General features: G+C 40.6%; 3 protein-coding genes across 7 annotated transcripts in view; 1 reads left to right on the top strand and 2 right to left on the bottom strand.

The window, feature by feature from the left end:
* Positions 1-32,751: 32,751 nt before the first annotated feature.
* Positions 32,752-42,358, top strand: nrsn1 (neurensin 1). 5 transcript variants are annotated; one of them, XM_076736845.1, is made up of 6 exons: positions 32,752-32,856; positions 37,457-37,572; positions 37,802-37,894; positions 38,068-38,186; positions 39,165-39,349; positions 39,501-42,358. In XM_076736845.1, the coding sequence occupies exons 2-6, from the start codon at positions 37,474-37,476 to the stop codon at positions 39,602-39,604; spliced, it is 600 nt and encodes a 199-aa protein (XP_076592960.1). In that variant the 5' UTR covers positions 32,752-32,856; positions 37,457-37,473; the 3' UTR covers positions 39,605-42,358. The 5 variants fall into 5 exon arrangements, with proteins under 5 accessions (XP_076592960.1, XP_076592962.1, XP_076592961.1 ...); XM_076736847.1 differs by having other exon boundaries at positions 32,803-32,856; positions 37,454-37,572; XM_076736846.1 differs by lacking the exon at positions 32,752-32,856 and adding an exon at positions 33,375-33,496.
* Positions 42,359-44,364: 2,006 nt separating this feature from the next.
* Positions 44,365-65,413, bottom strand: LOC143325154 (uncharacterized). Its single transcript, XM_076738078.1, has 9 exons — positions 65,127-65,413; positions 64,163-64,217; positions 60,126-60,202; positions 59,660-59,794; positions 59,066-59,215; positions 58,120-58,174; positions 57,783-57,957; positions 45,960-46,030; positions 44,365-45,546 (listed from the first exon to the last, which is right to left on the bottom strand). Exons 1-9 carry the CDS (start codon positions 65,411-65,413, stop codon positions 44,749-44,751), a joined length of 1,803 nt encoding a protein of 600 aa, XP_076594193.1. The 3' UTR covers positions 44,365-44,748.
* Positions 65,414-70,615: 5,202 nt separating this feature from the next.
* The window catches only part of slc6a3 (solute carrier family 6 member 3), a 15,912-nt gene continuing 14,438 nt past the window's right edge, over positions 70,616-72,089 (bottom strand). The window contains exon 16 of the mRNA XM_076738097.1: positions 70,616-72,089. This exon is cut by the window's right edge and continues 252 nt beyond it. The gene's annotated coding sequence lies outside the window, so the exon portion shown is untranslated.

Below are 72,089 nucleotides of genomic sequence, written 5' to 3'. Positions count from 1 at the left end.
GCACATACACATACACATACACAGTACATGCACAGACACATGCTCCAGTGGTGGAGAGGAGGTCAGCGTGTCGGTGATGGCTTGGTAAACAGCTCTGTAAATCATTAGTATCTCTTTTTGATAGCCACTCCAGGATATTTTGCCTCAGGCGACAGATTTGAGCTCTGTATATGAAAAGCAACAGTGACATGTACACACACACACACACACCCACACACTGTGGCTTGTGAGACACAAACCATAAACATAATCCATTTAAGTACAAACCTCTCCTTTTTTTGCTTTTATCTCCACAGTGCTGGGGCTTGATCTGAGATGAAATTTCCGAAACTTGTAACACCCGCATCTCCGCGCTCTGCGCTCCATAAATCAAGCCCTCTGTCATTCTCACCGGCCCAACACGTTTTTCCTTGGAAATGAAGACATAGTAGAATCAATTAGCTTTGATGGACCTAACGCTGCTGTGGTCTTTCATGTGCGGTGCAGTTTAGATTCTGTTATTGCTGTGAGAGCAAAAAGGAAAGTTTTATTATCACTGGAGTGTTCCATAATGTAATATTTGAGGAGACCCAGTACTCCTATGAAGGCCTGTTTCATTTCGGTCAGTGTCTTCAGCCATCAACTTTACACACATCAAAAATAGCTCAGTGAAATGTATGAGAATAGAGTGCACTTTAAATTCCTATTTGGACCAATTTCCCTTTTCCCTTCTTCTCCCTCTGATACTCTCATGATTGTGTTTATGTGTGTGGAAAAAGCACCTTCAGCCAAAAGAAGTAGATTTGTGTCTTGTGGGAGGGTTTCTGAGAAACACCACTGTATACTCTTCCCTTATGCCTGCTGATTCACAGTAATGGAAAGATCAAATTGACCATGGAAATGTACAAGGCCATGCCCGCATTTTATATTGTCACTGCATTTTTGTTGAAAGCTGCATAGATTAAGCTGGTAAATCAAGTGTCATGGACAATCAAAAACATCCCTAAAGGCCTGAAAGTTCCTAATGTGCCCATGCACAAACACACATCATCTCCTCTGCAGATGTGTGCACGCTCAACCACTGATGTCTACAGATTTGCTGCGCCAACATCCCTGTGGCGTCATTGTGACTTGCTCAACAAACCTACAATTAGAATTCAGAGGTCAAACTTAACCTCCATTAAAATATGTCTAGATATTGTTTTTTTTTTCTTTTCTTCTTTTACTTCTGTATCTCAGAAAAGTGGATGGCTGTTGTGTTGTTTTCGTTATTCCTCTATTTTTCTTCTGTAAAAGACATGTTTGACTTTGAGAATATAAGAAGCTGAAATGTTTGATCCATCCTTCTTCTTATAATTCTTACAAGACTTTACCTGCCACAAGACTGCTGTCAGCACCTGCAATAATTTCTAAACCATCTCCCTTCTGTGAAGCTAGTCCACTTTCCAAACATAAATTTAGACAAATAAATTTAGTTAAAGAATTAGAAAATGAAATAAAAACCACCTCAGTACCTCACTGGATCAGAAAATAAACAGCTCTGCCTTTGACACTGATGCTGTCTTAAAAACCATGCATTAACTGACAATAGCCTCTCCACCGCAACATGAACACGGTTAAAACGAAGCGTAGTTTCTCACCAGTCACCAGAGGGATAAATGAGCATTGTCCAGAATGTTAATTTAGCATGAAAAACAGCTAATGTTAGTTGTTTTACCTAATGATTCTACAGTGTTGCCACATTAGCATGTTTGCCTATAAGAAATGAAGCCATCTTTTCAATATTCTTGCTCGGTCTCTCCTAAATTATCTGATGATCTACATGTCAGCTTCAAAGCCACAGTCACATAATTCATCCACAAACCAGAAATTATGATTCCAAGTGTATGTCTTTCTAATATCATGCACTAGGGAAATTATGAATTTTTATTACAACCACAGTCATATATTTGATTAGGTCATAAACATTACTTCTTTGTGCATCGTAGGTCGAAAAATGATTAACTTCCGTTGGAGGCGAATTAATCATACTATTAAAAACAGTAATAAATATTACAGAAGGAACAGCAACTAATAACATACAGTGTGGTATATAATCTGTTATAAATCTTTTTTTGTTGTTTTTTCAACTGTCGTCTAAATCTAAATGTCTACTGACATTTGTCAGAGAAATATATCATACCTCTGAATTGTTCACTTTCTCACAAAAGAAAAGATCAACAGATAATCACCTCAACACAATGGCAAAAGTCAAAATTTGGCATGCTTACAAACGATGAGGCAATTTTGGAGCACTGTGGAATCTCAATAGGCAGTCCATGTAAATTCCACTGTACGTATTCTCACCACATACCCCATTCCATCTTTTTCATAGTCTACCTAAGTACACAGAATGAGTAATATTCTTCCACCTGAGAGAGTCCAGCATATAAATTAAAGATTTCCACCAAATCACACCATAGAGATCTATTCTATCTCCCATTACGTTTGACTCAAAGAGACCAGATAATACCTCAATATGCAGGGGTGGCCTATACTTAAAGATAGCCATCCATGTGGATCCTGCCCATACTTGAAAAATCCCCAGAGAGCAAGAGCATGAGATATGTAAGGAAATGGAAGGTGGTCTGACAGAGACAGAGAGACAGAGACTGAGAGAAGGAATAGCTTATGAAACATACAAAAAGCAAAAGAGAAAAGAATGGAAGACAGCAAAAGTGCATATGAGAAGGAGAGATCAACAGATAATCAGCAAACAGGGAGAAAGGGAGAGAGAGAGCAAGAGAGAGAGAGAGAGAGAGAGAGAGAGAGCAAGAGAGCACCACACATGAGAGATATACTTGGATGAAGAGCTTCTAGCTAAATCCATCATGATGAAACTCTCCTTTGCACCAGGAGGCCTCCACTTCTTTAAGGTCTACAGGCTTTGATGGGTATCATCTTAAAGGTCTAAACAGCTTACTCTCAAAATGTGCGTGAAAAATGGGAATGGGAATTTTCCAGATTTTGATGTTGGGGATGAGATATTGGAGAAGTTAATAAATTGAAGAAACCAGTTGAATTTGCTGGGTGTCGGAAATTGCCAGAAGATATCACGTTTATGGTTAATGCTCCATTTTAATGTTAGATCTGTAGATTTTCCCCTTAAAGTATGGATAAGACCACAAAGTTCTCTTCAGAGATTTCGGTGAACAGAAGGCCAGGATTTAAGAAAGACTCATGTAAGTCTCAGTAGATCTACTTTACAATGGACAGCATAAGTTGGAGGAACACACAGGAGGTGGATCATTGTTGCCTCACAGAAAAGTAAGACCAACAAGTCAGCTATTCACCATTTCCTGTTAACATACGCACATTTTTGATCATGATACAGTGATTTCAACTGTATTTAACCCTTTTAAACATCCAGGAAACATGAAGTTGGCTTTCAAATGCAACAACATGATGTCGAAAAGCTCACAAAAGACAAGACAAGTGAAAAATGAAGGCGTAAGACTGTGAGTGCTGTAAAGCTTAGGGACACCCAACAATCAGACTGTTGGTGTTCAACATTAATGGATATAAAGTGGGAATTAACTTTTGTCTGGTTAATTTTCACAAACTTAATTAAGTTAATTTTTTTTATTAATGTAATTCACGTTTACTTCATTATGTCCCCACTTGCTTTCAGTGGATATCAGGATGTCACAGAAGATCCTCAATCTGTTCTGCACTTGACTTTGACCTCTGACCCTTATGGAGAAAGTCGCCACTATGTGAAAACAGAAATGCCCTACAGGGATCAATAAAGTAATAGATGCACATATGAGTGTATCTGTAATCAATGTGTTCACGGATGAGTATGTAGAATATGTGGATGTGTGTTTTACAGTGAGAGAGAGAGAACAGAGTGATTGTGTAACCTGGAAAATGTGTTATTTGTGTGTGTATCACATCATCCACACATACACAGTACGAGCTTCTTTGCAGTCAGTCTCATACATACACTTACATGCACTCACAAACACACACACGCACACACACACACACACACACACACACACACACACACACACACACACACATCTGTTGTGGTACTGCTGAGGCCAAACGCCATTATTCTAATTCAAGACTGAAGCAGTTCTGGACTGCAAGAGGCAGTTGCTGGATAGCCATATTCTTCAAGCCAGTGACACACAGTCTGTCCCTCACACATGCGCGCACACACACACACACACACACACACACACACACAGACACACATGCATGTAAACTCCCATCTCATCCCATCTCATCACCTTGCCCCCCAAACACCCCCAAACAAAATTTATTCATTCATTTATTCATTCATCCAGTCATTTTGGCCTCTTCACTTTTTGAGAGGAGGTGAATAGGCCCATTGTGCTGCAACCTGTGTACCTCTACCCCTCAAGCACTCTGGCCAATTTTTGCTCCCATGCTGTCCCCTTAAGAGGAAAGAGCTGAAATGAAAAGCCTTGTCCTTCTTTCTCCCTCCCGCTCTCCTTCCCCCTCACCATCATCCTCCTCTCCTCTCCAAAAACAACCCATAATGGGGGACTGGAGGCTGTCTATCTATTTTTCTGCCAAAAGAGGGGAGAGAGGAAGAGAGAGAAAGTGAGAGAGGAAGAGAGAGAGAGAGACCAACAGTGAGCTCATCATCCTTGATTAGGCCTGTCACCACCAGGTAGGAGGCAGCAATTAGCCTTGGCCAGGCCTTTTCCACTGAGACACACACACATGCACACATGCCCACACGTGCTCCCTCGCACACACATGCATAATTACACAGACACAACAGACACTCATGCAGACACACACCCATACACTGGGGAGACCGACTGAATGAGTGCGGCATCTGTTAGAGAGTGATTTGGCTGCTGAAGTGAAAGAAAGGATGGATGAATGTGTGGCAAGGAGGAGAGGAGCGGTGGCACACTGGCATGGAGGGATGGAGAACAAGAAGAGAAGTCATGGTGAAGGACAGGAGAAGAAAAAGAAGGGAGGGAGGAAAAGTTTTCCAGAGAGGTTGGAGAAGGGGGGAGAGGACAGAGAGAAGAAGGTAAGGATGTGTGATTGGGTAATGCTGAAACAGGAAGAGGAATGGGGTGAGTTAAAGAAGGAGGAAGGAAGGAATGTTTAAGTAAGCAAAGGATTAAAAACCAGCTTGGATTGATAGTTTGTGGTGGGACAAAAGAGGAAAGGATGGAGCAAGGCAGGAGGAAAATGAGGGATGAGGAAGTGGAGAAAGAGGGGCAGTGGGGCAGTGGTGCTATGGTGGGAGAAGAAAGGAGGGATGGAGGGAGAGGAGGGCAGGACAGATGGAGTGAGGGAAGGGAAAGGAAAGCAGGCATGGAGAGAGGGGAAGGAAGAGCGGGGTGCTGAGATGGACGGGGGAGAGGAGATTGGCTGTTTGGTTTTGATAGCATGTGCCAAATCGATTGTGGCTGACTAATCCAGTTAGTTATGGCAAAGGCATGCAGAAGAGGCGCTTATGGGGGTGTTAGGTTATAGTGTGTGTGTGTGTGTGTGTGTGAGGGGTGGGTGGGGGGTTGTTGGTGGTGGAGTGTGTTGGTCTGTCTGCAATTGTGTGTCTGGTGTATGTTTCCTGCCCTGTGTGTCTGCATGTGTTTGCATGTGTGTTTGTGTGAAGCATGTCCAAAGCTGACATGAGGCAAAGCTACTGCCATGCTGTGAGACTTCTCTCTCTGAGAAAAAAAAAAAGAAAAAAAAAAAAAAACAGCACACACTACTCAATATTCACTCATACATGCACAGGATAAGCACTCAAACGTTAAGCTAAATTTAATTGCTTTTACCAGAAATTAAAGGACGATTATGACAACAGCAAGAAAGACTTACTGTAATATGCTGTTGAGATGCTTTTGGCTAAATATTGTATTAATTAGATTCTTTAAAGTACAAATTTTTGAAGCACACACAGATGAGGACAGATGGAGTCTGTTGGCAAATAAAAGCAGTTACAAAGGCTTTTCTTCAGCTGAAAATGGAGCTGTTCATACTTTCAGTTTATCTGCCTGCCACTTCCACAGTGTACATCCAAGAAATATGGCACAGGATAAAAATTTCCTTTGTCATATTCCATTTAAGGCCATTGTCAAAAATTATTGCTATGGCACAGTCGTAACAGCAGCAGTGCTATAGGGTGCTTAGCATGCCCTGGCCCCTTAGCCTGCTCTTTACAATGAGCCACTTATGTAGAAAAGGAATGCTGGCATGTTAAATCACTTCATCTATAATTGCCTGCATTTACTTCTCCTTAGAGGCCCAAACATAAGAAATCCTCCCGGGCCCAATAAATGCTGCTGCTGACCGTATTTCTGATTAGGGGCTGGGGGGCGGAGGAAAGGGTTTGACGCTCATTTTTCACAAACAATTTTTCCATTTTTCTTCACAGGCAGACAGTTGGCATTAGATTAGGGCAGGCCTAACAGAGGCAGGGCCGCTAGCAAATTGTGCGGCTTGAAGGGCAAATGCCCCTCTGAATTTATCAACTTATGGCTCCAGTGAGCTGCGAGGGATGGTGATGACCTTAAGATACCCTCCTAAGGATGCTTTTTACCGTCACTCCATGCTACACGCAGAGGCTCTTTACAGGGCCATAGGCTACTAGTCTGAATGAGTGCAGTGGTCTTTTTGAAGTTTGGTTTTTAATAAATCTGTCAGTAAATTGGCTACACATAGCTGAGGTTGTTTTATGTGTTTTTTTTTTTTTTTCTCATGACTGTACCATGAAACTGTGCACAGCAGTATGCACCATTTTTCTGTAATACATAATGCTTTTACCATTACACGCATGCTGATGTATGGGAACATATGGGTTTTACTGCTGCACACTGCACTGTGGTACCACTTCAGCTCACTTCAGATAGTATGTGACTTACAAAAAAGTGTTTGGACTGATTTTAAATTATATTCAAAACATTTACAATTTTGCTATAATGGCAATACACATAGTTTGTTTGGAAAACTGTCACTTTTTGCCTCAGCAACATTAGCAGTAATATAGTAAGTAGCGTATGCAATAATGCTGTTTATAGGCCTACTTAAAAAATCGGATGAAGCTGGGAAACAGAGTATGACAGAGACTAGCGTGTTGGCGCACAGCATGTACGCTGTCATGTGTAAGGGTAAGTGTGTGCACTTGTGTATAAAGCAGAAGTGTGTTTTCCCCAAACTCCATCACTCACCTTCTGTGACAACCCCATACAAAGAGCTGTTGTTCCATCAAGGGTCGTAACTCAACTGGAAGGACAGATACATTGGAAACGCACACATTTCCAAGCTGTTCCAAAATATACTGGACTGTGCTGCTGTCTTGACTGTAAGGACTTATTGTATGGTTGAATGAAATGCAGTTGAATGAGTACATTGTGGCTTGAAAAACATCCAGTAAATTATGCATCTGACATGTGGCCATGAAAGTGGACAGACGCATACACTCAACCAGGCAGACAGAGGATCATTAAAGTAAAGAGGGAAAATGTTTCCTGCAATTCTGTACTGCTTAAGTACAGGTTACATGCACCTGATTGCTGAACATACTGCAACTGACACACTCCACTTCATACTCAGCAAGGGAAACCTGCAGGTCCGTCTGATTATGTATCCCATTTACCTCATTGTGGTCAATGGTGGCCAATTATCTGACATCACCAAAATAAAGTCTTTTTTTCTGTATTAATTGTAGAAATCTGGTGAATGCTTTTGTGTTTTGTCATTTAGTTTGCTTACTAGCTTGCTTGTACATTTAATACTTTCTCTGCATGACCACAAACATCACAGTCAAGGTGCCATTAGCACCATGACTGCTAATGGCATTGTGGGGATAAGACACGGATTTCCATGGACTTATTTCATATTCTCTAGTCATTTATTCTTACTGTAATTATCACACAATCTAGATAATCAAAATGCCCATTAGTACTTTAGACTGAAAGGTCACCCTTATTAATGCTTACTTAATGAAAAATGAGGTGTGTCAGTGTATGCTAATGTCATAAACAGCAGCAGGGAGGCACTGGCCATGACACGCTTCATCATATGATCTTTACTGTCAGATTTTACCTGTGGAAAGAGGCTGCTCCTTTGCTTAATTGTGATAGCATAACTGTGTCAAAGCTAGATCATTCCTGAGGAAACTGGCTCAGATTTTTGTGTTTTTCTTCATGTGTTCACTCTGTTTGTCTCTCTGCTCACTTACTGAAGGTATTTGGTTGGGTTGCGTTTTGGTGCAACATTGCCAAATGGGATTGCAGCTTCTTTTATTGTAGTGACAGATGATCTTTTCTGACCAAATTTGAAGTTGTTTAATTCTTTTTAGCACAGAATGGGTGTGATTGACAGTGAGCGCTGGCAAATTTGATTGAAGACTTTTAAGATCTTTGATACCACTGCACATATTAAATAGCAGGTGTTCTGATTAACATGGAGTAGTGATTAGGTATCCAATTAACAATCAGATGTTTTAGAGTTTATTCTTAGCATGCTAATTTGTGTCAATCAAAATGAAGCTAATTTTATTGTCACACATCCTAATTATACCCACAAAAAGGTATCAGAAACAGCATTGGATTCATAGCTGATTTCAGCTATTTTTGTGTAAGATGAGAAGAAATATTCACAACTAATAAATCATTCTTTTAATTGATAGGCTGATGCCACCATTCACAACATTGGTGGCAATCCTCCAGCATTTACACATGACGGAAATTATCCTCCCTGTTTTAATATTGACACAAATAATATCTCTAAGAATCAGCTCAACCACTCATGTATTCAAACAATTCATAAAGCATCCTGAAGTCACTCTTAAAAGGTGTGTTTAGTTTGATCCATGGGATCTTTTGTTGCCTGAGGCAGGTTGCATTATTTTAGCATTTGATGAATGGAAATCACACGTTTGAAATGCACTCATGCATGGTGGGACTCTCACTTTACATAGGACACAGACTAATGGCATTTCTCTCAAACACTTTCTGCGCCTAATAAATGGAATCCCAACTTTCAATATACTTTGAATGATGCTGTTTAGATTGAAAAAAGCTTTATTTATGCCAGAGCCATCAATCAAAAGGTTCGGACATATTAAAGTCTGGAGATATTTTGATGTTGTGACCATATCGCTTTGAATCAAATATGTGATTGACTACCTTCCAACGTGTGTCTGTGTACATTTTGCACATTGCATGGTTTTATTTTTCCATGGTCTCCAGACAGAGATTGTCACAGTATTTTGGGCTCATACAGTTTGTTTACCCTCACGTTAAAGGTCCTTCCACTCAGTAGTGAATATAATAATGATTATGGTCAGAAGCATTGCTGATTGAGCCCTTGATTTGAATTTGTTGTTAATGCATATGCATTATTATTATAGCATTATAGTATGGCAAATTACCACAGTTGGATTAAAACCAGGGAGGTTGTGGTTTTTATAGTACAGTACGTGTTAGAGCCTCATACATCCCTCAGCTCCTGAGGTGTTGTATAACCTCTCCAGTGTGTTCAGGGTCTGCCCTGGAGTTTCCTCTGGGTTCGACCTGTTTGAAATACCTCCACAGAGTGCATCACAGAGGCATACTGATTAAATGCTTCTTCAAACCTTGTCTCCTTCAGTGAGAAGAGGCTGTGGTCCTTCTTTGAACTCCTCACCCAATCCTGAAATTTTGACGAATTGCGTCAACTGTATAGTCTGCCTCTTTCATATTTTTTCACTAAGCAAAGTTTGTGACGGTAGGTAAGTCTTAGAACATTAAGTCCTCAACTTTAGGCTTCTTCCTCACCACACTGATCCAATACAATGATAACAAGACTGTCCTGTTGCCCTCACTCTCCGTATCAGTCAGGAAGAGTCTCAGACTCAGAGCTACAGCAACTCACTCTCAACCCACAAGGGATAATACTTCTTTTACCTCACTGAGAGACCTTGAATAGATGACTCGCACCACAATGAGGGTCCCTTGTATGAGAACTTACCTACTACCTCAGTCCTCACTTAAGATAACAACTGAAGACAAAACAACATGACATCTTAGATGAAAACCTAGTGCTGAGTATAGAAACCTGAAACTTGAAAGTCTCAACAGCCTAACATTTTGATTCAAGGTGGCGACACTAACGGAAAGGAATGAACCATCTGAGGCTAAACTAGCATGATTATGGACAACCATGCCTGAAGCAGAAGTACAATAACAAAGCATACTCAGGTAGGTTTCATTTTTACTGCTTTCTCATTGGTGATGTGAACATCGAATGCAAATTGTAGAATTACTGTTTAGAGTCCAGAGGTGGAGTGTTACTAGGACCCTGCAACATGCATTAGCACTGAGGTGACCTTCTCACATTGGACAAACTCCAACACGAGAAGCTCAGCTGGGGCCTTGCGAGTATCCTCACCACCTGCTCATTACCTCGCTCTATGAACAACTCCACAAAGAGAAGCAAGTCCAGCCTCTATCCAAAAACCAGAGGTGATCTCAACGACAGCATATGCAGTTGGTATCATCGGTGTTACCTTGCAAAAGCCTTTAAACATCAGATGAGGAACCACATGCAGTCACCAGCATGAGGCATAGTTTTGGTTAGTCATTCAATATTTTATTTTTGTGCCACATCTGTCCAAAGATGCTTCTGAATCAATATTCACTTGAAACATATTTTGTATGAGGCACCATTATATATACTACATATTATATATAGTCATAAAAAACATTTTGACTGGGAAGCAACACAAATTAAAGGAAATCTATGAAACAGAATGATCTCAAGGTTATTAAGTCATACATAAGATGCCAATTGCAGTGTAAATCCTATATCACAGATTGTTGTATAATGTGTAATAATGGCACGTGTCCAGTCCGGTCTTTGTCCTAAAATGTGTTAAATCACATCAGAGCTACCTAGATGTAATATAGAAAACTATGATACTTTAGAGATCAATGCAATTACAGTAATAAACTAAATCAAGCTATTGCAATGGACCTCTGGGAACTGAGTGAGCCAAACATATGAGTCCAACTACATGATTGCCTTTGCTTTTGCCGTTCAAGCTGTTATGGCTGCATTAAATTATGAACTCTCCTTCATAACCTCAGGTATTGCAGAGCTTAGCAGAGCCATGGCTGATTCAATTCACTACAGATAAAAACCTGGGACAGAAGCCTGTAATCAATGGATAATTTCCATGTTACATGTCCTGTGGACTTGTGTGATGTCAAATGCAATCAAAAGTGTCAAAACCTGTAAAACTTGCTCTCAGCTTGTTTGTCCGTGGGAGCGTGTGCGTGCACGGAGGGCACGCGCGCATGCCTGTGCTTTATCTTGCCAGTCAATATTCGCACTATCGCTCACTGCTCAAATGCAACCAGCCGCTCAATCTCTCCATTTTGTACATCATTATAATTAAAATATTACTTTCACTGACACTGTGCTTAATATCACAAAGCAGAGTGGTTTATCAGTGCTAAATATTGTCATTTATCTAAACATAACTGAAAACAAGCACGTTCTTTTCTTTCCAATTGGCAACTTATATTAAATTACATGTTATTTACAACCATAGAACACTTGTTTATACGTTCCGATTTGAAAGACGTCTGTGTCCACCTCAATATATCACTAAGAAAATAGAACTTTTCTTTGATTTATTATGTTTGAACATCTGAGAAAATAGTATTCCAAGGATTTATGGCAGTGTTAGTGTTTTCAGCATTAGCTAATACTAATTATACACTTTTAATACATACAGTACATCACTCAGACTGAACAATTTCCAGGAATGTAATGACCAATCCTAATATTAGACATATGGAAATCTGACTAGTTACAGTGTATCTTAACCACTCTACCCTCTTAAGACATGAAAATAAGAGAAATGATTAAATTTCTCTCCTCTTTTTTTTTTTTTTTTTTCTTTTTTTGTGCTTGCTAATGGCATTACATCTCTTTGTTATGCCTTGCTGGTGCAGACAGCAGTCCCTCAGTAATTAAGTACAAATACTAGAGAGAGAAAGAGAGCGAGAGAGGGAGAGAAAGAAAAAGAGGCAGGCTCAGCTGGTTCCCTGAACATAAAAACAGGTCTAATTAACAGCGTTGACTTCACACATGAGATTGACTCAAAGGGGAGTGAATTGCAGGCAATTACTCATACAGCAGAATATAATTTATAGACAATTCATTTGGAAACTTGTGCCAATTTATTCCTTTTAGTGCCATGCAGATTCTAGACAAAGCAAAGTTTAAAAGTCTTACATTTTAGAAAATGAATCAGGTATAATAATATTTGTATTAATATTAGTGTTATTCCCTCTTAACACATCAATCACAGCAAATCTTGACACGATTAGCTCCCTGAACAGAACAGAGTGCAGATCATGTAAAATGGGTAAATTTAAAACGTGATCTTTTATGAATGGACTTGTAGATGGTAAATACTACATAATCCACTTTCATATCAGTCTGTCATACAACCAAGTGTTCCTACTGTTGTGAGGACAAAGGAACACATCTGTTTCACCTAAAATGTAGGCCAATCACTGCCCCTTATTTTGGCTTTGTATAGAGTTGTTCCAGTTTCACAATGGGGAAGTTACCTTGTGTGTGGATAGTGCTTTGTCATCAGGTTTGTCTAACAAGAGACTGAAAAAAGAGAAAACCCTCTACCGTCCCGCTGCCTTCTTCTTTTCTTTTCACAGTGAGGCGTGATAAATGGCTAGTCAGCGTCCCACCAGAGAATAATATAACTCCCGCCTTTACTGTCTGTCCATGTCTCCTGTCTCTACCTCTGCCAGGATTTTCCATTTTTTCTTTCCTATTTTTTTTTTTTAACTTGCTCTCCCAGACACTCCCCTACTACACACACACACACACACACACACACACACACACACACACACACACCTCCCACCCATCTTAACCCTATCTCTCTCTTCTGTCTGGAACACTCTCCTCTCCCCAATACCTCCCCTTTCCCTCTCTCTCCATCATTTCCCCTCACCCTCCTCCGCCACAGAGTAGAGCTAGAAGCCAACATTATTCTAGCAGAGGAGCAGGTGAGGGTTAAAAGGCGACCGCGGCCTAGTCTTCCAGGAATTAAAGGGAAAGAGCTGGGGGAAGCAGGGGATAAAGACGGGGCCTGTTTAAAATTCTGACACCTCTCCGCTATAAAGTAGGATTTCTGAGCCACTTGGGGCACAGGGAGGAGGAAAAGAGACTTAAGCAGATGCAGAGGGTAAATGCAAGGCTTTGTTATTTCTGACAAGCCCACAGAATGGAAATGTCATTAACTGACTGTAAATATTCAAACTCCATCTCTCTCGCTTTCACTCTCTGATGGAGGTTTTTTACGCTGTTGTTTTGTCTTTAGGCATATGCATAGATAATCCACGTGGCGCAGAGAGAAGAAATTCTCTGAGACTTATATCAATAATTCAGGCGTATAGGTAGAAAAAAAAAGGAAAGGCGTATGTAAAGTCTCCCCACGTAGAATTATTCATTTCCATGCATTTTGTGAGTGTGGGCTTTTTTGAATTACAAAACTTTGAAATGGGAACAATGTCTAGAAGTGTGCAGTTTATGAAAATGGTAGGTTTTTAGTGTGTAGGCAGCTGTGTTACATTATGCTGAAACTGCTGCATAAGAATTTCATTGAATTTCTGTAGCACACTTTAACTTGATGCCTATGAGAGTATAAACTTTTTTCCCCTAGGTTTACAGTCCTTTTCAGCACATTCTGTTCAATAATAATATATTTAAACCCTTAGCTACTATATAATGATTGGTTTACATTTGGGGACTTAACAGGAACATATCTTTGCTTGTTTACCTTTGGATATTCATATACTGTACTGGACAATACAACAGAAAGACCAGAAGTACAATTAGGACGGATAAAAAGAAGGGAAGACAATCTTATTATGCCTTAAAGAAGGGACGCTCACAAGTCCACAACCACGAGGAGACTTAGAGTGGTATACTGTACACACACAAACTAAGCACAAAAGACAACCCAAGCAGATGACAACATTTTCAGCCAACATCTTCAAGGACAAATGGAATAGTGCTGGCAGCCACAGAGCACCTTAGGGCAGCCAGCAGAATCACTCTCTACCACCAACAACATATATTTGTCATTTAGCCCTTGGCAATTCAGTCCCCTCGAGACATTTGGAATGCCTCATCAAATGATGCCGATGTTCCCTTTCACTGGTTTTGTGTTGTGTGCCCAAAAGCTGCGAGGCACATTCATCTTTGGAATAACCCAATCCCTTTCTTTCTTTCTCCCCTCGTGGGTATGTTGAGAGGCCTGCTGATGTGGGTTATTTGTCCCCTCGTGCTGAACACATGGAGTAAGTGTATTTGGGCTGATGCTGTTGCAGTATACTCCACACTACCGCAGCAGATTGGAAGACCTAAAACCAAGTGGAAAAGCTGTTTTTAGTGTTGCTCGCTAATGTTTTTAGACATGCTTCCGGCGTCAATATGTCGTTCACTCAGCCCACTGCTTCAGTCCAGACATTACATGATAATTTGCCAAGAAATTTTGCATAGACATTCATGGTGTCCAGAGGATGTATTCTAATGACTCTGATATTCCTGTGACTTTTCCTCCAGTGCCACTGAGAGGTTGATAGTTGCAGAATTTACTTTGAAATTTGGTACACACATTCATGTTTCCCCCAGGATGGTGTGTAATAACTCCAGTGATCCCCTGACTTTTCCTCCAGTACCATCATCAGCTTAAAATCTTAATTGGTCCAATACTTTGGTTTATGACTAAATACATGCAAAACTAATGAGAGTCCCATCTGCTTGTGATCAGTTATCATGAAACCAGATTACCATCAGCATGTTGGCATTGTCATCGTGAGCATGTAAGCATGCAGATGTTAGCATGTAGCTCAACGCACTGCACATGTACATAACAGGGAGCTAATGACAAAATGGTGAAACACCATTAGATATTGTGAGTATGAAGAAATGAGGGTGAAGAGATCCACCCATTCTAAATGTTCTAGATGAACATGATAAAGAATCAAATCAATAAGCAGAGTGCAAATTGCAGCATTATGTAGTGTTACTTTGCCGCTTTTTAAGGCTGACTCAGGTTTGAAGTAAATTGTTGCATTCAAACAAACTGAGTGCCAATCCCACCAACAGGGGTTAAAATGATTCTCCATCTAAAACAGAAGACACACAATTGTAATGGAATAGGCATGCTCATTATCCGTCCATTTAAAGTCAGAGATATCCATTCTACACACTGCAGTTCTGTGCGGGCAGCTCGTTATGAAGAATAGAAAGGTACTGAACATCAATTCATGCATGACTTCTTTTATGAGCCTTGCACACAGTTAAATTGGTGACATTTGGCCTTTAATGGGCTGGCTGAAAACTCATATCCCTTCTAACTACTGAATGAGGGCTTCTAATGAACAACCAACCAGCTAAGAGAGTTAGTGGCCTGTACTCACTGAACTGAGAAACCAGGAAAGGCAATTATCAAGGTTCCCAAACATCGCTGATCGAGGATTGCTGCCCAGAGCAATGTTTTTAACCTTGGTTCTAGATCCCCTGTTTTATGGCAGCAGCCTTGCAGCAGTTTTTATTATTAAACAAATGCCATTACACTTTGCAGCGACATGCTTTCCTAAATCCGATCCTCCAAATCAGCTGTTACATCAGAAGTCAATATGAAACGCACACTCTCACACAAAGAAAAAAGAATTTCCAATTTAGGCATGTCAGAAGTTGAAATGCAAGCAGTTTTGAGTCCTTAATCACACCATGAGCAACCAAACCCCTACATCAGCTCATACATGATGATCTGAAAGGCCACACGGCACCAACTGACTGACCTAGCCAGCAGGAAACTTGCTGAGGGGAACATATACCACATGTTTTATACTTCAGCATCACTTTTCATGCCTTCATTTTTAGCACGGGACTGTGCTATTGATCTACGAGAGAGGTGATTGGACATTGCAATTAATGGCCTCGGATGAAAGAAGTATTCCTCTGAGGTCCATTCCCTGAAATGCCACGAGATACCTTCCACCTTTCACCAGAGCTTTATCATCAGTGTGAGTGATACGAGGGCAGGAGGACAGAACAAATGACAGCCCCTGAGTCACAAGAGAGCTGTGTAAGTGTAGAGGTAAGGTAATTTTTGTAAAGAGCGGAGTCTCCATCTCTCTCTCCCTGTCATTTATTCATTCTCTCATTCTCCCGCTTTCTCTTCTCCTTGTCCCGCATCCTAACTCCTTCTCTTTACTCACCCCTCCCTTTGCTCCAGCTCAAGTCCTCAATTATTTTCAGACTGCCAGGCAAGGCACTGCGGGGGCACAGGGGACCATTTGGACTTAGTACATTAAAGAATTCATGATTTGAAACCACCACAGCCCACCCTGACGACTCTATGATATGACTTTTCAGTGCCTGAAGCTCCTTCTTCTTTCCCCTTTTTCCACCAGACTGGCTTTCATTCCCCCTGACGACTGACATTGATCTATCCTTGAGTCTTTTAGCTCCAGGACTCCCATACCTTAAACTTCTGACTCCTGACCATTAAAAGAAACAGAGCAGCCGATATTTATGAATCTGTCCGTAATGATTTCCTTGTCTGTTTCTCGTGTCGCCTTCTGTAAATTGGCCCGTTGGTATCAGGGACATGTAGCGACAGACATGAAAGCAGACAGCTGAAAAAGAGATGAAACGTCTCAGTGTAACACATGAAATCAATCCATATAGAAAGTGGGGGTGTTGTTCAAGAGAAAAAGGGACAAGGACACAATATCAAATAGTGTGTTGGAGAGTCTTGTGTGCTTGTAATGATTTCAAAATATTGTCTATTAATTGTTAATAAGAACAATGCACAAATAAACCTTAGTTAAATTAAAATGAAATGTGTCCTGCAAGTGGCATTTTGATTGGATTTTGATTTTCTCTAAATGCCGAACTGTTTGAACGGCCCAGTGTGACATATGCTGTCTTGATGGACTTTCTCAAAAGGAACAACATTTTCTAATGATGAGGAAAAACCTAACAAAAATAATGAGAAAAAAAAAATGAAGAAAAACAGGACATAGGAATCATGGGAAGAAAAGCAGTTCCCAACATTGATATGATTAATCCAATGCAATCAAATATGTTGATGTGCCTCTGGGGTAATAGCTTAAAATAGTAAGTCATAAGAAATGTGAGGCTCCTCTAGATTACTGATACATATTTATTGCAAAATGATGGATAATTACTGACTCCACAAGTAAAGACACCTCAGAATGAGACAGATTGTATTTGACAGAAGTGCTATCACTGAACAGCGAGTTTAACGTGTGCTGCGACTCCACAGCCTGCACCTGTTCGCTCCTCACAGGAAAGGATGACATCAACAGTTTTCCACCTCACAACAACAGGGTTGGTTTCAGAGGGAGAGTGAAGACACTGCAGACATCTACTGTTACTACTCTACTCACTGTGGCCCCATTCATAAATTTAAATCAGCCACATGTGCAAAGGAAGAACACAGCAATAACCGAGTCTAAAAATGACATCAGGTCTGTAAACTACGTAATGTGACTGCTGTGTGCTATAGTGAGCAAAGCATAAAATTACAGATTCAACCTGCTGCGTGTCTTCAGCTTTTCAAGTAATGTTTTAAATTCAAGTAAATGAGAGTTTCTAAATGACAAACGAACTAACAATTACACACATGGTCTTTTATTCTGAAATGCAACATCATCATCTAAACCCAAGCAGTAATTTGTTAATTGTTGGGACATTTCAAAATGTTTGCATGATCAGAAATGCCAGATCAGTAAAAAGCATTTGCTTTTAGACAGTCACTCATTCAGCCTCTACCTTTTCATTCAAGCCCTACGGTACATCTAATCTTGAATGTTTTTTTGTTTTTTGTTTTTTTTTAAGCATCCTGCTTTTCTACAATTACAGCATAAAGCATGGTGTTTGCAATATTATGGGAGCATACTGCCATCTCCTGGCCAATATGGGCACTGTCATATTCTTGGATAGAAATTGGCTCACTGTCTGAGACATCTGGTTGCAGACATTTAATGTTACTCAGTCCTTAGAGACTCGGTCTTTCCTTCTTCTCCTGTCCAACCTGATGTTTCTATTTACAAGTGATTTTGTTAAGAACAGCGAGAAAGAGAGGAACTGATAGACAGAGAGAGAGAGAGAGAGACCCTCTCCGCAGCACCCTCCTTCTCACAATACTCAGTGCCCTAACATGTGTTTCCAGAATGCAGGGACATTCTTCCACTCCTTGGCTACAACAGCCGATGCCAAACAAGCCCTCCTCGCTGTGGGCGGCGTGCTACTCTCACTGTGAGTTCCCTAATGGCCATAATGGAGGACAAGGCCATTTATTATTACTGGGGGGTGAGGTATGTATACGACTACAATTAAGGAGAAAAACATCCTGGTGCTTGTAAAGGGCAGTAATGTGACTCTGGGAGTGATGGATGCTGGGGGAATGAGTCTCACAGGCCAGTGGGAGTATCTTATTATCTGAGGCAGGTGGGGGATCCGTCATTGAGGTAAATTAGAGAAGGGAGAGAGAAGAGGTGATTGGGAAAGGGAGAGACGGTGGAGAAAGGAAGAAGAAAGAGAGGTATCTTGAAATTAGAGAGAAGTAAGAGAAGAGGTGCCAAGAAAGGAAGTAAGAGCTGTTAAGATAAGAGAAGACAAGGCTCTGCTGGTCAGTTGTTCAGTAGCAGTATGGGTTCGGCAGGTGGAACTACACGCACAGTATGTGATTTCTGCTGCTGGTCGTCTCTCAATCAAAAGGATAACAAAAGACAGAGTTTGAAGTTGCGTGGGATCATGGGAATTGTTGTCTTCACTGTTAAACAGCCACCATTGCCAATGAAAATGAATAATCATGCTCCATCACAAGTGAGCAATACAAATAATACTAAACACTGGTGGCAGTGTCAAGCGAGCTAGTTCACCCACTTCCTTCCTCACACTCTGAAATTATTATTATTATTAAGTCAGAGCAACTAGGGTTTAAAAAATATTCCCAACATTCATTCATTCTTGAAATGTTGTGTATTATGCCAATTTATGCATATATTATACATATGTATCTGGTATTGCACATAATTGCAAATCAAATTAAAGAATGAGTTCTACACCATTGTGCCCTAAATGCAATGATTTCCATTTTGCATGTACTATACTCCACAGGGAGTTACATCATTGGTAAAAAATACTGTAGATCATCTCAAATAGCCAGCAAGGACTTCCTGTTGTTGCCATGGAAGTGTTTGTGCCATGTTTATGTGTGCATGTGACGGTGGGTGAAAGTGTTTTTTATGCATTTGCATAAAGTCTGTCAAAGTATATTTGTGTCACTGCGCAGCTATCGAACAGCATTATTAAATTACCCGTCATTATGGTTTCTGTGTGTGTGTGCACAGGTGTTGGTGTTTGTGTGCATGCATATGAGAGTGTACATTTTTGTTGATGTAATCATGTTTGTACACGTGTATTTTCTCTGCAGCCATCCAGTGAAATTATTGTGTCATTGCACAATCCACAGTCATTAATGTGTGCCTGGAAACACATTCGTGTATGCATGTACAGAACATGCCTGTGTACCCTTTTTAATAAGTAGCTATCTATTTGAATTACTGTATCTGGCTGCATCCACAATCACTATTTTACCCTTGGGACTCAGTCAGACACACAATATGGGTGGTCAGTAGCAAGCAAATCTCAATTACACTGACAGGTGACAGTGAACTGAATAAATTATCATTATGCCTGCAGAGTACAACAAAATATATTACTGACTGTATGTGTGTCTATGTATATGCTCGTCTGGGTGCCTGTACATATGTGTCCCCTTTTGGGAGGAATAACCATATGCATGAATTCATTCTGTGGGGCAGCAAATGCCAATGAACTGTCTAATAGCACCATTAGGTTCTGACAAATGAAAACACTAACTTACTCCAAAATGGAGATTCATAGGTTTCAGTGCAGTTGGTTTCTTAACCATCACTCCTGGGTCAATCTTATGATTATGTATGGCTGTGACATTTTGAACTGCCATTGATTCAAATGGAACATTCATGTCCATGGATCACAGTTATTCAGATTGTACAAGAGGTGAAATTGTGGAATGTAATGTGGGTGGATTTCATCATCACTGGTGAATGGTAATGTCCAGCTCTAACACAGAACAAAGTCTGCTAAAATTAGACGGTCAGGGAATGTGTGCTCCACACTGACTTTGGCTGTCAAATAGCAATATTTTATTACAATATGACGGCCATAATCTAATTGAACTAAAGGCTGAAAGAGACATTACAAGCATTATAAAGAACATTGTTTCACAAACTTTGGAAGCTGATGCCCTTTGTAACCAAACAAACTGCTTCATACTGTACTACAGAGGTGCCGCTTGTGATTACTGTTGATGATGATAGTTGCCACTGTAAAAATGTGCATTAATATGTTTATTTCATTGCAAACTGTCATATTTTTTATAAGCTACTTATTTGTAATTCACTGAAAGTTGTACACAGAACAAACCATATTGCACTGCTCCATCCACCTTAGAAAAGCAATTGGTATTTTACACATGCATGGAAGCTAGGGGACTAAGGAATATCCCATTTAAACCATGCTGATATGCTGTGTAGACACCATGCAACGTTTTTCCATCTCATCCTTATCTGGATAATCCAAAATTCCAAAAATGGGAATAAAATGTCACGGTCCCCTATCTCATGTACATACCCGTGACATTTTTTGAGCGTGGGGTATAAACTTTGTTTATCCCTGTATCTGTGTTTGTCGTGCATGTGTTAATGTGTATGCATTTGTGTCTTTTTGTGTGTGTAATCTTATGTGTTTATTGCATATATGTCCTCTGTTGGACCAATGTTTTTGTGAATGTGTTGTGTGCAGGTGGATGTGGTAAATTTACTTTTTGGTAGATGTCCTTGATTTGCAGTGTCAGTGGTGTGCAGTGAGAGACAGGCCAGTTTAATGCACAAATAGATAATCCCCAGCCTCATGGTGGATGCAATATGATAAGAAATTTATTGTCATGCGAATGTGCTTTCATTGATATCATCATCTGCCAAACGCAGGGAGGGAGAGTGCGAGAGGAAAATTTTGTGGGGGAAAAAAAAAAAAATAGAACAGCACAGAAAAACAGAGAGAAAGACAGATACTAAGACAATTAGTCATAAAATGAGACAGAGTGAGCACGGCGAGAATAAAAACCCATTCAGTTACACAGAAAGAAGGGACGACAAAGACAGTCAGACAGCAGGAGCAAGAGATAGAAAGTGGCAGATGGGGGACATTAAGTCAAAGTTAAGTAACCATCGTCTGCTTCTTTATCTCACCCAGATATGCTAATCCAGTGAGCCTCTGCTGATATGAGTTTAACAGCCTGGCTGGTGTGTATGTGTGTATGTGTGCGCAAGCTTGAGAGTGAGAAAAGACCCAGTTGTCCTTTTTCATCATGCTTCCAGTTACACCAGCTCTGCTTAGCCAGTACCGGATGACACAGTTATAATCTCATTGCAATGGAAAAGTGAGTATAAGTTACCTCTAAGGCACTCTGCAAAATGTGACTCTGTGTGTGTGTGTGTGTGTGTGTGTGTTTGCATTTACAGCAAAGGGTAAACATGTGTACAGTGTTTGTGGGTCTGGAACATGTGTTTGTGTGTGTGAGGAGGGAGGTAGAAGTGTGTTCAGTTCATGGAGGAAGGGATTAATGTGTGCACGCACACATGCAAATATGTGACAGAGGGATGAGAGTATCAGTGCTAACGGGTTTTTGGTAATCAGATGCAAAGCGACAATTGGTAAATATACATATTTAGAACTGGAGGGCAAGGTCATTTGTGCTTGAGTATATTTCTGTGTCATCAAGGCAAAGGTGTTGTTTCAACAACACTAACGCATTTGGATTAGCTTGTTCCACATGAAACATTTACCGTCTTGCTCTTGAGGCATGACGCAATGCTGCAGACATTGAAATTCAGCACTATTTTCAAGTATTTAGATGGATTAAAATGCAAAATACTTGCCTCAAAAGGAATTCATTTTAATGAATGTGCATGCTATGAAGCAGAGAGAGAGAGCAACAGTATCCTGAATGTTATTTTCTCAGGATACTTTTTTACTTGGCCAGATATGATGTGAATACATTGTATCGGGGGGGTCCCCGTGTTCACATTCGGTGGTGGTGTCATCACTTTGCCCCCTCTGGAGTTTGACACAGACTGACACACAACTAGTTTATATATAATAACTTCTTAATTAGAACAATTAATCAAGGATTATCTTTCTCTTTCTGAAATCTTGCTAGCTGACAGCACATTGTTTGCCCTGGTCTGTCCAGGTCTGGGTTGTTGTCAGGTTGGATGAGGCGCAGACCCATTCAGACAGAGCTCATACTCATCAGCACATCTGTGCCAGTCTGAGAGAGGCCGTATTACCATTTTAAACCTTTCACAATAGTCACAAATGTTAATGTGCCAACTGTGTTTTTGAGTGTGCCTTAAAGCTATTATGCAGCTCTCCTGTAGGTGCCCTGAATGTTATATGTTAAGAATAATCCTTGGTAAAACCTCCTGACAGGGTTCCATACATATCAGAACTTTAAGATCTGACAACCCATAGACACTGTAATTTTCGTATCACATGGCTCTGACTTTCTTCCATTCTTGTGACCAATCGATTGGACATGCATCCTGCTATCTCTGAGCCTTGACCTAGTAACACATTTAGATTATAATCTAAGTAGTTTTCACGTGGGGACATGTCAGTGCTGTGTACACGTGTGCGTAGTGTGACCAATCAGCTGCTACCACATTTGTATGTCTAATTCAAATAAACCTTGTTTCATTTTCAGTGACATGTTCATGGGACTTAGGCATGCCTCGGTTACGTGTATCCAATCATTGCTCTCCTCTAACGACTGCAGGAATACATAACAAAGTCTGAACTCATTCACATGCCCACATGCGGTGAAATCCATGACACGTCTGCAAGCACAGACATGCACCCAGAGCCATGCATGTTCACTGACATGCACACACGAACACACCGGAGGTTTCAGAGCCCTTTGCTGGTAAAATGACTATTTCAGGCCCCGATGGCTAAAGTGAATAAGGCTCCATTAACTCTACAGTATCTCTCTCTCCTTTTCTCTACAATTCTCTCCATTTTCTCTCTCTCTGTCTCTGTTTATTTCCTTTCTCAGCTCTTTCTTCCTTTCTCTCTTTCTCTCTCTCTCTCTCTCTCTGTCTCTCTCCCCCTCTTCTTTTCCTTGCCACCGCCTTCTATCCATCTACTTCTGCTTCTCAGCCCTCTCTCTAATATCTCCCCTGCAGCCATTTTCGGGACTCTACAGGGAGGGAAGCAATCTTAGATTTATTTTACCTCCAATTTCCAATTTGAGAGACCCCTGCAGCTGGAGGCGAATCTTCAGAGGGCCTGATGTGAGTCGTCCTGTTAAATTAAAGTCTGTAAAAAATGGCAAAATATTTCAATGGCTCCCCATGTTCATAGAGTAACAAGACCAGAACACCATCCATGTTCTGTATACAGAACAGAATGCATCGCTTACCACTATACATTCCAGGGCCTTGATTCAGGGCCCATTACTGTTGAGTTCCCATATGACATGAGAAGTAACATGACTCAAATAGGCTAAACCCAGGGTGAGACAGAAATGGGCCCAGAGCTAAAAAGTCATGAAAAACCCAGACTTGAATGGAAACTGAATGGCTCTCATGTGGCAAGTAAATCCCTTAAATAGAGATATTAGGCTAGACTATAAGATTTAGAGTCTGGCCTTTGTATATGCAACTTTACATGCTTGTTAAATGCCTTTTGTGTAGCACTATTTGTTGCACAATGTGTCTGGGACATAAACTGTATATCTTCAGTCTATGCCAAAAAACAGACATTCAACAGTTACAGTGGGTATCATTCACATTACAATGAAAGCCTTCTTGATATCTGTGTTACCCCCTGCAAAATAAAACCCCTTCTATCCCCAAAATGCCCTTTGATAGTCCATTACCACTGAAAAGAATACAGTCTGCCTTGTAGTCTCCATATGTCCATTCTCAAATCCTCACACAAAAGAGCCATGCACACAATATTTCTTTTTTGCTCTTGATCTCGCAGGAACACAAACTGTCTCCCTCTCTCTCGAAAACACACACTCTCCCTTCCACTCGCTGCCATACACACACTGTACTCATTGCATTCACGCTCACACAGCACACAGTCCTCTATTCCCAGTATAAAGCCCGGAGACAGGTGTTGGATTAGCTTTCTGGAAGAAAAGAGCTCAGCTCCTTTGATAGGAGTTGAGCTGGCCTGGAGAGCAGGGAGGCAGGTGCACCACGAGAAGAGAGGAGGGTAGAGAGGCGTGTGTGTGTGTGTGTGTATGTGTCAGAGGATGCAGCCCAGTCATCCCATCTATTGAGAAGAAAAGAGGGGGCTTTTGGCAGAGCTGGCTTCTGTAATTGGAGAGCTTGGCGCAGCCAGAAGTGAAGCGTGGTTGGCTGTTGCCACGTGGTGACAGTTGCTTGCCAGCCGGCCTGTCAATACGCACACACACACACACACAAATACACACTCAGACAGACGTTTAAACTTTTGACTGCTTTCCATTGATCAACATTTGTTAGTCAATGGAAGGCATTCCCGATGCTCCCCCTACACCAATTGCTACCTTCATCATAATCTAAAATGTGATTCTCAACCTCGTGTCTGAAATGAAAGAAAATCATCAGCAATCTTAAAACCAAGGGATTTTTCAGTCAGGATATTTCAATAGATAGTAAATACTTACATTACAGACTCACATACTGTACAAACACATGCAAGCTGCCAGCCTGTAACCACGGTAACCGAGAGAGCAAAGGAGGCCTCTTCCAGATGCTTTTGTTCTTAAGGACATCCCTTGGAGACTGTCTGCCATATCACCACGAGACTGTCTCCCTCTCCCTCTCTTACTCACACACATAGAGAGTCAGAGAGAGAGACGTGCACCTCTAATCCTCCAATTGGAGGCTTTTTCATTTAAATGACCAATTACAGAGGCACAGGGAGAAAGAGAGGGCAAGAGAACCAAAGCAGAGGGGGCTGAGGGAGAGAGTAAACTAAACGGCAGATGGAACGACAGAAAACAAAAAGAGCAGTAGATGGAAGAGGTGCAGAAGTGTGTGTTTTGTTCAAATCCAGCTGGACCCAACCTCGCCTGACCGACTGTGAGGCAGGTGCAAGGTGGCATGAACAGTAACAGGATCAGGGGGCAAGTTTAACTCAGCACTCCTACAAAAACTTTATCACTGTCTGTGATTCAAAACTAGACGTCTGTATGACACCTTTAAACTGTGGAGGGGCTCCATTTTTCTACAATTCCACCAAAATAGTGGCACTTTCTGGCAGCTGTCATGATGAGAGCAAAACAAGCTTGGATGCCAGTACAGGCCACACATGCTGTGAATCAGGAACTGAAAGGTGGATGTCTTTAGATTTTCTGTCCTCAGATGACAGATTCCACTGCAAGAAAAATCTAAGGATGAAATATCTTAAATCAAGGCAATGTATTGCACGATTTTGTCTGACAAGACGTATATTCTTAGCAGACAGTTTGTATGTTTGAGCATTTCACTTGTTTCAAGGTTTTATGTCCTTAATAAGCTTATTCAGAGACTTTATTGCTGGTTCTGAATTGAACTTAGCTGTTGAAACTAGACTGTTTTACTTGTTTTTAGTCTTTCCTCACTACTTTTAGGATGTCTGTGAGTCTTTTCCTGCTCTGTTGGCAGATAATTTTACTTATTTTAAATAACATTTCACATATTTTATCTTTTTTTTTCTTCTTGTTTTTAAGAGCTGAGTTTTTGATACCCAGATTTCTAACCCCACTAATACTCCTTTTAAACCCAACCATCTCTACATTGAACCTAGACAGTTTCTTCGTAAAGCCAGCTCCTCTTCAGAGGTGCTGGATATCAGCCTAACCTGTGAGAAACTGTCCCAGCCTATTTTCTACAGTGGCTCTCCTAACATTTACTTTTTTGGCAATGCTGACCAAAATGGCAACAGAAAGACAATAAGAAAGTATGTGCGTGCATGCGTGTGTGTGTGTGAGAGAGAGAGAGAGAGAGAGAGAGAGAGAGAGAGAGAGAGAGAGTCTGTGGGGTGTGATCCAGCATGATTAATTGCTGTTAAGTGTGTCTCTCATAAGTGATGTTGTGCCTGGAGAGCAAAGCAGAGATGATTACAGCTCGGACTCATCCATCAACCCCCATAGACCAATGACTGATGACCACTCAGTGTAAATGTTTGAAATGGTACGTTTAAAATATGGTGGTAGCTGAGGATCGCTGCAGGAACACCATGCTATAGCCCCAGAAACTGTGTGTGTGTGTGTGTGTGTGTGTATGTGCGACGGGCCTGTAGGTAAAGAGTTGTCACAAAGCTTAAATAAATCACTTGCCATCATTTCTGAATGATTAGGATTAATATCTGTGCCCTGATACAGATTTCAAATTGAAACATTTTCTTCCCAGACGTTCTTAACAGGGCCAAACAATTCCATACGTAACTTTAATTTATGTAAACACTTCCACAGCCACACACACACTCTTTTACATTTACCCCTAAAATGAATGCTATAAGAGGATTTATGGCTTCTTTCTTCATATGTCTTAACCTCATTACTTAATCATGCCTTCCATTTTGAAAAAAAATCAACATTAATATAAAATTGGACAATTATAGAACCAAAACAATGTAAGTTTAATTTGCATTGGAAGTGGTTATGTGCTATTATACTTCCATTATAAAGAAAAATATTGTAAAATTACATTTCGCCCATATAACTCTACCCCTACCATAGAATATTTTCATGACTGATCCATTTAGAAATCCCCAACTGGGGCTTTACCATCCTAACCTGATTGTCTGTATCCCCCCTGAAGCTCCTCAGATTGTTAATAAATGATTACAGGAAACATAAGCGATGTGTTCTCATAACTCGATTTGTTGAAGACCAGTATAAAACAGATAGCCTTTGGCCACAGTTGTAATATATGGATATCAGTGATGGGGGTGCATGTGTTAGGATTAGAATAAAATTTGCACGACAGTTATCTTTTTTTTCTCTCATGTAACTCAAAAGAAAACTGAGCCCTCATTTGCTGAAAGGACTCTGAATTATTGCCAAATTAGAGCACTGACCCCAGATTTTTCTACATTTCACTTGAAAGAGCTAAATAATTGTGCCATGTCAGCACTCTTTGGTGGGACATCTCCATTATTCTAATACAGAGCACATGACAAATGTACAGATTCATTTAAAACAATTCATCTCATCAAAGAGAACCTATTAGGTCAGTTTTCCACATTATACAATAAAGGTTTTCTTGGGACGCTTCCTCACATGTGCCACCATTCTTTGAGACTGTATAAATGTTACCACAGTTTAATGTCCGTACAGCTATAACTTTGACAGCTTTGTGCCACAGAGAAGGATTGCTTCCATCAGAGCGGCACTTTTTTACCCCCTCCAGTCAATGGTTTATGAAATACAGCATGGCCCAAGTGGAAAGTCCGAGCTTCCAGCTCTGGTATGGCAGAGTGACAGAGAAATCAATAGGATGAAGAATGGACAATAACAGAAAGGCTAAGGTTCCTGAGATGGCTAGATCAGGTGTCCCTCCCTCTCATTTATCATAAAATATAAGGGAGATGGAGAGGGCTGATACAAGAATAGGGAGCACAAAGTTTGACACATTTTCAGTCTCATCTGGGATGTTCCACAATAATTACTGGTTTGAGCTGAAGAAATTTGCTATAGTAGTATGGATTCAGTTTTAGATACATGCCGTCTAATTATTATTACTTTATGAGTGGAAACTGGAGCTATTGCACAAGACTTCAACTACAGTGTAGCACAAAAAATAGTTATTAGTTATTGTCTGAGCACACAGAATAAGCCAAAAGGCCTGAATTAAACATCCGTCACACATATGGAATAACACACAGATGTAATGCAGATGTGGTTCGCCGTATTCACAGTCTACACATCATGTATTTTGTGTTGATGCAAAACCCATTATGGCCAGTAGATGTCAGCATTGCAAGGTAGGAAGTTATTATTGACTCCAGGGCTGGTGTTTACAGTGGTACGTAAATAACAAAGCATGTGCAGCATTGAGCTGCTTGAATGATTTATCAGTTAATCTCATTTATAGCAACATCACTACCATCATAACAGTGTGCCTACTGGATCCATTATCAGCTAATATATAATGAGAACAAAGTGTTTGACCAGTAGATCTCTGGAATATTTTGTAGCCTTCATGACAAAAACAACCCACCCCTTGATTGTAACTGATCGGTGCTTCCACTGTCTGCTGCTGATGGCTGTCTCATGCTGTATTTTGGCTACAAGTTTTATTTTAGTTTAGTTTTTTATTTGTGTAAATATCTGAAAAATACAGAATAGTCTCCCTAATAACTTGCACAATGTGTGAAATTTTAAGATTCAGACATGTTTAAGGACATTTAGGAAAATATAAGTGACTCATCACCCATTTAAGGCTTCTGACTATGTCCATAAAAAACATTATGGGGATGTTGCGGTGTGGGGGTGCAGGGTGTCGGGGATATCAGCCTTTATGGAATTGTTCTCAGTGGGTGTTTGTTTTCTTCTCTCTGATTTGATGGGCAGACTCTTAAGAAGAGGACCTCAGAATTTAACTTTGCTGTGTTAAACAAGCCACAGATGTGACTGTCTAATGTGTATTTTGGTCTCGAGGGAATCCAGCGTGCAGGGGGTGAAGTTGTGTTTGAGAGAGAAAAATGAATCACACACACCTAAAGGAAACATGCCCATGCTTCCAAATGATAGGCTTCAGTAAACAATGAAAGCAAAGGCAGGACTACAAGCTTGGCTTAAACCCATATCCTACTCCAGAACTGTGATGAAAAATACATTTTCTGTCATGGATGCATGTGGAAACCAAGGTTACGCTTCTTATGAGTAATGATTTAAATAGATGTAAAGCTGTACATCAAAAAAAAAAAAAGTCTTTTGGAATAAGAAGAAGCCCTACTCTGGTTAAAGAACTGTGGAGAAAAGATCTTGATTTGGGCAATTTGTTCTAATTATCAATAGCAGTTCAATAGCAGGCTAATGCTGCTCAGGCTCATGTAGCAGTTTATCCAGATTCTTCCTGCCATTGTCGTCAGCTCTTGTCATACCACCGTACAGACGAGCTGTCTGATCTTACGATGTAGCTGCAGCACTGCTGCTAATGTAGGTCACAATGTCCTGCCAGGCAGTCAGGTAGCATTGCCCTACATGCCAGTTACTGTTAGTCCTCTTATTTCAGTCTAAACCAGCCAGGCAAATATGGCTCACATTACAGACATTTTAGCAGATAAACAGGTCAATTCATTTTTCCTCATGTTACTAGCTGAGAAGTTTGCCACTTGCTTACGGGATCATCATCCACCTGAGTTAGATTAAAGACAGAGAACACTTTGTGGCTTAGTTCAAAGTTGGAGTTGTTCCTGCTTGGCTGCTTTACTGTTTCTGCAGTGTAGATTTGTATCATTTGAAGTATGGATAAAGTGAGCGTACAGCATTTCACATTCATTTTGTTGCATGTAGGATTAGCATCTCTGAACAACCTCTGAGCCCAACACATTCCCATAACAGAGACATACACACCGTGCAAGTGTGGCATACCATTAGTATAAATGTCCTATTGTTTCTTTGCCCTATGACTAATAATCTCTCCCGATCCCCCCCCCCCATCTCTCTCTTTGCCTCTAATGAGCTGTGGTCTGTTATCAGTCATTACAGGAAGCCTGATTATCCAACTGGCATTCTGCACACGCTCACAGAGAACTTCCTGAAGGTGACCTTTTCACGTCGCCATAGAAACTGCCCCTCTCCACTCTGAGATGCTCAGCTTGTGCACAGAGAGAGAGAGAGAGAGAGAGAGAGAGAGAGAGAGAGAGAGATGACAGAACATTTTCCTTCAAACAAAAGTGCATTAGTATGCTGCAACAAGATAACATACGCACATGTCATTTTATGATGTGGCAGCACAGATTATTTTGTTAACCAATAATAAATAAATACAAACACACCTATCATCAAACACTGTGCACTCAAAAGCCTCAGTTTCCCCTACTGTATTGCAGTAAGGACTGTAAAGGTATATTAGGTCCTGATGGCCTGAAGGTAGTTCTCACAAACACACGTGAACACATTTTAAATACTTAAATCTGGATTTTGGTAAAAAGAAAAAATAAATTAAAAAAAATTGAAAGGTGGAAAAAGGTACTCTCCAAAGGCTTCAGTGAAACATATTTTCACTTTATGTGATGTGTTTGTGAACAGCTGTGTGATTGAACACAGCAACGCATGTATATGTGTCTGCAAATGTAACTTCCAGTAAGTGACTGCGGTTGGAGGTATTCTGGGATGTCTAAAAATACACTATGAAAACCACTCAAGGAACAATAACACACAAGAGTGTAGGAAGATGTTAAAGGCGCTTTGGTTAAATAGGCTCATCCTGATTTAACACCAGTACAGCATAATAGATACAGAGTTTGCTTTTGCATCAGAAGCATGTCATGTTATGGACTGTTAATGTACTCTTCATTGCTATTGATCTTGTATTTTTGCACTGTTCAGGTCCAGTTACAGTAAAAAAGGCGAGATGCACTCACCAGTGGCATTAGTCTGACTTTATTACACACAGTGTTCTTAACTTACTATAAGTCAATGCTACCACAAGTTACACAGAATACAGTAAAATATTCACTTAAAGTAAATTTAATGTCCCATATTACCTTTACATCTAAAAACAAAACTCGTGTCTTATCATTGAGGACTCATGTCTGAAGACTCTTATACTCATTTATAACTTGTAATTTTCAGATGCATCATTTCCATTGAATCTCAAATGTGTAATAAACAAAGACGGCCGTAAAAAGCTCATTCGAAGCACAAAGTGAAACAGCCTCTCCTTTGAGCCAAAACAGCTTCTCCTCACCTCAGATATATCCCCAAGATCATTATCAGGTCGACCTTCTCATCTCCCCTCACTGGCTCTAGTTCAGCTACTGCTGTGTGCATACAAACCTCTTCTGATGTGCCTACTGACCAACATGTGCCATTCAACACCTGTAAGCCAGCTTTTAATCTTCACTTACTTGGCTCAGCTCATCGTCCAACCAGCTCCCCATTCATAATAAGCCTTGGTGTAGTGTAGCTGTCAGTCAGTTTGGGCGAATTGGTTGCCTCGGTGGTCCAGCCTTTATTCTATAGCTACTGATTGCCTGTGTGAGCGCTCTCTGTATTGCTTGCCTGAGGGAACTGCCATTTCACTGCTGACAGAAATTGCACCTTTTGACCATGTACAGACAGACTTTATCACACCTGTTAAATTCTGATCCAGTGTTACAATTAACTTCCTCTCTCTGAAAAACCATTGCAAATGAATTTAATGTTGATTGATGTTGCCTTTAAGTGCAGGGAGCTGTCACATAGTCAAAACCTCAGGGAGGGAATTGTAATGGGAGTGGTAATTAATCCCAGCCATATTTATGTGACTTTAATTAAATTCCAAAGCCAGAAACAGTCTCCATAAAGTAACTTCCTTCTTTTGTGCACAACAGCAAAGTGAATTCCAACCTTACTTAGTTTATTTTTATACAGAGTGTTTCTTCAAATCTGAAATGATGCTGAGGCTTAGATTTGACCTCCTGCCAGCTTTAAACGATCCAACGTACTGTACACAATGTGCAAAGTCTCAGACATAATCAAGGCTAATTCTATCACCACAATTCTGTGAACCTGATGATTGGGTACTTTTCACCATTATTTTATGACATCGCAGTAAAGGCCCACATGGATGATGCCCAGCAGACAGTTTGATTTGTGACTAAACTTAAAAACCTGAAAGTTTTTGATGTGCTGACTGTGAATGAATAAATCTTGGAATTGAATTTGGCTGAACCGTGGGCTCCCTTTGTCTCTTTAGGTCATCATACCTTCCCCAAGAGGAGCTCTGAGGTGATGACTAACACTTCCTTCAACAGTGTACGTCACTGATGGTGCTAAAAATAGACTGCCCTGATATGTGACTGAAATTCTGGACACTGTGCGTATATGTGTGTCTTTTGCATTATTGTGTACCTGCTGCGGATTTGATGCGTGACTCAAATGCCTTTCCTCCACCCTGACTTTATTTCTACTCTGGCTTTTTTCACTGCAGGTCATGCGTGTGCGTGTACGTGGTCTGACCTCCTGCTGAGCCAGGCTTTATATGCACTTTACTGTGTTTTCAGATAGTGACTTTGTGTGTATGTGTTCAACCACGTACATGTACTATTGAAGTATGTACATGCATATGTGTGCGCACTTTGGTGCACTTGTACATGAACTTTTTAGTTTTGTAAATGGTATATGCTATGATAGAGACCTATATATTCTGTGGTACTGTGCCTGTCACTTGTTAGTGCCAGCTCCTGAGAAACAATCACCATCTATCTATCTAGATATCTAATGAATCCATATTTTCATTCATGGTATGAATGATGAATCTTGAATGAATGTCTTTCTGTTCGGTTTGCCTCTTGCCTGGTTATTTATATTCGCCATTGAATCATATTTTGTCATGGATGTGACGCCTGCGCAGTAGACAGCGTGACAATCTGAATCATCGACGGAGAGAGAGAGAGAGAGAGAGAGGTGACCGTAGAGTGATGGGACCCGGCTGAGGGAACAGCAGCGAGTGATCACTCTGGTAATGACAGGTAAATGACGATTTTAATGATTTCCTAGAATATTTCTGCCATTACAGACGCGCAGCTGCATTGTTGTTTTTGTAAATAACGTGTCGGCAAATCATATTTCATGCATGGATGCCCTCAGAGCTGTCATGCTTGCACACGATGTCATCTTGCACATCTGGAAGTAGCGTTCATGGGGGGAACGATGTCGAAACAACTGTTCGTTTTAAACTTGTCACCTTCTGTCAAAGTCGCCGGTTTCTCTTACTTTACGCGTTTCGGGCGTTGGTATCGTGATCAAATCATTAAAACTTCGATCCCAAGCTTGTGCCTGCAGATGCCATTTTTAGGGATTACATGTTTTTTTTTTTTTTTTTTTTTTTTTTTTTACAGGTGGCGTGACTTAGTCCAGATGTTTTGAAGCAAAGTGCGCCTTTTCAGCTGACTTAAAACGCGTGCTGGGTGTCTTTTTGCGTCTCATGGGGGGTTGGGAGGGCGAATGGATGAGGTCTGTTTTCAGACTGGCGTCACACATGACGTCTATGTGTTTTCCTGCTGGGCTCAGGGCTGGATGTGATAATGGCGTTCAGCACCACGGCCAGCTCCCGGTTCAGCGGGAGTTGCTCCACCGTTCGGCCGTTTATATGCCTTCATTTTGATCATCGTATGTATGTTTTCTGCTTTCCTCTTTCAAAACATAGTTAGTGAGGTCAGGATAGGTCGCGATGTATTTAGTTGGCTTGTCTTATGCGTTGTGGGCGAGGGAAAATGTCAGATTACGAGGGGATGCACCTGGATACGAATGAAAATGACCTGAGCCATCTGCGAGATGTTAGTGCGTCTAAATTTAGTATTTCACCATTTTCACAGTCCGTTTTAAGTTTATTGCTTTTATTTTGCCACCGTTGGTATGCTATATAGCAGATTTCTTCAGTCAGTCGAATAACCTCATCTGTAAGTCAGTTTGGACCGTTTACGTTGGTTGTATGTTTGTTTCTGTATGATTAAATGTTCTTCTGGACCAAATAAGGTCAAGGTTGATCAAATCTATGAGCACTGCTGCAAAGTGTAATTGTAAATCAAAATAGCAAAAAATGAACTAATAATTTGTTTGTTTGTTTGTTTACAATCATGAAGATTTCACCCTGAGGTTTATGTTTTGAATGGAATTAGGCCTAAATCACATCCCTTTAACTTGAAAAGGGATAATAAACAGCAAGCTCTCATATTTCCATATTTTGCATGTTTCATTATTTGGCAGGATGATGAATATTTAAATTTCTTGAATACATGCAGATATGGGTACACAGAGACTTCAAGCATCTGGACAGAGCCAGATGTTCATGAGAGTCCTCAGCATCATTGAATGCATCAGGAATATGATGAACATGAGTTACCAAGGAACAGTGTGCCTCATCTGAGCAGAATTTCACTCATCACACTCATATTATGATGTTTGACTGAAACCCTGACATTTCAAAAATATTGTTTGAATCGTTTCTGAACATCTATAAGGGTAGACTGTAGAAGAGAATGACAGTGCTTTAGCTGTGTTCTGCTAACGTTTAAACTATCCTCTGAAATGTTTACATTGTGCAACAACTTTGTCTTTGTGCTGATTGACATTTCATGGATGAAAGAGGTAACACTAAATCGAGGGTGTAAGAATGAGGGGTGTCATATGCTTTACAGATTGCAAAGCCTTTTGAGGCCTTTTTGAGTTCATGATTTGTGACTTTGAGCTATACAAAAAAAAAAAAACCTGACTTGACTAGCATCACCAGATACAGGAATGCGTAATGTCAGGTGTCAGTGATGAGCAGACCCAAACGAGACACTGTCTTCTATGGATTAATTAAGAGTGACACCTTTCCTCCACAGTTTTAACACACAAGTTGTGTAATGACAGTGATGGCAATATGGGCTGAAGGTTAAAGATTTTGTGTCAAGGCCCTTAAAATTTCATCCAAAGCGACACTAAACACTGCCATCTCTTGGTATTACCGCACATCTTGCATTAGCGAATTGCACCAATACTTCTATTACTCACCTGCATACAACTGTGTCAATAGTGCTCTGAGCTCAAATTTATTTCCTACAGCATTTAATAAATAAGCAATATCATTAATTTCTTTGCTTCAGTGGTGAGTAACCATTGCTTGTTTACTTTACATTACATCACCAGCTAGCTCTAGCTGACTCACCTATCCTGATTAACCAGAAAGCCTATTGAGCCGCTGCTTTTATTCAGGCTTGATCTGTTGAATCACATCAGCTGCCAATATTGCTTCTTTGTTTGTGAATGTGTGAAAATGAATGTATTACTTGGATGTATATCTTCACTTTTTACTTATCTTGGCATATGCAAGAACCTTTGCCAACACTGGGATCAATGTTTTATTCCCACCACTGTTACGCAGTCTATTTCTGTTGTGATGCAACAGAAACAGCGGTTGAAATTTAGTGCAGGCTGACAAAAACTTGAAACATGGTGATGTGTGTTTGTACACAGTCAGTGAGCTGTGAAATGCTTCTGGATCTCAAATGGATATTGAGGGAATTGCAAGTGTGGGTAAAATAACATTTCCTAGTGTGTATGTTTTATTGGCTTTTTTTAGTGTGATTTTTATATGATTTGTATATACAGCTGTAACAAAACATCTAAGTACATTCCCTTAATGAGCTTTATGTAAAATCACAGGAGTCTGGGCAAATGGCTCTCTAGTGCAGCGGTCCCCAACCACCGTACCATATTGATCATGAGGGTCTGAAAGAAGTTTTATTTTGAAAATTAGGTGCATCCGCCCGTGCCTCTGTACATATGTCAAACACACACAAATCATAATAACAGTTACAGGAAGTCAGTGCAGAGCAGCTAAAACTAGACTAATGTGCTCTCTGCTCTTGGTTCTGGTTCATAGTCGAGCTGCAGAGTTTTGAATAAGGTTAAGTCTATCAGTGTTTTTTCTTCCGACCAACAACAATAATGATAGTAACAGCTGGGTCGAGTCAGCTTGAATTAAAGGCATGAATCAGTTTTCCCTTATCTGACCCGGGATCCGACCCGGAACTTTCCCGGGACATTGCCGCGACCGACCCGGTAAAATTCCGGGACCTACCCGGGACTTACCCGGGACTTACCCGGGAAAGTTCCTGAACCGACCCCGAACTTTCCCGGCACTTACCTGGGATCCGACCTTGGATCCAATCCGGGACTTACACACACACACACACACACACACACACAGACACACACTAATAATAATAATAATGATAAATAATAATAATACCTGCAGTCGACTGGCGACCGGTTCAGGGTGTCCCCCGCCTCTCGCCCGTTGACATCTGGGATATGCTCCAGCCCCCCCCCCCCCCCCCCCCCCCCCCGCAATCCTGAAAGGGATAGTCGGTATAGGAGTTGAATGAATGAATGAATGAATAATAATAATAATAATAATAACAATAGCCACCCGGGCCGGGATCAGTCCCGGGATCTGACCCAGGATACACACACTGATAATAATAACAGTTACAGGAAGTCAGTGCAGTAAATAGTGCGTTAGAGCAGCGGTCTCCAACCACCGGGGCCATTTGGTACCGGGCCGCACAGAGAGACAGAACAAAAAATGTTTTATTGATCATTAGAGTCTGAAAGAAGTTTTATTTTGAAAATCAGGTGCATCCACCTGTGCCTCTATGCACATGTCAAACCATAAACCGCTCGTCTCGGTCACGTGATACGGTAGTTAAAAAGTAAGCCCACAAGCTAGCAAAAGTGAGTAAAAGATGAACGTCTTTGGGGAGCTTCCTCGGAAAGGGGAAAGGCCAAATGATGAGACAGAAGAAGAGCCTACAACTTCCAAGACAAAGAAAGCTTCATTTAAGAGACAACATCAGCAGTCCTACTTAAAATACGGGTTTACCGCTTCAGGTGATTCTCACGCACGAAGCCCGCTCTGCGTAATATGTGGCGACAGGCTCGCAAATGAGGCAATGAAGCCTTCTCGTTGAAGAGAAACAAGCGCAGGGCTCCCACTAATTACCACAGCTACATTCAGGGTGATGGTGAGTTGTATTTTTAATAATTTGTTTTTACTCGTTTCAATGCCGGCCCGGCATATTGCTTTACGTGAAACCGGTCCGTGGCGCAGAAAAGGCTGGGGATCGCTGGTCTAGTGCACATTATTGGTCAGGTGAAAAACTATTTTACTTGTACAGAACCTGATAGCAATGATTTTTGCATGAAGCACACTATGAAAAGAAAAGAAGGTTATCTCTGTACATGTCAGCACTCTCTGCATTCAGCCGGCACAATATTAAATCTAATGAGGAGGACCAATGTAATATCTCATGGCTTATTTCATAACAGCAGACAAGGAGAATGCATCATTAATCTCAATGTTCTGAGGCACCCATGCCTCCAGTACACTGTTACATAACTTTCTGGCACTGTGTGTGAGGGTACATGCTAGTGTGTATGAATATATGGATGCACTGCATCGGTATGCACGTGTTGATGCATGTGTAATGGCTGGAGAGAGTTTGTCCACAGAATGTGTGGGTGGTGTCTTTAAGCAGTCATGCATTCATACGTGTGCATGCATTTGCGTGTGTTCTCGAACAGGTAGACAGATGTGAAGAATGACTTCTTGCTCAGAGATCTGTGGGTCGGAGTATGCTGAGCAAGCTCAAGCCAGTGGCAACTGCCAGCAGTATGGAGTACGCTCCTACCTACACCAGGTATAACACAGACACACACACATTCATATTTATATAAACACAAACAAAAGAGAGAGGAGGCATCCCTCAGCAAATATCAGCCGCTCTCTTCTTTCACAAGTCCCTCGTCTTGATCGTGTCATCATCACTTGACTGAATCTTTTTTGCAACTTGGGGTTTTAGATCTTGATCTCATGTGCATTTCCATAATTGGAAATGAAAACAAAAATCTCTCTGATCTCTCATCTAGTTTTATGAGGAGTGCACAGCGTCTATCTGGGAACGTGATGAAGATTTTCAGATTCAGAGATCACCGAGCAGGTGGAGCTCTTTACTCTGGAAGGTGAGGCGAACCTTCAGCCTGCTCAGACAAAACCGCACCTCACCTGCTGTTATGTAGATGATCATGTTGTGTTGCAAACAATGATCTGCGATTACAGCAAGACCCGGGCTTTGCAATACAGAACATAAGAGGTTGTTTTTTATCCTGCAACTTCTATTTCTTTTTCCCGCCAGGTCTGTCTCGCGTTCGGCACCCTGATTTTGTTTGCAGGCCTCATTGTTGTTCTGGTGGGTTATGCCACTCCGGCCAGGATTGAAGCGTTTGGGGAGGATGATCTCCTTTTTGTTGACAGGTATAGGAACAATACAGCCTATTAATGGGATGGAGTGGACAAAGTCTTTGATATTGTTGCACAATTCAGTATATTCAGTTGTTAGGTTGTAATCTGTATTTGCTTCGAACACATAATAATGGAGAGCACATGCAGTAGTTTCTATACAAGGCTGGCCATTGAAAAAGCCTCAGATCACACATGCACACCCCCACAGGACAGCTTGTAAGTCAGCCTAAACTAGAACAGACATGCAATAACATAACAAAGATTGTTTATCACACCATAAAAATGAGTGTCCCGTTTTCCTCTTAAACTCAAAGGGTCCACCTGCAGGGCGTCGCAGCAGTCTTACATAGTCTGTCCGTCCATGTAAGTTTATACTCGTGTCATTCGTTTTTGGAAAGCTGAAATTCTCATCAGATGGTACAAGATACAGCCGCTACAGCAGTGACATCTTGGTCTCAAGATGGCCGCCGCACTGAACCTTTTTATTATATCTGACTTGACCAATTAGGATTCTTCTATTTCAAGTATGCAGCTGGCAATAGCCGAAGAGAGTCCATGTTGAAAAGAAGTGCCTTGTTCTCTTCTTTAGTGTAAAGATGGAGCCAGTTGCAGCTGATGGTGTCAATGGCTGACGTGTCGTAGAGCCAATGAAATTGCGGAATGCACGATATGCTGCCTCAGTGGGAAATTTATCTCCAAATCAAGGACTTTGCATAAATAGGGATATTACACTGGGTTTGAAATATTGTAAATATTTATCAATATGAATGAATACAAGTATAGCTACTCAAAAGAGATGGCCTAAATATAGATTCCCTGAACACAAGATCTTTATGTGGATAAATATCCTAAATGGTACTTCTTTGCAGAACACCTTGACGTACCATGAGAAAAACATCTCAGGTTTTCAGGTTCAGGTTACTGGTTGCACAAACATTGACGTTCCACTTGTAATTAATGCTTTAAACAGACAGTCTTTTTCTCAACCAGCCATGCCGTCAGTTTTAACCGTGCACTGGATGTCTGTAAGCTGACGGGCGCTGTGCTGTTCTGTGTGGGAGGCACCTCCGTGGCTCTGGGTCTCCTGCTGTCTGCCTTTGCCAAAAGCTACTCCAAAGAAGAACTGTATCTGCAGCAGAAGTTTAAGGAGAGGTTGGCAGATCTGCACGCTGTCGGTACGGTTTTACTCTCTACTCTCTTGTTATGACACATTATGGAATGAAGGTTAAAAAATGGCAGACAGGAAGCAGAGTGAGTGAAAGGGTTAGTATGATATAGAGACTTTTCGGAGGAGTATCTCACATAACAGGACTGTTTTCACCGCAGGTACCCCGATAATGAGAGCACCGGCCCCCGGAGAGGGAAAGGTACCAGCCACACTTTCCAAAGTCCAGAACATCCAGCCAACGACCACAAAGTCAGAGACCTGACAGAAGTCCAGATGAAGGCTTAAAGTGAAGAAGTGTGTGTGACGCCTGATTGGTGTGCAGACTGTGTGTGAGCGCGAACACATGTGTGTGTGTGTGTGTGTGTGTGTCAATCTATGTGTGCGTTTTCCTCCTTTGAAAGGTCAGCTTACATGACTGATAGTATTGATTCTTCATCTTTATTAGCTGTGTTTGACATTAAGGCTTGATTTTCAGGTTATATTGGTGCAGAGTTAATATAGCTGAGCAAAGTTTAAGTCTGCGGTTTGATCATCAGCTGAAATACACAGTCATCTGACAAAGCACATGCAGGTCTGGAGCCCTACCCAGAAAACAAACCACAAAAACAAATCAATAGAAGATAGCCGCCGAACAACAACATCGTAGTTTCTCTGTTGAGAGGATTCATGTTTTGTGAAGGAGGGTGGTGTTACTGCTGGAGGGCGTAGAGCAGCAGATGCGGTGTTTGAAGTTATTGGTGAATGGCTCCTATACACAGAAATGATCAAAAGAAGCACTGAACACAACAACCATTATCTCTGCCTTGTGTCTAAAAGGACATCAGAGGACGAGTGTGTGTGTACTGTGTGTACATGTATATGCAGCACAACTTCATTACAACACTCGTGGTGAGAGCTGTCAATCGAAACTGCACAATATGAGTACACATGCTTTAGCTTTGGAATACTTCTTTTAAGTACTGTTTACATGCAACAAGAAGCCAAGAGATGTCTTAAAGGATACTTTGCTTGGAGTTCACACATCATCAGAACAGATTAGAGAGAAAGACGGAACAGACCTTCAGGGTAGATTTCATGTTGACATTTTCTTCTGCCTTATTAGGCCTCTGACCTTGTCTCCTTCAGCGAAACATCAGACAGGATCGATAGACGCGACCAGACAGACTGATGAAAGGTACATTGAACTAGATTGAACACACAGAACAACACAGTCTATCACTCTAACAGTTTTCTTTATAGATAACACAAATAAGGTGTTCATCATGCATTCTTTCTCATAGAAAAAAAAAATTGTTTTCTTTTTCACATCATTACCCATCCCCTTCCTTTCTCTGTCTCCCTCGCTCCCTGTGGCAAACACAAGCATGTGGGCACACGCCTGTCCATCCAAGCGCGCATTTTTTTTTGCAACATTTTGAATCAAAACGTTGTCAGCTCAGAGTTATGAGTTGCTAAAAAAGATGTGCAGGTGCTGCATGTTAATATGAGGAGGCGCCTCAAACAATGTGACTGATGGTTGCATAACGGGGATGAGGATGACGAGAGCACATTCAGCTCTCCGATGAGCTACACTGCTTTCACACCGCTCGCTGTTTTCTGCCTGTCTGGATCCACAGATGCTTTAGATGCAACAGCTGCCTTCCTGTGCTCACACGCGAAACTTGAAAATATTTAAGACGTTCTGAAGTAAGCCGAACACTTCTCAGCGTGCAGCACTGTAGAAATCTTGCATCATCATCAGAGCTGTCCTTCACTGGTTGCGTATTCACTTGTACTAAAGTGCATGTGAGAAAGAAGCGACATCAAGGAGGTTTTTATCTTTGTTTTGTTTAGACTGTCGAAGCTCGGCACTCACACGGTGTAACTTAAACCTACAAGCACAACAAGCTGTTAATGTCACACTTTATATAAAGGTACACATATTGACCATTAACTGGTTGCTTACTAGCATGTAACATATTGGCCCTTTAATAGTCAATATAAAGCACTTCTTAATGCCTTATTCTGCATGACCATATTCAACAACTAGCAGGGCATTAACTAAGAGTTTTCCCTTAATAACCTCCTGATTACTGCTTATAAGAAGAAAGTTGTTGTACGTTAATCTTAATAACCAGAATAAGGCATTAATAAGTGCTTAATAATGACTAATAAAGGGCCAACATGCTACTAATATAGATGCTAATCAGCAGCTGGTCAATGATGAATATGTGTAGCTTAATATAGCTACAGATCATGATCTATATATATTCTAAGCATATTGTAAAATGTTGTGACCATGCCACTTTCAATTGTTGGGTTTGTTATTGTTTGTTTATCTTTTGAATCCATTGCACACAGATACAACATATAATGTAAAAATGCATCTTTTTCTTTTTCTTTTGCCAGATACTTACTGTATAAAAGGATGACTTGCTGTGATGTCTAGCTACTTGTATGTTCATGTAAGTTGACCTCCCACGACCTTTCTTTCTTTCTACTTCTACTTTGAAAAATGACGCATTTTACCACGTTCGGTCTCAACTCAGACACGTAGCTCTAACCATGAAGAACAATATATTAAGAAACGAGACATTTCCAAGGAACTTCTCTAACCGCTGTTCTGCTGAAAACCTACAGTGCAAGAAGAAAAACCAAGCCGTTAAACCAGCTGCTATAAACAAACCCTCCAGTGTGGTCAGAGAGTTATTAAGATCAATAAATGTGCTGACTCGTAGGTCCATGCTGTGATTTGTGAGTTTATTTTTAGCCTTATATTGACCAAAGTTGAGTTCTGCGTTACAATCCCAAAGCCACAATGGATTATTTTTTCTGTGCTTAATCTGACCATCCCAAAAAAAATGGTCTCCCACTTTAAGTGTCTCCAGATGTAACAGTGGATCCTATAAAAATATAAAGGTATACTGTATTTGTGGGAGGTTGGATTGGATAAAGAACAAATATATATCAGTGTCTATATACAGTATGTCTATTTTTCAAAGAACACAATAAAAATGAATTATCCACAGCTCAGAAAGTGTGACGATTGTGTTTTTCCTTTAAATCAGGAAATCTTTTAAATGTTAAAGTATACATGAGATACAAGTTCAACATACTCTACATGTTTAAGCATAGGCCTGTTTGGTCCTTTGGGATAAAATGAATTCCCCTTCACATCATGGAGAAAATCAGAAAGAATCAGTCATTATAGGATTTCATTTTCATTAATGAAAAACCTCATTGCATTGTGTAGAAGCTCTTACTGTAATCAACCAGGAGAGTCATTTATGTAGGGGAAGCAGAGAAGGGTGTCAGTCATATTCAGAGCCTCATCAACACACACACACACACACACACTAAAGGAGGCCAGTGGAGGAGATAAGACAGAATTGATGGTAACTCCAGAAATAGCACCTTGAGGATCATCACCTCAGACCAGTCAGGCCGTATGACTCACTCACACACACACACACCACCGCCCCCGCCTCCTCTGTGTCTCTTGCTCTTTCCTCTCTCCCTCTACCTCACCCTCTTTCTCACCCATGTTCTCCCTCTCTCGTGGGATGGTGACTCACAAACATATTGACGGCATGAATCCCAATTTCAACAGCTGCAGGGATGAGAGGGCGGTGAGGCCATCATAGACACCGAATTAGATCATAGTTCACACTATAGTTTCCTGCCTGTGGGAGGCACTTCATAGTGGCTTTATGCAACCTTGTTTCATGGGAAAACAGAGAGGCATAGTGACTGAATGAGCAGACATGTTAGAAAAGCACTGGCTGCAGTGCATCACATTCGAAATCTCATCCAGCTTTCTGCTTTGATTAAAGCTGTTCAAAATACAAGACAGTCACTTGCTAACTTTTGCATCTTGGTTCCTTGAATTACATTGTAGGTCAAATATGCTATAGTTGTTATACACTTTTATATTAATTGGTTTTTGTGCACATATTATTATCATGCACTCAAGCTTTCATGCAACAACATTCATCAAGTTACTGATATGAATGAGATTTATAGTGGCGATCACCGTGTTGTCATGCTACTCATACTTTTTCTTAACTCCAGCAACATATATTTCTAACATGCACTTGCCTTTACAGTATCTCCAAGGATCAGTTGGCCTAGCAACATGGACTACATCGCTGTTGCTGTTTGTGCTGGATTTGGAGCTAAAAATAATCCCACTAAGTCTATGCGTTGCAAAGGGGGTAATTCCTTTTCAGACAATATCAGCATGTACCTCCCAATGGCATATGAAGAGCTTTACATCATCGAGGTGCAACATTAAAACGCTGCGTAACATAACAGAGCAGCATGTCTTGATTTTGATAAAATTAGGAATGCAAGACTTGTAATGGAGTATTTTCACATTGAAATATTGCTTCCTTTGCTTAAAGTCAAAATTCTTTTCTTGGCTCACTATGTTTGTTGCAAACTTGCACAAAATGCAAAGTACGTAATTAAAACAGCCAAGCTGCAGTGAAAGTACAAGCTTCAGCCGAGAAAGATTTCTTGTTGCTGAACATATACAGTAAGTCCATACTGACCATATCTACTGCTGCAAAAGGTTATCATTACCACACTTAAATTATTATGTTTTGACAAATTCATTCCAGGATAAAGAGAGGACGCAAATTCTGTTTTATTAAATCATCTTGTAAAGGAGCCTAACTGTATTTTTCTCTCTTATATTCTGGTAGAAGATCAATATAAATAAACAAATATGCATTAGACAACAGAGACTACATAATGAAGGATTAAGATGTGGAATAACTTCACAAAGAAGACTTTCAAACTCTATTCATTATCCTATAACTTAGCTGGACATTCAGACACATACAGTTTGCTTACAATATTAACCATAGCTTATTATGCTTAGTTTGTATCACTTGCCTTTGGAAATAAATAAAAAATACCATACATACAAAAGTCATCTTTAAAAACAAGCTGCAAGTAAAATCATAGGTGTTAAAAGTAAACAGAACATATAATGTATGACTGTGACTATATTCAGTTTCTCAGCATCACTCGCTACAGCGCTCACAGTGTATACTGAAACAATAAAGCAGCCCAGGAAGGAGGTAACAGTGTGTCTTCATGAAAAATAGGACTGTATTACTATAACTTTTATTGCTTTGTCTGTTTCAAACTTGATAGTTAGGAATAGTGTTTTGATAAATAGCTTTTCCTGAACTTTTGATGCTGTTTTTGTCTTGACATCATTTAGCAGTCAGCCGTTCAAAGCTTCCATTACTTGCTCGACATTGGGACATTGGGTGGATTCTACAAGGCCATCTAGTGAAACAAAAAGAGGATATGTCTCGCTGTTCTGTCTGTGAATTGGCTCTGCCACCTTCATTGTTGTTGTGTTGCTTCAGCACGGCTCATCATCCGTTAACTTTGACATTATCTCTTTCTTTCCTAATCCTTCTCTTTCCTGCTTTTGTCTTGATTGTCTTTATCATCACCCTCCCCTTTCTCTCCATTTGCTGTGGCATCTTTGGGACTGGCTGAATTTTTCTCCTCTATGTCCAGCTCTGCTTCACTTTCCACCTCATCATCCTCTCCACTGACCTCTCCGTTCACCTTTCTCTCCTCTTCTCCTGACTCTTTGGTAGCTCCCTCTTTTGTTTTGCTCACATCTTCTTCCTGGTTACTGTTGCTACTGCTACTTCTGCTGCTATCATTCTCTTTTGTCTCGTTATCTGGCTGAGTCTTCCCCGGGTCGATGCTGTTTTCTGTCTCTTTCTGTTCCTCCCCCGTGTCTACATCATTAACTTGGTCCTTGCTGCTTGTCTCCATCTTTCCACCGTCTTTATCTTGCTTCTCTTCTTTATTCTTGTCTTGCACATCCTTTTCACCCTCAGAGGATGTATGGCTTCCATCCTCTTTCTCTTTGCTGTGCTGGGTTTTATCACTGTTGCTACCACTGGACCCCTGCTCCTTACTCTTAACCTCCTCCTTCACTTTTTCCTCTACCTTCTCCTCCTTCTCCTCGTGTCTTGCTGTTGCCTCTCCCTCTTTTTCATCATTCTGCTCATCATTCTCCCTCTTCTCTTCCCCTCTCTCTTTTTCACCATTTGCCTCCTGGGTTTCTTCCTTTTCTTCTTTGCTTGCAGAAGTGTCTTCTTCTGCGGTGTTTTCAGCACCAGCTTCCTCCTTCTCTCCTGCTGTTTCACCATTCTCCTCCACGGCTTTTGTATCACTGTCTGCAGGTTTCTGTAATGCAATAATGCCACAGAAACTATTGACAGATCTAAATATTTCAACAGGCATACAGTGTAATTGAATTGATTTCTGTAACTCTCCCTGTGACCTACACTTTCCTGAAAGAGTGTGCGTAATATAAGTTTCCGTATCTTAAAGCATTAACAAATGAAGGCAGCTCAGTTTTCCCTTGTTAAAATACAATGAGGCCAGACTCTGGCAATTACTAATGAAGACACATCATCATGACGTATTCTCCAGGTGTCACGAGAGCAAGAACAACACGTGACAAAGAGCCTGTGACATTACGTCAGGTAACATGCCTGCTGTGTGCCCTAATGAGAGGTGACATCAAACAGAATGTACATCTACCTCTCTTTACAAAGATGTCATTGTCTGTCCCTGCAATGGCCTATGTTATTTACCTCTTCGGCCGGCTGCTCTGGTGGGGTTTTGTCCTCAGTGTTTCCATCGTCAGCCTTTGATTCCAGGTCATCTGGAAACGGACAGCAAACAGAGGCATAATGAACGTAGCAAACAAGCAAATGTGACAGAAGCGTGGGCTGATTTTACAGAAAAGGTGGTTCTATCTTTAAAGGAAAGAAACTGATTGAAAGCACGTCACAGTGTGTCATATTAGGACACACAGAAAGTGTTTCATCCAAATGTGTGATACTGTGTCCTGAATGGGCTTGTTAGGGGCAACATATCATGAAGGTGAGTGATGGGTGTCATCCTGGTGTAAATACTTTGACATTTATTCCATCTTACACAGGCTTAAACAGACCCCTCCAGGCCAAATCAGACAAGGTTCTGACAGATTTTGAAGAGGCCCAAAAAGGCTAAAGTATCTCACATATTACAGCACTGTGTATGAATTTAGCATAAAACAACACTAAATAGGCTGTGTTATTTAATGCCACTCTTGTTACATAAAAGCCTCATGTCATCAGTTTGTTGTTCATTCTCTAATGTAATTTTACAGCTTCATTTTTTCCTTTATGTGCTGACAACTTTTCAAGACCCTAAACCCTGAATCCCTCAGTCAAAGTCCATTACATCATTTCAGAAATCCATAAAGCCTCTCCTATAAATAAGGGAGCTTTTATTCACCCTCCAGTAAGTGACTTGTTGAAATTGCACATCTTTAATACCACAGCTGTGTTTTCAGGCTTGAACAAACACAGCACAAGAGTGACACCTGTTGGCGAAAGGGAAAAACACCACAAGACTGTTCCAGGCAAGTAAACAACTTCCCCAGACAATGGAAGTGTGAGAGAGACGGCCCAAACACATTGTACAAGCAAGAAGCTCAAGGTTGTGACGGCATCATCTTTAATTATATTATTATTATCACCAGTGCAGTTATCATCCTAATAATCAACACAGGTACATTCAGGTTTATGCTGTTCAATGTCAACCATTGCTTTTTAATCCTGTACTTTACTACACACAATCATACAGATACATAATCCAGTCCAATTGAAGAGATTCCCTCAGGTCTCCACCAGCAGTGCTGATGGTCATCCCTGACGCTGGTTGCCAGTGTTAGAGGAGGTACTCAGACTGCCTTAAAAGGAGAAAGAGCAGCCACATTTTCTTTTAGATTTGAGGAAATTACTGGCTTTATCTGTTGAGGCCTTTTCAATTTCCTGATTTTTAACAAAGCTGCAAGCTGCAGACAAGATTATTCTACCCAAGACACAATGTGTCAGACAAACTAAGTAAAGTACTGATTGATCGAAAGAAAAAAAAAAGCAAATCTGCCATAATAGCAGTCTGCAAGGCTACAAGGACATATCGCACAAAGTCCACCAAAGGAAACACCTGCCATCATTTATTGTCTAAACAACTGTGATACTGTGGATGTTGGTGTTTAAATGAAGACATCACACCACAACTCAACACTCAGCAGCACACTCATTTCTACTGAAGCAATCAGCTCAGCAAGGCAGGTTTGTTGGAGTGCAAAATTAATATGAGGCTGTTTTTTTTTTTTGTTTTGTTTTGTTTTCATGTGAGCATGTGCATCAAAGGCCTTGGAGTAATTAACCCAAAACATCTTAAGAGGAATACGACTATACGCTCTGATAAACAACATAATTATACACTCGTTTCGAAACACTGGATGAGACTGAAATTTCCAATCAGAAATAAGCAGCAAAAGAGTGGGGGTAAAAAAAAAAAAGAAAGAAAGAAAGAAAAAAAAAGAACAGTGTAATTGATGTCTTTAATATTAGTTTCCCTTTCTACACACACCAGTTAAAGAAGAAAAATGATTCGGGTAGAGATTAGAAGAGTTTATGGAGACATTTAATGCATTTCAAATGCAAAACTGATTGAAGTTTAGCTATGGTGGGAGATGAAACGTTATGGTAATAATAACGGACCTCTTTAAGAATATTTTATGGAAATCGCCGGCATTCATTAACAGCGAGGGCTGAACAAACGAGCGTAAGCAGTAAGCAGTGGATGAGCCACTATGACTCCAAACATCTTAACATGATTTAAGGATGAGGCACGGGCTCATGAAAATGCTAAATCAAATTAAACACAATATTTAGAATCTCCCCTTCTTGCTCTTCATTAAATCCAGTAGATTTGTGTTCTGGCACCACAAATGGCTAGACAGTTTAGTGTATATGTGTGTGCGAGTGTGTAAATGTGAATGTGTCTGTCTCTTTTTTTCATAATCAGAACACAACAACACACACACACACACACACATTCCTTCTCACAAAAAACAGACAGTGCACACCCACATTTCAGGAGTAATGCTACATCTCATCCATCAGTGTGAGCTAAAACAAGGATGCAAGTGTAAGTGGGTATAATTACTCAAATAAATGGCTCTCACTGCCATTCTTATGAAAGGTAAAGTTATAAATGACTGTTGCTCCAGAGAAATGTAATAAAACACAACTGAAGATGAAGTGATAGCAGGTAGCAGTAAATACAATAACCCACCACTCCTCAACAAGCAAACTCCATGTCTTTCTTTACAAACACATATATTCTGCCTCACTGCTGCAGGATTTTAGCTTTAGGGGACTGCTTTGTGAAAACAAACAATTTTTTTTTTTTTTTTTTGTGATCTGCGTCTCGGCTACATACAGTAACATTGTGCAGCATTGCTTTGATCTGTGTTTCCATTTGATGTGCTCATCCAACTCGGGCAGCTTGAACACACTGGGGGGAATCCAGTGTGCGGTTTACACCAGGTAACATGATGTAAATACTATCCCATGAAATATGTATGGATTATATTCATCAACTGAATTAATAAAACAACACTAAGTATCACAACAGAACCAGCCCCCTGTTGCTCCGTGTGCTCAGATGAACCCTGAACCTGAACTGCACTGTCACCAAGAGTTTTAAATTAAAGTCCCGGCACAGCATAAGCAAACGGGCACATCTTCTCATTCCTTCTCCAGGATATGTGGGATTGTTGTTAGTCTTGTTTACAGAAGTTGTAGTAGTGACTTTTAAACTCTGCAGGGAGCTGGGTAATTAGCATGTGAATAAAGCTTCTCCTGTGTTCGGCAGAATGAAAGAGTGACACTGAAGACTGTATCACTTTATCTTTTCATGAAAAGCCTCTAATTACAATGGTAAAAATGAGACAATGTTGATGTGCATTACATCAGTGTGCTCTTCAGACCTCCACTGCAGAGCTGGAGTGGGCAACCATGTCTCGCAGAGACTTGCAGGGCCTAATATCATGTTTAAAAGCTTTTCCACTCCTCCAGGAAGCATTTCTGAATGAAACCCATACAGTGCAGTGCAATCAAGTTCTCGACTCCACAGGAAATCTGTAGCAGACCAGGGCATGAATACATTTTTTCAATGCAAATGGAACCATGAATAGGTTTATTAAGGATGTATGTAGCTTTTAACAGCTGTGAAGTCATAATGCTGCAGAAACCCACTGTTTCAAATGTTGTGCAAAATCATTTACTGCACTTTCTCTGAGAGCTTTAATGTCATTTTTCAAGGATTAGAAGATCCCCAGTGCTGTGACACTTCTGGGAAAACCTACTGAACTGAATAAAGCTTTGCAGAGACCACCAGAAAACTCAAAATTAGATCTTAAAAACAAACCATCCCATGATGGGAAACACCTGTTTTATGCCTCTTTTGTATGTATTCCGCTTCTTGCACTCACTGTGCAAACTCCTACTGACCACCCAACATCCACAGAAGATTAATGACAGCTGAGTGTTTAGCCTGTGAAATGAAAGGAATGCTGAACAAATCTCAATCACAACAACTTCATTGAATACACATTTTTATTTCATCCTCTTTGCTGCTGTTAAGCACCATAAGACAATCAGGCCGTATAAACCCTGATAAGCATACTTGGAAGACGTGTTCTTGGATATGCATTAGATGCCATGGTCAATACTATGACTCTGTTCTTTACTGTTTGAAAGCCACTTCTGAGAAATCAATGGCAGTGCTTGTAGTTCGACATAAATACAAATCACTGTTTTAACACACAGCGTGTTTATGCTTATAAACCAACACATGGAAAAATCGTTGACATGCCCTCCACAAGCCAATTCTACTTTCAGTGGATTAGCTCTGCAGTGTTAAATAAACACTCAAGTCTTGACGTACTACTTAATGTACCTAAATCACTCCACACAACTGTCCCCATATATCGCCACACAGTACAGTGTACTGCTTATTTACACCCAGCTGATTTAACCCACTCAGCACATGGCTGAGTTATGCTGGGGTGTAAAACAACAAGGGTAGCAATGCTGAATGGTAATTATGAAATGTTGCCACTCAGCAAGTGCGCTCCAGTCACTGACCAGGGTCTTGTTAAAACATTTAATGATTGTGCGGCTGGCCGCCACGAGAAAGCACCAGTTGGTATTGAGTTTATAGCGATGTGACACCCAGCAAAACAATCCAGCTGCATTGTGTAAAATGTGCAGACTTGACGTTGTGCTTGTTCATCTGTTGCCCTCTCTCTGTCTCTCTGTCATGCATACACACCATATATTTTCATATAACTCATAGGCTTAGAATGCAGAATAGCATACTGTGATGCTATAAAGAGAATTATTAGTTTGCCAAAAATTTTACACTCAGCAATCTGCCATATCACAGCTGAACACATCTTTTGTAATGCTAATGCTTTGGAAACACTAAATTTACAAAAATTCGGTATATTTGGCATGCACAAAGATACGGCTGTCAGCTTCCTCATGAGAGCACTTGTCCAGCCCCTGAAGACCAGTTTCAGGAGTGCTGAGGACAGCAGGTCCCTTTGTGACAATGACCAGGTTTACTGCAGACATTTGGGCAACCCGGTCTGCCAGGAACTGGAACAATTCCGTCTTGTTGTCATTATGCCTTAGGACGTTACGCCAAATGGACGGAATGGTGTTCTTGTTTGTCACCTTACATCTCCCTTCCTGGCCATGTTGGGACTTGGTCTCAGCTTTGAGGCTGGATGGCCTTAATTGCCTTAATTCTGTACTTACAAATGTGGAAATGGCTCCATTGGATTCTTTGGCCCAAATGTATGTGCACACCAGAAAACCATGTGTAAATGTTCAGTAGTTGCCTAAGTATAAATACATTAAATTAATGGTGGCCATCTTGGATGCCATCTTTGTAACCAAATTGTATGTTATGACAATAATTAGAACAAAACTCATGAAGCTAGTTATCAAGAGACTTTTTTATCTTAAAAAAATCCATTAGGCAACAATGGAAAAAAAGAAATAAAGCAAAATGTGGTCAGGCAAGGCAGCCATCTTGAAAAATGACCACCATCTTGGATTTTTGTGTGGCCAGCGTTATTTTTGAAAACAGTGGACCCTGAAGAGTACATGTACCAAATTTCATGCTTGTATCACTATTTGAACGATTCTTGTGAAATATGCAATTATCTGCTGTACTATACTGAGTTATATGGGAACTGTAGTATGATTGTAGTATAGTTCTTCAAAACATCTTGTATTGTGTGTGGGCAGAACATCCATTGCACTAAGGTTTTTTCAAGATACATCTGAAACCATGAATTCTGTACATAATGTTAGTGTGTAGTTTGTCAGGAGAGTAGAAAATGCCTCTTATCTGCTGGAGTGTGCAGCCCTGTGCTTAAGATAGCTTTGACATTAAATCAGAGGGAAGCTCTGCTTAACAATGTTGCAGTCAGACAGACAGAGTAATATTTATAAAGGTCATGGCTTCAGTTAAATATTTTAATCATTTCTGGAGGTTGTTCTCTCTCTCACTTTGCTCACAGTTGCCTGAAATGTTATCATCCAGTGTCTTCGTGATATGGCTTTATTTGGAGTGGCTAATCAGAACAACAAAAAACAGAATTGTATGCTATTCTGACAGCTAGTTTTATGTCTTCGAATTAATAACATTCACAGTGGTTGGATATTTGCATTTGGAAAATGATGCCGGTGACTAAAATGGACGCGGACTGAAAACAAATATTATGTCTTAAATTCAGTTTCTGTTAACACGAGCAGAACTACTTACTTTTGTCATTCGTCATCTTACATGTGCATTGTGCTGATGGGATTTATGCTTTTTTGCAATGTGATTCCATGTTCTCTTTGCACTGTAAACTGCATTATTTGGACTCAAGCAGAAATGTGCAACCTCTGAATATGTATGTGTGACTGCATAATAACTGACACAGATGAACACAAAGCACTTTGCTCTGGCAACTTCAGATGTCCTCCTAAACCCGGCTCCTACACATGATGGAAACTCAAAACCTCCACAAATGTCAGATATTTACTCTTGCCATTTAGGTCGTATGTTAAAGGCTGTTTCGGTGTCTCAGGCTGATACAGACCCTGCAGATAATTACATTCCTACCACAACTACTCCAGATGTACGTCTACCAGCTCAACTTAAAAAAATAAGTAAAACACGCAAAGCAGCCTAGATTAAAAGTGACAGAAATGAAGAAAATTCATGTCATCGAAAGTGTCACACGTCAGCCTAACCCTATACTTCACATGTCACAGCCAGCACTTTTGTATGTCACAGCTGAAACACTTGTTAACAGATTAATGTGGCAGATTATTGCAGCTACCCTGCTCTTTAATCCAGTAATCCTGCATCAAAGGGTCATGAAGAACCTTTTTCTACTGTCATGAAAAGGGAGAGATGAAAGGAGAGGAAGAATGAAGGAGGAATTGGGAAGGATGGCCGTGTTGTCTGAAATGTGACATACGAGCGTGCACATGACACACATAAAAACAGGCGCGCACGTGACACACATAAATATTTTTAACACAGAGCACTCAAACCACACTTTCTGAGAAAAAAAAAAAAACTTCCTCTAAATGTTGCCATCTCTGATCCTTCGCTGCTGAGCTTCTTTTTTGTCATAGGCACACGGTTTAAGACACACTGCCTCTTTATGAGCACGTCTCCTGCCTCCCAATGCTGTTTTGAACCCTATTTCACTCTGACAGGAATTATAGATACATATGCTAACAGGGCTAATTCCCCGAGGGAGCATCACATTTTATGACACCAGAGGCAGAAGGTTGATCTGCTTGGCTGGATGTCTTGTGCATGTGGAAAGGCATGTATAAACACACACACACAGACATGCTCACATATGCAGCAGTCTTCATTTCTCCCGCAATCAAACTGTAGATAATACTAAGAATGATGTTTCCAGTTGGAGTTTTTTTTTTTTTTCTTAAAAAATACCTCAACTTAAAACTTCCCTGACTTCAAATCAAACCCCCTTCAATAAAAATAACAGGAACAGATATAATGGGGAGGCATCATGTAGCGTAAATTGAATTGGCTCCTGCTACATTAAAAAGATGGAGCCGAGTACATGAAAAGGAGCCAGCAGGCTACTCAGAACATAAGGTTCTGTGTAAAGAGGATGTCCTTGAGGTTTCAATGCTAGCGCTGGCAGAGTGATGGTACCTGGGTTATTGAGAACTCACCATCTCCAGGCTTAGAGATGTGAAACAAAGGGCACGGTGAACCTTACTGAGACACAGAGAAGGCACAATAAGATACAAAACTGCTCTGTGGGTGTTTGTGTGTGGAAGAACACAGGAGGAAGACCTTACGATGTGTGTGTCCAATTTGCTGTTGTAAAATCTACAATCCAGTGAAACTGCTTTCACATTTGTTGAAAAGCTCATTCTTCCCATATTGCTGGGTTTCAGGCTGCTGAGGCTGCATGAAATCCATAGCTGGCAAAAGATTTCATAACTACGCGTGTGAAAACCAGATTGATTTGCAGCTCTTTCAATCATACTGTGTAGGTTGCAATGCATACAAGGCACTTACAGTATTGTGCCCTATGATTTTCTGCCATTGAATAAACTTGTATTTTAAGGAATTAACTTGATCAAAAAATGATGGCTGCAGGTTGCTTGAATCCTCAGACAATCACTAAATCCACAATATCGCCAGTCCCTAATATGAAGTTATTATCCCAGCTCTGCAACTGTGACTAAAAAATTAAGGATGTAAATACATCATGTTATACGTGTAACTAACTGAACTACAACATGCTTATCTGTGCCAAAAATCCACTGTTATCATATGTCATTTCCATTGTGTGAGGTCAAAATTATCTACAGGGGGACAATTTGCCTATTTTGTCAGATACCAATCAAATTGAGAATAGACCTTACACACACACACATATTATTTTGAACATCAAAAAGCCCTCAATGGTGTGCCCTCTCATTAATGCATGTACAGAGACATATACTACTCATGTAAGTAAATAATCAGTAATCAGTAAACACGCTTCCCCCTCTGTCTTCCTCCTCTCTCTCCTCTTGTCCATACCTCTCTGCCTGTCCTTCCTTCTCGAAGCACAAGGCTCTTTTGTTGATTTTCAGAGCAGCAATTTGGCCCCAGCAAGGGGCAGAGGCAAGTAAAATTCTGCTTTGATGACTCTAAATGGAGAGATTATCCAAATGAAAGGCAATTATCCAAACTCCACCCATCCCTTTACCCTTCAATATCTCTGGGCCTTTTTATTCCACCCAGTGCTCATGCTCCACCATCTCAAGCTATTCATCATATTCACCACTTGATTCTACCTGTACTCCCTTTTTCCTTTCTCCTTCCTCATTATGTTCTCCTCCCTTCATCATCACAACCTTTTATTCCTCTTCTTTAACCTTGTCCTTTATCTTCTCTTCGCTTTACATCCTATGTCCCCTCACCTGTCAAAACACATCCTTTCCTCTTTCTACTGTCTTTAATTCTTGGCTCTTTTCCCATTCCTGCTGCTTCTCTTTTTACTACTTCTTCTCTCCTCTCTTCTCAAGGGAGCAACTGGTCACAAAGGCCCTTTATGAAAGAGAACACTGATAAACATCCTATTTCTATTTTGAGGTTAGCAACAACTGTGTGTTGGTTAGATACAACCTGAACATGAATGTGTTTTTGAAAGCAGAAGCTAACACCGGCCGAATTGGACCAATAATTTACCCAATTTAAGCTTCCATGAAGTAGAACTGCGTTGGGTGAAGCATGCGACAGGCAATGTGTCTTGTTGGTTAAGTCTTTTAAGCCCAATGTCTTTGTTATATTCAGTTCAAATTCATTCCATGACCTTTGCTGCATGACTTGTCGCACTGCCTCCCCCTTGTCTTTGCTGTCACTCACCACTGTGTTCACTCTAATGAAGCAGAAAAGTCAGAAGCTTTACAATACACCAGACAGAAACTGCTGGAGTTATCCTCAGTCTGGCTCTCAGCAGCTGATAGACAGTGAATAATGGGGACTGGCGTACCGACACACACACGGACACACACAAAATCTAACCTCCCTGTCACAACAGAGTCATTCATTTTCTCTCAATACCTTTCAGTCCATATATCCCCCCCCCACCCCCTCCCTCTTTCAAAAACACATTTATAATGACAGGACACCTTTATAATAATCTTTTGTTTTTACTCCAGTGTTCCAGCACACCAGAGATCTGAAGTGTGGGTTTCATGCTGTGTTCTTTCCACAGCCTCTGCCAGTCAGCCAACTTTTTGGCTGTGCTCCTTTTGGCACCAGAATGGGATGTGTTTACCTCATATCCAAGCCAGGGCAGGATTTCCCAACAGCAACATGACACCAAAACCACCTCTGCGCGGTTGTGAATCACGAAACCAAGACGATACGAACACTGTGTTCCTATTGAGACACTGAGCTGGACAAACACATGCACAACACTGAACTCTGCTACTAATGGGCACACAACTCATTTGTTTTTGGTAAGCCAGGGGGCAGCTATGATTTCAGCCCCTGCTTGCTTTTGAGAAGCCAAATGTTCAAATAACATTTTTAGCATTGATTTGCTTTGGGATAGAAGATGAACAGAGAGAGTGAAGATACCTTTGGGAAACCTCAACCTAGTGATCTTCTAAAAAGTCTGTTCAGCACTATGGACAGAGACGGGCTCTAACTGCCGTACAGAGACTACGTTACAGACACTACAAGCAGCTACTCATCCAGACAAATCAGAAAAAATATTAATTCTTGTAAACATGACGCATTGGAAAAAGACTTCATAGGTCAAACGGTGAAGGCTGCATGAGAATGTGATATGTTCTCAAAGCCGTTCAAACGATCTTGTCTAATGCCTTGTCTTGTTTTCCGAACTGTCTGTCTGTTAATTCAATCTTGGGTCAATGTCACCCAAGGGGACCAATAATGCGACATGTTTTTTTTTTCTGCCTGTAATGCGACATGCCACGCAATCTAATGCACCGAGGATTTTGAGGGTGACATTACAGGTTTCAAATGCACACGTGCACACACAGACACAGACAAAGGCACACGCACACACATTCCTCATCCCTCTCTTTTGATGCAAAATGCCAGCTCCCCTGAACCACAGACACAATTCTCCACGCTCCTTCGGGCTTCTGCTGTCAACTCTCCTGCCAGACGAGGAAACGGGCGACATCTATCATGAGCCACAAGATGACGTAATGCGGTTCATACTGCAGTAGGCTTTACAATAAGGTCAGAAGTAGTCTGCAGAAAATCAAAATCCCTTTTACTGTAAAATAACAAGAAAAGGCTCTTCATCCCCTCTCATGCTCTGATATACAATGCATATACTATTCATGGAGAGCATTTGTAAAGTGTCCCAGGGCAAAAAAACATCTTAATGTTCAGAGAAGTGCCCACTGCCAATGAGCACAGAGTAAAGACTAACTGGAGATAAAGAGGTTCTGCAGGACATTATTATATACTGATCAGAGGCCCGGAAGATGACGTAATGTGTTTCCTGTAAAAGTAGTTAATGTCATCATGCTAGACCTACTTTCAACATTTCTTGCCATATTTTTTTTTTGCAGAGCAACAGTGCCACTGTGTGGACATTTGGGAATGAAGCAGGTTACATAAGATTTCAAAGGCCATGCATTACATCATATATCTGTATATCTTACAATCTGAACTGTGTATAAACGCTGTTTGTGCCACATGCCACATTAAAAGGCCAGACAGCAGCTTCAGCGTGATAGTGTCGTGAGAAGTGTCCTTAAGAGGGAATATCTTTTGAGTCAGCCACGTGTCTTTTCAACAGCACGAGCACATGCAACTACACATATATGCATACACCCACCTGGATATTCACTTTGTCATGGATTCCTAAACAGCAACACACACACATACTCCCACTTTCAATGGTGTATGTATAACTAATAATAATAAATTATAATAGATAACTGTTTTAATTTTTAACCCTGTTTTACTGTGTAGCCTCTGGGTGCTGCCAGACACACATACTGTACACTCCACTAAACTATATACAATTAATGCATTGTTCCCTGTTGGAGACCCAGGAGGCCTGCAAATATTCAATCAAGGTCAACCAGTGAGACAGGAGTATGACAATGCATGAAAAAGTGTCGGTGGTTACGACACACATTGAATGTCTGCATTTAATTATTTAATAATTCAGACTCTCTAAGTGTTTTTTTTCTTACAAAAAAATCCACTATAACAAGTTATTTTGTTCCGTTTTTTGTCATTTTTCTTATACTGCTGTTTTCTTTTTTCATCAATGTCATTCAACAAAACTCACACACATACACAAGCACACTTACAAGAGCCACATTACCATCTCCTGCCTTCTGTCTTTCAATATGGTGTTGTTGAACGTCAAAAGCCACACTGTATTTGTCAGGCCTGTTTGAAATAAGTCGGTACGCACTAAACATATTCCATTATAATCCATACCGTTCTCTTTCTTTCTGCATTACCGTTGTCAGAGATGCCGAGGGTCATGCTTTGCCCGCTCCTCTTCTTCCTGAGGGAGATGAGTCTGGCCTGAGAGATCTCTCTGACAATGGAGGACAGGTGGTCCTTGTTGCCATTGTGGGCTGGAGGAGAGGCCTTAGAGTCACCACTGTCACTGCTTCGGACCATTGACTTAGTCTGGAGGAAATAGAAGTCTATTTCAGTTGAAGAGAAACTCGGTAAAAGTATATAAATCACAAGAATACAAACAAAATGTTGAGAAGTTTTTGTTTTTTGTGAGCACTGTAGAGAATGCAAGCTACAAATATGATTCATGTGAAAGGCGTATGCCATTCTTACATTTCCATTTTGCTTGGAGAATCTGTAGATAGGCGGTAGAGAGTAAGCTTTCATTCTGGAAATGAAACAGACAAAAATTATTTTATTATCATAAATATGTGATGTGAAGTGCTCGCCTTACAACACTGATTTATGAACTCAGGTTCCTGAAATTAGCCATGTAATTTTGTCAACCCCAATAGAAATAAAGCGCATCTGAAAATGAAAATGTGGAGGTTTTGACTCTGGAATAATCAGTATGCTCCAATTCAGAAAAAAACTACTATAATATGGAAAAGCCTGTTAAATACTGTGTGTTTAAGACTTTTTTTTTTGCATGTGCATGTAAAATGGTACATATTATACATATTCTTGTTGATTTTGTTTATTTCAGTAGAATGTACACATTATTTAAACATTGCAGTATAGAAGGCTCAACTTTTATTCACAGATTATCCATTATTAATATATTTATCCATGATTAATATATTTGGTGCTGAGGGATGTTGGTTTAAAGACATTTGAAAGCAGATATTAGGCCTGGAGGAGTGATTACTGTCTATACTGGAACACATACAAAAACAAACTGAACAATCTTCAAGACCCATCTCTGATCACCATGGTATTGCATTTTTAAATTTCCATATACAATGTGGATCATTGGTCAATGACGTTGATGTTCAACACATCCTCATACCTAACGAGTGAACAGGTCGACTGCCAATGACTCCCAAAATATTTCACCTTTGGAGAGTATCAGCAGCCAGCCTTTGTCCTCACATTGTTAATGCTGTGAAACAGCTGCAGTTTGCTCAGGTTTAGGCACCCTTACAGTACTGCATATGAAAACATAAACAATATGCACCCCTGTTGTCGGACAGATATAATGGCAGGGCAGTTTTTTTTTCATATTTTTTGTTCAGACAACATGTTACTCATAAAGTACTTTCAATGGTGCAGTGCTTACCCGTTGACCCTCCTTGTACCTCTGGGCTTGGTGAAAAGTAGGTCACTGTAGGGCAGCTTCTTAAATCTTTCTCTTCCCACAGCCACATAAAGCTGACCACTCTCCAGCTGATTCCCATCAGTCACCTGGTGCCCGTCATAGGTGTAGAGACTAGAAAACAGACACAAAGTCAAAAGCCCCAAGGTTTCCATCATGTGTTTGTACCAGTTTGGCAAAAATCCCCCCTTACTCATCATGTGGTCATTTGATGACCAAACACTGTTTTGTTGTGTCTTCATATTGTGTATTACTATTCATATACCACAAGAGCAAAGATATTCATTAATCACTGAAGTTAACATTAGTAGTGTGAAGGACTTTGAAGACAGTCATTCATGTTTTCATTTGTATGCAAATATATGCAGCTACGTGCTAGAAAATCGAACGTGATCATCTGCCATGATGGAAGAACATGTGGTGTTAGTTTGAAACTTCTGTCATGTATTGCTCTGGAGTTTTTTTGGTCAACAAGTAAAGACAGAAATTATATCCTAAAGTATGGAAAAGCACAGTCCATATGTGAAGCGTGAGCATATATTCAGTTTCAAGCTGTACCTTCGAACACCCCCCAGGACTCTCAAACCCATCTTCTCTGTGATCATCTCTAGTATTCTGTCAAACTGGCCAAGCATCCTCTGGTGGATCAACAGCCTCATGGCGGGGTTCAAGACATCGCCATTTGCTACCACACTATGGAAAGAACATACACAAAGCAATGCAACCACTTTGGCAGAACTTTGACACAGGCTGCTTTACCTCGTCAAGTAAACTCCTCTGTTCAGTGAAGCCAAGGGTATCACTTAAAGTTCATGTTTCCTATGAGTTCAGGAATCAGCAGTCTGTGACATTATCTGCCACTTGGGTACACAGTCAAAATCAGGGCTGAGAGTTACATACATATTATATATTATGTTTGAAAGAAAGCAGAATTGAAGACATATTTACATTGTATGAGTGAATCTGAAAACTATAGGCAAGGCAAAAACAGTGAAAATTGTTAAACAGGAGAAACTGAACTTACAATATTGTACATGGCTCCTTGATGGGTTTGAGGAATCGAGCTGACACAATGATTCGATTGGGTGGCAGGGGTTTGGCCTGGAAAAGAGGGATAAAAGAGTAAAATAGGTCAAGCAATATGAATAAGAAGAAGAAGAAAGATTATGTAGCACACATAAACATCAGGTACAGGCATTAACACTAAAAGTAAATGGGAAAATGCATGTGTGTGTGTGTGAGCAGAGAATGAACAACAAAGTTAGAGGCCTTTTGCTTTGGAGACGAGGACAAGGACAACATATAAGATAACAACTGCCCATATAGCTGCCCATGTCAGGGGAGTCAACAGGACTAACACTGTACATCCTCAAGAGCCAGACCTGCTTGGAAAATCAGAGCCAACAGGAGTGGTAACAGTTTGATATAGCATTTAAATGTGTTTATTGTAGACAACAATAATTTTATTCATTTAAAAATCAATCCACTTTTCAGTAAAGCATACAAAAAAAAGACTGGGTGATATCAAAAGCTTTACCCCTAAAGAGCTATTGTGCACATGAAAAGAATTTGTCCCTCATCTCTGTGACAGCAAAAGAATGAGCCCTTAGTAATCCTCTGAGGTTGTAAGGCTGCAAAGAGTGAGCACTGCAGGTCCTGTCCCATAACACCTAGTAACCCACTGTGATTCTAAGGCTAAGATTTGGATCCTGGGAGAGAGAGTGAGAGAGCGAGATAAGGGAGGAGATATATTAAAAGTCTTCTGGGGTCTGTGAGTGCACCGTGGCAACAGAGGTGTGCAGGTCAGAAGTAGAATGAACAAACTTACTTCATAAAACAAGGTGCAGGATGTTTTCAGAGGTATATCAGTAACAAGGCATCTGACTGCATCAACAGAGAGGTCCTCATAACCCAGAGGATGACACAACACAAGTTCATTGAAATAATGGAAATTCCCAAAGATGCTGCTTGTTCAAAGCAGGCTATTTCACTTCCATTTTAACCATTGCCCTTTTATGTGTACTGTAAACCACAGAGACTACTATGCACCACATAATAACCACAACAAGCCAGTAACAAACAGAAACAAGTAAGGCGAGGCTTGGATCAGTCACTTGGGAGCTATTAGAAGTCCTAGATTTGTTTTTCTATTGACAAGTTGCAAAAAACATCACTTTGCACTGTTAGTACTAAGCTTCCACTGATTTAGTAGATTAAAATCACATAGCACAGCAGGTACCTTTAAAAGAAAACCAGGACCAAGGAAATACCATGTACTTTCAGTGCAGCTCATACACTTGAGATGCAGCTCCATTAATAAGCAAAGTTAGTGATAATTCATGGTGCAAGGACTTTGTGCATAGCTGGTGGTGGAAATGAATATATTTTGATGTAACTTAATCACTAAATTGACATACTAACATCACTGTTTATTGACCCAGCTGGTTTGGGCACTGCATCAAGTGGGTCCCCTTAAGCCAACCCAATCAAACACAGAGCAACAAAAAAAATCATTCTAAGGTGAAAGGAAGTGTAAAACAATCTACTACGAGCAACAAAATAAGCATTTCTTTATAGCAGGGAGGATTGTCAAAAGGTAGATTTGTGGTTCTGCATCATCACTCCTCTCCTCTCTGGAGTACGTCAAGCTTGAACTTCATTGGTGTCCACATCTCCAATGATCTGACCTGGTGCATGAATTCTTCCATCCTGATCTAAAGGCGTGACAGCACATTTACATCCTGCAGAGCCTTAAGAAAGCTCACCTGTGTCTCAGGAAAGTTTGTGGATTTTTACTACAGTACCAACGAGAGCATACTCACCAACTGCATCTCAGTGTGGTATGGCACCTGCTCCGCATCAGATTATAAACCACTCCATGGGGTGGTGAAAACTGCCCAACGGATAATGGGCACCCAATTGCTCACCACTGAGAACATCTACGATGAACACTGCCTGGGCAGCATGACAAGTATCAGGGATGCGCTCCAAGGACTTTTACTGTCCTCCCATGAGGGAGGTGTTGCAGGAGCCTCTACTCCTGCATCAGCAAGCTGAGGAAGAGCTTTTTCCCTGAGCCTGCTAAACTGTAACTGTACTGTCTCAGTACCTTTTACATCATTCAGATTATTACATACAACTAACTACATAGAATCTGTCTACAGTATACTGTACATAGAACCCCCATATATCCATGCATTACATATTTGATATATAACACATAAATACATACATTTACATATATACGCTGCTCTCCACTGTCAATAACACTGTACATACTGTAAAATATAGCATCCCCTATGCTGTAGTACTTAAGTACAACACTAGTACTGTAGTAACTTAGACCTGAATCTAACTATAAATAATACTCTTTCGTTTGCTCTTTTGGTTAGAAACTAACTGCATTTCATTGACTTTCCACCTGTACAGTGCACAATGACAAAAAGGTTGAATCTAGTCTAATATAAATAAGCCTTATACTGAATGGTACATCTCAGGCAGTAACCTTCCTGTAATTAGTCCTTCCTATAATGCTCCAGAATCAATAGGACAAGAAACAAACTTGCAAACTTACAAACCATTCAGCCAGCTAAGAGTTCTCGTCAGTAATCGACACAATCAGGCAGGTTAAGTGGTGTAGTGATGGTGAGGTAGGGTCCTTGTGGACTAAATTGGCTCATTTTATGCTTGCAATGTAATCACAGGAACAGCAACAAGCGGTTGAGGTTATCTGTGATTAATATGCTTCTTACTAGCAGGCGATAAGGCAAAATCAAGAAAACAGAGCTCTGGTTCTCTGGGCATGATTAACATGTTACAGTGGTCCAGCAGGACACACAAAGCCAATGCTTCTGAGGTTTTGGTCAGAGACAGAAGACAAAGAAAAAATGGGCTGCACACTTGTAGTAGAAAATACCCTAATAAAGACCTTTGGTGACCCATTGTTTTCTTTGACTAAAATTTAGCATGTCGCACCTTTACACATATTTTTTTCCTGTATTATCCATTGTTATGGTTTATATCTGTGCCCTACCTAGAATAAAATTTAGTATTAAAAAACAAACTCTTGCAGTTCACTTTCAAAATAGATGAGCCTGTGGGTGACCTGACTTTAAGCTGCTCTCGTTTTGGCTGTGACTTCATAGCTGGTGATTAAAGATGCATTGAAAGGAGGGATGATTATGATCCATAAATCAATAATGCATGGCTATTGAGACGACAACAAAGTGATTCTTCACAGAGAACAATAGAGAGGAATGCCAAACATTACACCTTGCTTAAATGATCTTTCTAAAACCTTTACACTGTGGGTGGGGGGGCAGGTGTGCAGGGCTGATGTTCCAAATCCTCATGTATCTTGCATTTAGTGGCCGTTTCAAATGTTGAAAAGTTGGATTACGTAAGGATATTGTAATCAAAACCCTGCCTCGAAAACATAGCTGGTGAGGGTTTCATTAATCTCTAAGGGCAAACGCAAAATAAATCAATAAAATAAAGCCAATTCAAACAATGTGTCTATGATTACCTCACTCTCATGTGGCTACTACTGAACTGAACTTGTACAGCTGAAAATTCAGCTGCTCAGCAGAGACTTAGAACTGGATTTCTGTCATGCATTTACGAGCTCGCTGTTAAGACATCATCCAGGCAACAGTGCATGAGTGAATTCACAAGTGAGTGACAAACTGAAGGTACGTTCCCATCAAATAAAGTGAGGCCACACATGTTTCTTATTGCAAAGCTAAAAGGCTTCAAGGTGGAGTGGAACCTGAGGATCTTCTCTGGCAAAGGCATGTGAAGGTGCACCACACCCCTAGGCTGTCTGGATGGTTGACAAGACTGTAAATTATGTAAACTGGTTCCATTTCTGCAGATTGCATTTAAATGATGCCAAAGATTGACAGATACAGAGTTCCAGGCACAGCTATTAGCAGCTATATCTTCATGAAGTGCCACAGCCATTCAACAGAAGCTCACCTTTCTTGGCTGACTTGACGCATGAATGGCTTCCTAACAAAATGAAAGAGGGTTTGCTTTACTCTAGCAGCACTTTTGCCTTACCTGCATTGGAAGAGTCTGCATCATCCTCTTCTTTCTTGAACCAATCTGTTGGTAGCTACAGACAAAACATAAAGTGAAGTAAGGCTATGCTAATCATACACAGCAGTTTTTAAAAGAGGGTCTGTAACTCACAAACTAAGAAATATTACTACAGTTTATCAATTAGGATTGTGAATGTGCTGGCATGTTAATTTATAGTAGAAGATATGCATCATGTTTTGTTTGCTGCTGCCTGTGCTGCCACAGCACAGATAAAAAGTAACATCTAGAATACCCAGACTGATTTTTAACACAAATCCTCTGGGTATTGGAGCAACAATTGGTACGCTGTGACAGGGACAACAGGATGGTGACAACTGAGGTGCAGCAGAGGATATATCTCATACCTCCATCTTTCCCCGGAAATGTGAAAATACCTACATCAACGAGTGTGATGACAGTATACAAACCTCAAGGCTCCACAGTACAATCCCACTCAACTGCTTCACCTCTGCATTCTATGAATAACTTGCTGCACAAATCTCATTATCTGCAGTACAAGTTCACTTATTTTTAGGCCATGGCAAAGCACACTTGTCTACAGTGCTGATCTCATCTGCTTCAGCACTCTGAGTCAGCACTGGTGCAGAACTGTTGAGTCACATAAACTTTAATAATGACTCAATCAACAGGTATGATGCTCAGTGACTGCATTTATGTATGTCGAGAATGGCTTAGTTGATTGACAGCTTGATTGTGGAGCCCACTTAGTGTCTGTGCAGTGCATTTAAACTGGGAATCTAATGACTTAACGGTAATTACAACTAACCAGCGTGCGTACCTGTAGGCAATATATGGGATAACCCTGCTCACATTAAGTTGTATGTCGTTACAACACTAGTACACATTCTTTAGGCTTAGTCGCTGTGAGATAGCTCAATTGAAAACAAAATGATTATTAGGCCAAACGTTAGTTTAGTCTTACTCCAGTCGTTTGAATCTCTCTCTCCCAGCAGCGACGTACTGCTCCCCGCTCTGCAGGCTCTCCAAGCATTCCACCTTGTGGCCTCCTCTCGGCGTGTAGATGTTTCTCACCGCTCCAAACGGGGCTTGTATCCCGCCGGTCACCTCCCTCAGTACACTCTCAAAGTTGGACACCCTCTTTTGGTTTATAACAATCCGGCGAGCCTCGAAGTAAGGATCACCGTTTCGGAACATGAAAACGCTCTTCACGACGGGCTGTGACAGAAAGTTTGGCTTCTCCGAGCTCATCGTTGTGCGTAAAAGTAGGCTGGCGCGCGGCGGAGAGAGATCTTTGTTATAATAAACTTGCGACAGGTTGATCCCAAATGCGAGACGAAACCATGCAGGCCATCATAATGTTATTAGAGCTGGTCCATCCTGGCCAAACGTTTCGGGTTGACTGGACATGAACGGAGAACGCAGGTCTTCCAGGTGATCAGCAGTTTGGACACAAAGGCGTTCAAAGCAACTCTCAGTTTAAGGAGGAGGTAACTTAAGAAAAATATGGACACGTGCATGAAGCTGGTGTGTGGCTGGGTTTTAAATGACAACCATCCAGAAGTTTTTGCAGAATCTCAATCTGCTACGGTGCTGAGTCCTCCGCTTCGCGTGCACCGCTACGCAGCAGGTGGTGTTAGCAGCCAGGCGCGTCTCTGCAGCCTCCCCGCGATGCAGGCTGGGCATCATGGGAGCTCATCTGTTGGGAGGTATCTATGGGAACACGCTGCTGCTCTCTCACCGATTATCAGGGACCTCACACAGCCGTAATCAACAGGCAGTCAATCATTAGATGAAGAGGAAGCATGGACTTATTCCATAAACCGCACACTGTCAACGTGTAGGAAACATGAGCAAAGAAGCGGCAAGAGCTTTCTGAGCAGAGGAAATAAAACTGTACACCACAGTTCAAAACTTAGAAGGTGCGAAAACCTCCAACAGCCACGCGAGAAAGTTAATTGGGTATCAAGAGACCAATTGGAAACCCGTGTTGCCGGCGACATCCCGAAAGTGGCACAAAAAACATGTTTGTTTTGTGTACTATATTTGTGTCGCATAACAACGGGGACATCTGTACTCTATGTTCTTTTGCACATTATTGTCAAGCGGCGCGTTTCCCGTTGCAGCAATTAAAAGCCAGAGGAATTTATAATAGAAGTGTGTGGATTAATTAGGTTTTTTTCATCCACTGTCCTTAATGTAAAAACATGTAACTATTATCCCCCCTATATGAAGCCATGAAATATTAGATGTTATTATTTATACAGTAGTTGTGGCACAGTCCAGCTACCACAGCCTGCAGTTTCATTTCTGTGAATTTCTAAGAAGATGTCTGCTGCCAGACGGCCAATAATGACCAGAACCTCTTCTTACCACTTTCTCTCCTCCTTCACCTTATTGTCGTCATGACCTCTTTCATCATCAGCGGCAATTAGCTGCAGGAGGACATTGGGCGGTGCTGGGCGGGGGTGCCATAAGGTCGGCCAGGGCCAAGAGCCTCAAATAAACTTCAGTATAAGAAAATCATTAAATGACAAACATGATGCACAACAATAATCGCGCTCTGGCAGCTACAACTTCAACTACCCCTCTAGATGTCATTCTCCCTAGAGCCCACCTGATGGTGCTAAAGTGCAGGAAGTAAAACTGTTCAGCAGGAGAGCATCCGCAGACAAATCATTTCTGAACATACACTGAAACTCTGTAGAGTGCTACATACAACACACGAGCCTATCTGTATCAATAAGGTCTTGTGATTATTACACCTTATAATTCAGGCACTGTAAATACGGTCTCAGTTTCTGAAAATGTTAGTTGTCTAATGTAGCTCTGCGCTCTGAAATCTTAATTACAACGTAGTTACCTCAGAGCTCTTTGCATGTGGTGCTTCATTGTTCTGTCCTCCCTCCTCGCCTACATATCCTTGTCTTACAGGTCGCCTTGAGCAGACTCTTCCCGTCTGTCAAAATGATCGAAGCTGAATTAAAATATTAATACAGAAGAGTGCAATTGATATATTGCCAATCACCTACTGTTTAGAAGCACAGACAGCCTGTCCTCAAGAATTTCTCTGTTACCTTTAACTTAGTGGTGGCAGTAAGCAGACTGATGTCTCGACAAACTCCTATTTGAGCCGCAGGGCCTTTGAGCTAATGAAGAGGTCAAAATGTATAGCAAGGTGGCAGCACAGCAGTGTTTTGCTGGATAGATGCTCAGCAGCAAAATGCGATCATGTTTATGTCACTTATTTCTGAAATTGGGCTTTCTGTTTCTAAAAATGCAGCTGTCCTGAAGCTGTTATACTATAGACACTAGAGAACCACGTAGGCCTAGGATTAAGGACACTTCCCATACCCTGACATCCTCAAAGCTCTATGCATATGTGCATTTTTATATTATCTGTCAGTGTTTGCAATATGTGTATGATTCATTTGTGGAGGTTGACCCCTGGGCAGGGTTGTGTGCATGTTTCTCCAGCAAGTTCTGTATCTTGTTAAACTTTGACAAAGATGAGCAAAAGATGTGTTTTCTTTTGGGACTCAGGCATGTGGGTGGTTGCATGGACTTGCTGACTGTTGTTATGTGTTGATGGCAAATGATGGGATGATTTGCAAAAATATTGTACATGGATAGGTGTGTAGTGCATGCGTTTTGTCAGTAGAGGGCAGTGTACAACAAAAAGACAAGCCACACTGGATAAGCGCACAGGCGCACACATAGATAGACAGACAGACGTTTAAGATGGATTTTTTTTTTTTCTGCAGTAAACAAGTCTTTGAGTGCAATTCCACTTTAAAATGTTTGCTTTTCGAAGAAGACATACTTTGAAAAGTCATACTTTCTCTATTCAGGATGTGAATAGGCCTGGTGCTTGTACACCTGCTGCCTGCATCATTACTCTCATGATGTGAGAGCCTGCTCTGTAGCTCTGTGAATGGCAGAAATGTGCAAAACAGTGCCTGTAGTCGTTTCTCTGAACATTTTTGATGTATCCTGTGACAATTCCAAATATGTTGTTAATCAGATCAAATGTAGTTTCTTAATGTTGAAATCTCATTTTGGAGTTTTGCACTGGGAGAACCAACCACAAGGCTGATCCAGAAATACCGAGCCTGTGATTGAGTTTCTCAGTGTCAGAAGCACCAACAAGATCCAATTGTCCTACACAGAAAATTCTCTTACATCACCATGCGTCAAGCGATCTTTTGAGACTGACTTGTTGACCACAGGCAAGGGAAAGTCATTCAATAGAGCAGCAGGGTACGCCTCCAGATCCATCTCAGTTTCACCCGGACTTCGCCTGTTCTGCCTTGCTTCCTCCGGTGTCTGCAGGAACTTCAGTAGTAGAGGCCACTGCTGGGATTTGGAAAGTAATGATCCAACCTCTGATTTATACAAGAGTCTGCCGACCATACATCCAAGCAGCAAGTTCATCTTGAATAAACAGAATAACAAAAAGAACAACACACAGGACAGACAGGACAAGAGGAGAGACAGGTAGGCAGCAGCAATGTCAAACACAGATGATGCCCTCTCATCTACAAATCTCATCTTCATCTAGTAATTCATTATGAGTATTGTCTAAGTGCTTAGAAGACCAATGACCTGGATGGATGAGAATCTTCACAGACATTATGAGTAGTGGAGAGATGTGTTAAGACAAAGCTAATATGATGTTGTGCAGTGTACCTCAAGATAAAAAAAAAAAAAAATCCCAATTCCTTCTTCCTCTCCTTGTGTATATCCTTTCAGTTTCAACATCAGAGGCAAGACATGAAATTATCCATTGGATGTGATAATGGCACCTTTTAAACCCTATCCTCCTGTGGTCAAAATTGCTTTGCAATTGTCTTTGCTTGACAACATTTGGATAACCACACAGCCAACATCTGTCAGAGCTCTGTACCAGCGTCAACAAATAGAGGAAAGGTGGCATCAACAAACACAGACATTTAAATTCATTCAAGACCTTCGTCCATGTCATGTGAATGGAAGAAGAATTGATTGTGTGAGTGAGCCAACAGGTTTGCAGAGTTAGAGTGAGTTGCACATTCAGTCAGGTCTCTACTCTTAAAACAATATTAGGTCTTCATGAATGTAGCTAATGCTAACGTGCCATTCTCAGCTTATCTGATTTACTCTATGAAAGAAGTAGTGTGCCAACATTAGAGACTCATTGAGTGGGTAATTATTGTGGATTATACATGTTATAGAGAACAATTACAAAAAAACACTCTTGTTAAGAGGAACACAATTAAAAAATAAATACAAATATGTGTATTTGTTGTAGTAATAATTCTCTCTTCCCAGCTGCAATCTATTTTAGAATACTGTAAGAATATCAAGCAAACTCAGTCACACAGGGACAAATGGTGCAGGGATTTTGTGCTTGGTCAGGGATGAAATAGGGTAAATTAACAAAGATGACACATTTTATCCACAAAGCATGTATTCCTGTCTTTTCCTCTACAAAGGGTCCAATGAATAACCCATGATAAGTAACTACTGAGTGAAACTATAATTACTGGACACCCACAGGCACAGCAGGAGCTTGGTTTGTCCTGCTTCAAATAAATATGACTGGTTCCTTTTGCAAAAGGTCAATAGCATATAAACCATACAAGAAAAACCAAACTGAGGAATGATGTTCAGGACGCCCGCCAATTAGAACAGATGTCAATATATCTGAAAGCTTTTTAGACAGTAATCACCCAAACGCTGTCTGCTGTGGATATCGGTCCTCTGTCTGAGTGGATTGGCCCTGAGTAAGTGTGTTGGCTCTCTGGTTACTATAATGAACACTGTTGATTCAGGGTCATGCTGACCAGTTTTGAAAAAGCTCACAACAGTTAGAGGTACTCTTCTCCACATTAGGGCTGTCTTTCAGTTTCCCTGCCAGTGCTTTTACTGTTCAAATTTAGGTCATTGCATGCATATAGATCTGTTTAGAGGCCAAATGACTCATTTTGGAATATTCAGCTGAATATAATGGTGGATCATTCATCTTCAGTTTGTGCACAAAAGCATTACAGAGGAACTTACTTTACTTTGAGTGTATTTCTACAGCTTTTCAAGAAAATCTACTGAGCTGAATCTACTGTAGCATGTGGTAGAATTAAGTGTTATGTCATTTAATTTCACAGTAATTGGGGAGAAGAGGTTGAATTAGGTGAATTATGTGATAATGACAAATATTAAAGCGTACATTTGTTTCCATTCTGGAGTAAAGCTTCACACCATCGCTGAAATGTGCTCCAGGACAAAAAACAAGAGGTAATTTTGCCTTGTTGCCTTCAAAACTGAGTCAAAATAACAAGGATGCAGTTTTATGTGTGTCCCCTTCTGACCTTCTATGAAACCACTCCAGTGCGAGACAGAGAGGGATTCAAAGTGGAACAGAGAATTTCAATTCCATCATGAAAATACAAGTAAGATGAAGGCAAAGCAGAGAGGGACATTTTAAATGTAATAATTTAATTAATTATACTTCATTTGACAGTACAAAACAAAGTCATACAGTCAGAAACACCACAAGGCACAGTACAGCAGCACAGGCGTACAATTTGGGACATAATTAACCCTTCGGTGTGTTACATGTACCACAAGGTGAAAGCAAGTCATCGCTGACCCATGTGAAAAATGGTTTCTGATGAAACAGAAAGAGTTCATTAGAAGTAAGATTAAATGGACTTTCATTGTTATTCTCATCAAGATTCTTAAGGCTAATATGTATTAACTTCACAGTAACAAAGTAATAATCCATATATATATATATATATATATATATGGCTGGTCTTGTTATTGAATATCATACAGTACAATACAATACAAGCCCCTCTACACTACATTTACACAGATATATAACTTAAATTACTTCATATATTACATTACACACTATTAGTTTGCAGTTCAATAAAAAGCAGCTCTTTAAACAGTCTTGAAACACTGAATAAGATTCTGTAAACGATAAAATTAAAGCTTTATGCTTTCTGGAAATGTGACAGTCTTATCTTTCAAATCACCACCTTTAGGGGGGGAAAATACACACAACAAATGTTCAGCTTTACAGAAGTGGAAAGAGAACATGCACTGATTTGTTAGAACGGGAGGAGTGATTGAGTCGGTGTAATGATGTTAACAATCAAGTGGTCTACTGATTAAAAGAAAGAAAATGCCTTGGCAAAACATGCTCACGTGAGAAAGCAATGTATTTTCTTTTAGTTGATTTTAGTCTTTGGTTGATTAGATCAGCAGTGTGACTGATGATGATGTTCTTTCAGTGTGTCAGCGACAATTATTTGAAGGTTTGTTTTTATAGTTTTAGAATATATTCAACCACGTGATGGGATGACAGTGTCAACACAACAACTGCACGACTGGCCAGACTGTGTGTTTGTAGGTGTAGTAGGTGTCTTTTTTCTCTCAAAGTCTGCAGGAATTGTTTGTATTATAACAGTCTTCAAGAAGAGCAAGTCAATAAATAAATAAATATTACAAACAAGATGTGCACATGGACTGGGATTCAGTAAAAGCTGTGGCATTCATCACACGTCTACCAGCTAAAAGAGTTTTGATCCAGAATAACAAACATGAAAATATAAAGACAAATTACTTTTAAGAAAAAAAAAATGTGTTTCCAAAAACAGATCATGCATTTTGGAAATATAGTTTTCCAGATGTTTTTTAATTGAATTGAATCTTTTTACCTAACATCTTGCCTCACAGAAATACCATGTCATTTTGACTTTTACTCTTATTATGTGTCTCTGTGCGCTTGGCTAAAACATGTATGGTATTCCTTTAAGAATAGTTCTGTGTTTATGGAAGAAGCAGCCTGAACACCACACGGCCGTTTGACTGAATCCCATTCACCAGTGTCAACACAACGGTGGAGAGGGTCAACGCACAGCTTCACACGTCCAGTGTA

This window comes from Chaetodon auriga, chromosome 8, assembly GCF_051107435.1.
Source record: "Chaetodon auriga isolate fChaAug3 chromosome 8, fChaAug3.hap1, whole genome shotgun sequence".
NCBI lineage: Eukaryota > Metazoa > Chordata > Actinopteri > Chaetodontiformes > Chaetodontidae > Chaetodon > Chaetodon auriga.
The sequence above is the reverse complement of the archived record's forward strand: the minus strand, read 5'-3'. Positions and strand labels throughout refer to the sequence as shown.

Bases quoted from the DNA above. Each gene is read 5' to 3' on its own strand.
- LOC143325154 (XM_076738078.1), bottom strand. From the start codon at position 65,413: ATGAGCTCGGAGAAGCCAAACTTTCTGTCACAGCCCGTCGTGAAGAGC. The intron at 59,795-60,125 runs GTAAGTTCAGTT...TTCTTTCCATAG, and splicing joins AAGGAGCCATGTACAATATT to TGTGGTAGCAAATGGCGATG. The intron at 57,958-58,119 runs GTAAGAATGGCA...TATTTCCTCCAG, and splicing joins TCTCCAAGCAAAATGGAAAT to ACTAAGTCAATGGTCCGAAG.
- nrsn1 (XM_076736845.1), top strand. From the start codon at position 37,474: ATGACTTCTTGCTCAGAGATCTGTGGGTCGGAGTATGCTGAGCAAGCT. The intron at 37,573-37,801 runs GTATAACACAGA...TCTCTCATCTAG, and splicing joins TACGCTCCTACCTACACCAG to TTTTATGAGGAGTGCACAGC. The intron at 38,187-39,164 runs GTATAGGAACAA...TTTCTCAACCAG, and splicing joins GATCTCCTTTTTGTTGACAG to CCATGCCGTCAGTTTTAACC.